The sequence below is a fragment of the Emydura macquarii genome, unplaced genomic scaffold, assembly GCF_026122565.2.
Source record: "Emydura macquarii macquarii isolate MOO-44397 ecotype Brisbane River unplaced genomic scaffold, CSIRO-AGI_Emac_v2 contig_977, whole genome shotgun sequence".
Lineage (NCBI taxonomy): Eukaryota > Metazoa > Chordata > Testudines > Chelidae > Emydura > Emydura macquarii.
Genome location: NW_027131114.1, coordinates 9,890 through 80,270, shown reverse-complemented (window position 1 = coordinate 80,270; position 70,381 = coordinate 9,890). Strand labels below are relative to the sequence as shown.

The window sequence follows — 70,381 nt, the reverse complement described above, 5'->3', positions numbered from 1 at the left end:
CCTTTGTCTCAGTGCCCAGCCATGGCCGGGAGGAGCTTTGCTTACCTAAGTGCATCTTAATTTTTAAGGAGAAAAAAGGTCTTGTTTTTAGGTATTATTATCTATCAAACAACTTGGTTAATACAGAATATTTAATCTGTATAATAATAAAAATGTAGCAGTTGTAAAGCACTATTCATCTGAGGTCTCAAAGTGCAGCACTGCTGTTTAGTCCATGATATGCCCAGTATTACCTGATTGTTATGTTCACAGCGTACACACAGAGAGTGTAAAACAAAACATAAACACTCTCCCTGGAAGGCTGCAATGTAACACTGCTTTACTTCTAAGAATCCAGAACTCTACCACACCACAGCCAAGTACAGAGAGAGACAAAGCAGGCTGCTCCCTAAGGCAGAGGAGCAGAACTCAGCCCACCTTGCTCCAGGCTGGCTCTTTGCAGACTGACTACAGAGGACCCAGATGCATGCTCCCTACAGACCCCCTTCGTCTGCAAGCAGGACCAGGAATCCTCAGTGCCTCCTTGATGGTCCAGTTTATTCTTTCAACTTGTCCCAAGGACTGTGATCGATATGGGATATGGAATTTCTGGGTAACTCCGAGTGCTTGCGGCATGGTTGTAAATAGTTCTCCCACAAAAGCACCTCCATTGTCTGAGTCAATGATCTCAGGGGTCCCATACCTATATACCACTTCTGAAAACAACTTTTTGACAGCTGTGTGGGCATTGTTGTTCTTTGTGGGAAAAGCCTCCACCCACCCTGAAAAGGAGTCTATGATCACCAATAGGTACTGATATCCTTCTGGCTTCGGGGTAATTTGTCAATAAAATCGATCTGTATATTATACCATGGTCCCAACCTTCGCTGGTGCATCATAGGCTGATCGTGTGGTAGCCAAGCTTTGTCCTTGGCACGCTGTACACAGTTTCTTACCCATGTTTCTACATCATCTTTCATATGTTCCCACTCTGCTACCTGTTTTAGTCTTTTTAAGGTTCCTTCTAGTCCTTCATGCATAAACTGGTGGGACACACATACCAACTCCTGTTTCTCTGTCCTCCCAGGATTGTGCTTAGGGCCTGATTCCTGCTGTATTCCCATATCATTCTCTTTTGTCTTTTTCATCTGTGCTCTGGTTACCACAGCCACATCACATTGCCTGGCAATAACATCTGAACGATTGTTCCATACAGTCTCTGGACTAGAATCTGTCCCGTGTGCTTTAACGTGCCGAATTTTTAGCATCCCCGGATGATTATTAACCCGTGCAAAAATCCATTTTCACTTATCTAAATATGACAGCTCCTTCCCATCCGCTGTCTTCCAATTATTCCTCTGCCAATCAAGCATCCAATACTGTACCCCCTTTACACAGAAATAGCTATCGGCGTAGATATATATGGGTCTAGGGGCTTGCTCATATCTACGTATAACCTGGTAAATAGCGTGCAGCTCAGCGTACTGGGCTGACCCTTGATCTAAATATCCCTGGAGGATTTCTTCCTCCAGGTTCATTGTGGTGTATTTCATCCATCGGGCACCATTGATAGTCAAGGAACTTCCATCTGTGAACCAGATGTGTGCTTCCATACCAACGGTGTCCAACTTGCTCAGGGGAGGGGCTTCTACTTGTGCGATCCTCTCATCTAAAGTAATTTTGGGGCATTCATGATTGGGACCCCTTTTCAATAAGCACGTGTGTCAGCACGTCTGGCTTAGATACTGTTTCCATAGTAATTCCCCTGTTTATCAAAGTGAGCGTCCACTGTGCCATCCTAGTATTTGAGACCTTCCCCACTACAAGTTTTCCCAACAGCACATATTTCAAGGGGGTACATACTTTGAATTGTCAGGGGTGCAGTGCTGCTTAGTGGCTCAAAGGACTGTCCTGCCCAAACCATGGTAAGGCATTCTCTTCACATGGGTCGAAATTTATTTCAGCCCCTTGCAATTTCCTGGAATCATATGCTACTGGCACTAGCTTGTTTTCCTCGTTCCGTTGCAGTAGAACAGCTGCCATGGCCCTATCATTGGCTGCCAGTCAGATAACAAAAGGTTGCGTTTCGTCAGGAAACCACAAAGCTGGGGCTGTCAGGGCTTTTTGTTTTAACACTCTTAAAGCTTCCTCTTGCTCTGGTCCCCACTCCCAGGTGGTTTTTTTCTTTAACAATTTCCACAACGGGAGTGTGATTACTGCGTATTTATAAATGTGTGGTCTGAGAAAATTAAAACCACCTAGTAGCACCTGCAGGGAGTGTGCATCTGTGGGAGCTGGCATTTCTACTAGCACTTTTACCTTCCTTTGGTCCACCTGCAGCCCCTCTTGTCCAATCACTATTCCTAGGGAGGTAACTTGGGGTTGCACTAATTGAGCTTTCTCAAGGCTTACCTTGAAGCCGGTTTCCTGAATGAGTCCCACACTGTTTCAGTAAGTATTTTTACCTGTGCCTCTGTTTCCCCAAAAATCAAGATATCATCTACATAGGAAAACACGGACACTCTATCTTGGGGTGCCAACCAGTCCAGCATATCCACCACACGTTTGTGGGCAATAGCAGGACTGCCTTGGAATGCGAATTGCTGGTCCTTAATAGTAAATGGAAATCGATCCTGTGAGTCAGTGTATAGCGGTATTGCAAAGAAGCAGTTAGCCAAATCTATAACTGAAAAATACCAGGAGGTGGCTTGAACCTTTTGTATGATTTGAGTCATATCTGCCAGGATAGGGGCCATTGTTTTTGACCCCTTATTGATTCACTTGTAGTCCACAGTCAATCACCAGGATTTCCCATCGGCTTTCAAAACGATCCAGACTGGGGAATTAAAGGGGGAGTTCGTTTTTCTGACGACCCCTTGTTCTTCTAATTCTTTGATAATTTGCACCAATTCTTTCTCTTCCTTCCTGGGGTATTTGTACTGTTTCTGGGGGGGCACTGATTCTCCCACTATCTCTACACAGACATCAATTTTACCACAATCTGTTTTCTTTTGGGTCTATACCATGGGGAATTTTGAGCGCCATTCCTCCATTTGTTCTATGATCAAGGCGGCTATGTGCCCGTGGTTTCCCTCAGAGATAATGAGATCCTGTTTTTGTAATCCAGATTGCATGGCTCCCAAATCTAGTTGCCAAAGTACCCCTCTGGGTAAATCACGAACAACATTATTCTTGAACAACCAATCAGTTCCCAAAATCATATGGGTAGTCATGCACCCGATCTGAATTAGGTCTCCGGTATGGGGAGTCCTTGCACTGAGAAGGGGACCTGCGTCCACTCCCATCCGGTACCTGCCTCCTCTTGAAATGACCGGAGAGCGACTGGTTTAGACCTGATGCCTGCTGTTGGGGTTTTTTTAATGAGATATTCAGTGGCTCCGGTATCAATCAGGGCTGGTATAGGAGCTGTATTATCCAACTGAACATGTATGCAAGGTTTCCCTCCTGGATCCCATTTTTGCCAGTGTTTTTTAAAATTTGGTAGGCATATTACATTTCACAGTGTGGCTTCTTATATTTAAAATAGGGTTTTTACAAAGATATTGAAAGTGGGTAAAATTAACAGATTAAATGGTCAGTGGAATGGTTTTACAATCTTAAAACAAATAGAATTATAGAAAGTAAAGACAGACTTGAATTATGCAGTAAATGCATATTTTAAAAAGGCTGAAGTGAACATTTCAAAGGGTAGAACAATACCAGTCAGTTGAGGTTTTAGCTTTTGATTAATGTTACAATGTATAAGGCTGAAGTGCCTCTTGGTAGAAAGACCGGGGGAGGGGTGGAGGGGGGGCGCAGAGGGTTCTTGTGGCTCTGTTCTTTCATGTATTTCATGAAAACAGGATTGGGCCAACATTATGATCTTCCAGAAGTGGGGTGTTCCCCAAGTGGATCTGTTCTCATTGGCCTGGAGCAGGAAGTGTCTGAAGTTCTGCTCCTCTGGGGTCGAGAGACCAGGTCGATTTCTGATGCGTTCCTCATGGACTGGACAGGGAACCTCATGTACACGTTCCCGCCCATTCTGCTCCTGCTCAGGGCCCTGCTGAAAATAAAGAGGGACAGAGCGGATGTTATACTGATCGCTCCAGCCTGGCCGAGGCAGCACTGGTTCAGCATGCTGCTGGACCTTTCGATCGCCCCACCCCTGGAGCTCCCGAGGTGGCACAACCTTCTATTCCAGGACCATGGTCGCCTGTGGCACCTGGACTCCCTGCACCTCACGGCCTGGAGGCTCTGTGGCTGACGGAGGGGGAGAGAGCCTGCACGGTGCAGATCCAGCAAGTCCTGCTTGGCAGCAGGAAGCCTTCTACACAGGTCGTGTATTGGGCTAAGTGGAGGCGGTTTACCTGTTGGGTGGAGTCCTGGGGCATCCCGCCCAGCCTCTCACCTATACAGGTGATCCTGGAGTACCTGCTCCAGCTAGAGCTCCAGGGTCTGGCACTGGCCTTGTTGAAGGTTCACCTGGCAACCTTTTTGGCCTTCCATCAGCCGCTAGAGGGGAGATCACTGTTCTCCCATCCCATGTTGGTCAGGTTCCTCAAGGGAGTGGAGAAGCTTTATCTGCAGGTCCATGACCCAGTGCCTCCCTGGGATCTCAACCTGGTCCTCTCGAGTCTCACGGGGCCCCCCTTCAACCCTATAGCTCCATGCCCCCTGCTCATGCTGTCATGGAAGGTAACCTTCTGGCATCCTCCATAATGATACCAGACAAAACCACGTCTGGTCCTAGACAGGACAAATGGCACTGTGCGACCTCAGACTGGACAAATGGCCTGCCTAAGACAAGCCTTAAATTGTTTTTTAAACTAATTTAGTTAAACCTGTGTGAAAGGCTGTTTAGGACTCAGGTTAAACTATACCGCAGGAAAGCTGCTTTTAAAATGAAACAAGAGGAACATCCACACAGGGGTTTGCTCTGGTTTAACTACATTTCTTTAAAAAACAATTTCAGTTAAACTGGTGCTACTTTCTGATGTGGACAAGGCCTCAGGCCTTGTCTAAATTCCAAGTTGCACCAGTTTAGTTAAACCAGTGTCAACACAATATGGACACACTTATCTTGGTCCAGAGTGGCTTATTTTGGTTTAGCTTAAGCCAGTGAGAAATCCATTTAAGCTAAATCTGTATAAACCACACTTAGGCCGGGGCTGCAGATGGTTTTTGTACCAGTATAACTATTTTGGTCAGGGGTGTGACTTTCTACCTAAAAAGTTACAGCTCTACAACCCATAGTGCGGCTGCATTTAGATCAGGATAAAAGCGACTCATCCTGGTAGTGCTTATTCACCGCTCCATAAGAGAACAGCTACACTGATATAAACACCTTTGTACGGTATAACAGCACCCACGCTAGGTTTAGTTTAAAAAGACACCTGTCGCTAAGCAGGAGGAAGTGCGCATGTGGCCAAGCCCCAGCATTTACAGCTGTGGTCATTAACGTGTGAATTCACAGTGAATGAAGTTGAGTTAAAACAGGCCCCAAAACACTTCTGGACAAACCAAATGGCGAGTCCCTTTCTGTCCCCCCAGCCAGAGGACTCCAGGTGCAGACTCTGCCCCACAGAGGAAAGTGCTACTGGGTTTCTGGGGACAATATGGCTTGGCAGAGAGGGCTCAAGCCCTAGGGATCCAGGCCTTGGATGAAACGGTGATGTGAAGTGTGGGCTGTGGGAGCTGCAGCTGCAGAGAGACAGGGGCTTTCCTGGACGGCAGAGGCTGGGAACCCAAATATCTTCCCTGACTGAAGGATGGAAGCCCCCATTCCTGCTGGGGAGTGGGGAGACAGCCATCAGGCAGCTTCAGAGGAGTTATTTGTCTGCCCATCTCCTCTCCACTCCCCACACGGTGATCCTCAGCCTTCAGCTATGAATACAGGCAGGCAGGTGGATGACTCCCTGCATGCCTAGGGGTGTAGCAATGGCAGTGATGGCCTCTTTGGCCAAGAAGACTAGCAGATATGGTAAGTATGCAGAGACAGGCAGACAGGAGAAAGTGGTGTGGAAAGGGTGGTGGCACCAGGGACATGGAGGGATATGGTGAGAGAAGAAGAGACATCAAAGACTTGGGGGTGGGGGGTAAAGAGAAGCTGCTCCTCTGGCATCAGCATGGTTTAGTGGTTACAGGCTGGGATTAAGACTGAGGTAACCTAGGTTCTAGTCCTGGTTCTTCCACTGCCCTGCTTGGTAAGTCAGAAATTCTCAGTGCAAAGACTCTGGAGTAAAACTGGTTTGGCTTCTTCTTCTGGGACAGAAAACTCTCCTGAGCTGCAGCATTTGAGGCCCTGTTAATTATCATGTGCTGATTTCATCAGGCAGTTTGTGTTTCCCCTACTTGGTCTGGGTCCCTCTTAAATCTCCAAGGAGACATTTGAGTGCTCTGGGTCACAGTCTCTGGTTTTGTTGGAAAGACAGCAGGGAACCCATGGAACTACAGACGTTTCTGGTCACCCTGATACCTCTGTCTTATGCTTTGTAGGAGTTCATACAGGACATCACGTGAGGCAAATGTCCCGCTTGGATTGGACTTAACTTTACACCCCCGAAAGGAAGTGGAGCTGGGTGGCTGACTTGCAATTAAATCAAACACTTTGTATCTTTCCCCATGTTAAATATGTCTGAGGTGTTTTTAAAGATTAGCCAAGCTAATTGTTTATCACTGTCTGTATTTATTATTGCAATGCACTAAGGCCTATAATTAGCTATAACAAGTGCACAAGTGTACTAATGGCTGACAGTGCAGCAACGACCTCTATAGCTCATGGTGCTGGTACAGCGTATTTATGCAAGTTTTCAGTTTCAGAAGTTTGTCCTCTATTTATTTACTTCTAAAACAAAAAAAAACAAACAAACTTTTACTCTGACTATGTGAAGGCCTTCGCTATTATAAAAGAACACATTATAACGTTGATTTTGCTTACTACGTATGGGTTTATTATAAAAATTTCATAGGAAAGATCCAAATTAGAACTCTAGCCTGTGTCCCTGTACATAGGTTGTTAAACCCTGGGAATTTCTGGGAGCAGATTTAACGGGACCATATCCAGTAATGAGGAAGAGATACCAGTGTGTACTGACCGATACAGATGGTTTTTCAAAATAAGTGGAAGGATTTCCACTGAGAACTAAAACAGCAGGTGAGGCGGAGAAGAAAATCTGTAAAATGATCTATTGACATGGCTGTCCAGAGCGGATACTGATGAATCTGGATTGAATAATGAGGTAATAGTTTGCATTTGGTGTTATGTTCAGTGTATGGTCACTACACAAACATGGCAGTGTGACGGGGGCTGTTAGCAGCTGCACACTGAGCCCTTTGGGAGCCAGCACCATGCTCACTGTGGTTAGAGGAGGAGGGTCTGAGGTAGCCTGATGAGGTGACGAGATCACCAGCTGGGTCGTGCTGAGAAGATAAAACAACGAGAGTCCTGTAGCACTTTAAAGACTAACACATTTAATTTCTGCAGGCATAAGCTTTCGTGGGCTCCAACCCACTTCGTCAGATGGGTTACAGCCCACGAAAGCTTATGCCTGCAGAAATTAAATTTGTTAGTCTTTAAAGTGCTACAGGACTCTCGTTGTTTTTGCCGGATACAGACTGACACGGCTACCCCTCTGGAACGTTTCACCACTGAGAAGAAAGCTGCAGTGTAAAAGGCTGAGCCAGGGAGCAGGAGGGAGGCTCCACATAATTGCTGCTACGTTGTGATACATCTGGATCATAAAAAGTAGGAAATACACTTGGTGCAGGTATCCTCGTGGACTGTTAAATTATTTTGTATATTAACCTGCTTAACAACATATTTCCCCGTGCAATAAGATTGCATAAGAAACCCTAGTAATTACCCATAATTTCAGAGGGAAATAGGAAGAGGAACACAGGTATTTCTGAAGGAAATTTATGGAAAAATTTTCTATTTTCAACTTAACCTTTCCCTGTGTGAAAACTGGGAATAACACAGAGCTTCACCAGCCCATGCCACCTAGAAACCAGCAGACTGGATGAAAAGCCAAATTAATCCATCACAAGATAATTTTAGGGTATTTATTTTCAAATAATCCAGGGGTAAGGAAAGGGCAGTCTGCCATAAACTGAATATTTTGAAAAAATCTTCAAAATTGAACTCATTGCAAATGTTCATACTGCATCAAGTTTGAAACAAAGAGTAGTCGAAGCAATGCCATGTGATGTGCTGCCCATCATACCTCAACTCAACTATCTCATCAAGAAATTAAGTGCAATCACTAATGTCAAGAAATTAGACCAATCAATCACTATTTTTACAGAGCATTCCAGAAGATGGTGGACAGAACCCAGAGCAACTGGGATGAATTTATTTTCTTTGTGCTCTAAATCTCACATGACACCCAAAATATCCCCCTTTGGACTAATGACTGAGAAAAACGGTTTCCCAATGAACTTTGACCAAATTGCATGGTAAGTCTCTTTAAGTCAGTGTCTTTACTACAGTTCAGTTAACTGGTGATTATTCAGTTCAGGAGTACAAGCCGCTCTCCATTTCTTTACCAAATTGCATTTCTTGTGTCCTCATCACTAAGAACACAAAGAGCCCATGGAAATCAGCAGTGGCCACTGACAACACATTGGGTGCAGATAATATTTCTATAGAAAAACAAATGAAAAAGGTTATGGTAGAAGAGAGATCTGTGTATGGGAAAATAGCATTTGGGGTTGGGGACCATGTTGTGGTAATTGATGTGACAAGGAGAACAAGAAAAGGAGGGTCAGATATAGCTGATTATATGTAGCTAGAAAGTTAAAAATCATATGAATTAATTCTAGCTGAAGTTCTAGGAATGTTATTATAGAATCTGCTGAGTTAATTGAAATATTTTGCTTATTTGATTGTGTCATTATTTGTTCACCTTATTACTTTTCAAATGTGCAGTGCAAGTCCTGCAGAAGGTGGATGCATGTGCCCTGCCTTCCAGAGGGAGCCAGTCGAGACAATACTGAGAGAGAGCAGCTGCACACGTCTCTAGTTTTGATGTTTATGATGCCTGTACATTGCAACTGAATAATCCAGTCTGCCAATGTAGTCATTATTTTGATAAGACAAATATTTTGGATTTCTTGAAATGACGCAGTTGAAATAAAAACGGTGCTAATAGAGAAGTTAAACTTTAATGTAGATTTGAGGGAAGAATCAAAAAAATAAATGTTAATAATTCCATTTCTAGAAATATGTTTAGATACTTGTTTTTGAAATACTGTTGAAATTTAAATTATTCTTGTATTCAAACCTTGTTACAATAAAAACATTTTCTAAATTTGAAACCTTTTTTCTTTCCCTCCCTATTTTACATTGAGATTTCACAGGGGTAGTATATTCTGACAGGAGTGACTGATCCCCGTCCGTCACCATCTGCTACCCCTGGACCAGGGGATGGGGAAAGGAGGAGGAGCAGCAACATGTGATGGGGCAGCAGAAGACACGAGCTGTCTGTCCGTATTTCCTACCAGGATCACCCTGTGCCAGGAGCCGTTTCTCGCACTGCACCGGGGTGGGGCAAACACATGGGGAAGGCGGAAAAGATGCCTGGGCTCCCTCTGTGAGCGGGTCCCATTCACTCAGCCTGGCCCCTCCCTCACACAGCCCTGGGGCTGGGCTCTCATCCCCCGTCCCCTGGCCCAGCTACCGAATCCCCTCCCCCAGCTCTCCCCACCTTCCCCCCCCCCCATCGCACTGGGACCAGCTCCCCACACAGGCTGAGGCTGCAGCGCAGAGCGGCCCGTACAGCAGGGCCCCGGCGCTCTCACCCCTGCCCCCGCGCTGCCCCCTGGGGCCGTTTCACCCCCTGCCATGGGCAGAGACTCCCCCAGGGCAGGAAATGCCGGGACCTTCCCCTCGCTCACTGGCCCCATCGCACTCACTGGGCTCCTCCCCCCCCCCCCCGGTCATTTCTGCCAGGGGCTCTTCCTCCTTCAGGGGCCTCTCCCCTCCCCCTGGTTACATCCCCCCAGAGTCTTCTTCATGTCAGCTGTGCTCTTTGCTGGCCTCTTGCTGCAGCCCCCTCCCCACCCCCACCCTCAGCCTCCACCCCTGACATTGCCCCACCCAAGTCACACACCCCCTGCCCTGCCCCCCAGACCCAGCAGCCAGCTCCCCTCACCCCCTTCTCTGCCCCTCTCCCCTCCCCCATGTGACAGGCCTGGTGCTGGGAACTGAGGGGCGGGTGGGGGGGCAGGCGGGTGATGCCCTTTAGACCCTCCCCTGGGCACAGGCCTGGGGGCTGCTCAGCGCTGGGAGGGGACAGTCTCTGCCGCGGGTGTCGCTGTCAGGGACAGAGATTCCCTCCGGCCTGGGCTGGGACCGGGCAGATGATCAGGGGAGCCGCGTTTTTACCCCCAGCACTGAGACCAGGACAGAAATAAGGGCGAAGCGTCCCGGAGAAGGTGTCAGTGAAAGTGAAGAGCTGGGACCTGTCAGTGACATTGTAAAATGAGACCTCGCCCGCCTCATAGTCCAGGAAAATCCCCACCCGGCTGGGCCTGACGCTCACGGGGAGGGGGGTCCAGGAGGAGGTGAGGGCCTTGTATTTCCCTTCCCTCAGCCAGACGGCCCAGTATCCATCCTCAGGTGTGAGTGTGACCTGCCCCTTCCTGCTCACAGATTCCCTACAAACCCCCAGAGCCCACTCAGGCTTGTCTCCCACCTCCACCTCCCAGTAACGCCTCCCGCCCGGGAACCCCTCAGCGCCCAGCACACAGGGATCAGTATCAAATCTCTCAGGATTGTCGGGCAGATCCTGGCGTGTGTCTCCGAGTCTCACACGTTTCCGATCCTCAGACAGGACGAGTTTGGGATGAGCCGTGTCTGGATCCAGAGTCACGTCCACTGGGGAGAGAGTCACAGAGTCAGGGCCGGGGCAGGGGCTGGTCACGGGGATCAAAGGGAAATTAACCTGCGTCCCCGTTAATCGCTGGGGGGGGGGGGTTGTTGCCCGTTAAGGGGAGTCAGGGCCCCTCTGCCCATGGGAGCGAACTTGAGGGGAAGGAGAGCAGGAGCGGGGGAGGGGTGGGGTGGGAAGGTGTCAGCGGGGGCAGGGCAGGGGAGGGCAGCCCAGGGACAGGGGAGGGGACAGGCTGATGCTGGGAGAGGCAGAGGAGGGGCAGAGGGGAGGGGCAGGCACAAGGGCAGTGGGGGGAAGGGAAGGAGCAGGCACCAGGAGGACAGAGGGGGCTGGAGGGAGGGGCAGGTCCCAGGGGCACAGGGAAGCAAGGGAAGGGGGGGCACCAGGGTGCAGAGGGGGGTGAGGCAATGGGGGGGGCTCCACGGGGCAGGGGAATGAGGAGAAGGGGGCTCTAGGGGGCAGAGGGGAGTGAAGAGGAGGGTCAGGTGCCAGGTGTGGGGGGAGGAGGAGTGGGGCAGGCACCAGGGGCACAGAGTGAGACACAAGCCGGGGGCAGCGGGGGTGTCTAGGGCAGGGGTGATCACCGGAGGGCAGAGCGAGACTGGGGCAGGTGCCAGGGGGCAGAGTGGGGTGATGGGAGGGGCGGGTGTCAGGGCAGCTAAGGGGGAAGAGGAGCCCCAGGGAGGCAGAGGGGGAGTGAAACGGGGGCTGGCCCCAGAGGACTAGGGGAGTGCAGGGAAGGGGCAGCCCCCAGTGGCAGAGGGGCCACCAGGGGAGTGGGGGGCACCAGGTGGGCCAAGGATGGGGTGGGGGAAGGTGCAGGTGACAAGGGGACAAAGGGGGTGAGGGGTGGGGCAGGCACCACAGGGACATGGGGGGAGTGAGGGGTGTGGTGGGCACTAACAGGGAGATGGGGGGGAAGGGGCAGACCCCAGGGGTAACAGGGGAGCAAGAGAAGGGGCAGACGTCAAGAGGCAGAGGGGAGGGTGGTGGGCACCAGGGGCAGAGAGTTGTGAGGGAATAGGGGGCTCCAAGGGGCAGGGGAAGGAGGAGGGGGTGGACTGGAGGGGGCAGAGGGGCAGTGAAAGGTGGGGCTGGCTCCAGGACACTAGAGGGGGTGAGGGAAGGGGCAGGCAGGCGGGGCAGAGGGATCTCAATGGGAGCGGCGCACACCAGGTGGGCAAAGGGGGGCGTGGGAAGGCACAGGTGACAAGGTGACAAGGGGGGTGAGGGGAGGGGCAGGCGCTGGGGGCAGAGGGGAGAGAGGGGAAAGGCAGACCCCAGGGGGCACCAGGGGAGCAAGGAAAGGGGCAGTTGTTAATGGGGAGGTGAGGATAGTAGGGGTGGGTGCCAGGGGTATGGGGGGGGGGCGAGTGGAGGGGCTGGCACCAGGAGGGCTGAGGGGGGTGAAGGTGGGGTGGCTGCAAGGAGGGCAGAGGGGGGAGGGTCGGGTACTGGGGGTAGAATGGGGGGGGATGATGGAGCAGGGGAGCACAAGGGGGGCAGAGAGGGGTGTGGTAAAAGGTGGCCTTATGGGGGCAGAGGATAACCAAGGGGGGGTGGGCACCAGGGGGGAAGAGGGTGGATGAGGGGGGAGGGTGGGACCCAGAGGGTAAAGGGGGTGAGGGGAGGCACAGACAGCAGGGGTTTAATGGGGGCAAGGGAAGGGGTGGGACACCAGGGGACAGATGGGGGTGAGGGTAGAGAGGGGCACCAGGGGCAGGGAGGTGGGAGGGGTTGATCAGGGGAGGGGGGGGGGGAAGGGGGGACAGGGGCTGGGGGGGATAAGGAAGGGGAAGGCACCAGGGGGCGAGGGGAGGGGCTTGTGCCATGGGGTGATAGAGGGGGGTCATCAGTGGATGGAAGGGCAAGAGAAGAGGTGGGTGCCAGGGGGATTGACAGGGAGGGGTGACAGCTGCAGGCAGAGGGGGGCAAGGGAAGGGGCTTGCAACCGTGGGGCAGAGGGGGGGGAAGATGGGCAGGCAGCAAAGGGGCAGGAGGAGGGACAGACATCAGAGGGCGGAAGGGAGCAAGAGAAGGGGTTGGTGCCGGGTGGGGGACATCTGTTGGGGGGCAGAAGGGGGGAAAGGAAGGGGCAGGCAAAAGGAGGAAAGGGCAGAGGGGAGGGTGGGCACCAGGTGCAGAGGGGGATGGGAAAAGAGGGGTGGGGAAGTCATGCATGATGGGGGGAGGAGGGGGAGGGGAGAGGGGCACCGAGAAGGAAGGGGCGAGGGGAGGGGTGGGTGCCGGGGGCAGGGCAGTGAAGGTGTGACTGTCTTTTCTCTCATGTTCACCCTTTCACAAGACGATGACACGTTTCATACCAAGTGGGTCTCCTGGCACAATCCGTGCGGTAACGTGACATGTAAAGTTGTAAATTCTCCTGAACGGCATCACTCGTTCAGAGAAGCCGGCACAGCCAGTGCCTCAGAAACAGGCAAACGAAGGCCTCAGCCAGGTGTCAGCGTAATCACACCATGAGCACCTGGGGAGCAGCCGTTCTTCGGCAGGCAGAAGGGGACGAGCAGGAAATTGACATATTGGCACAGACACAGCTGGGGTCCCCGTCCCACAGCCCTGCTGTCGCCTTAACCCAGCTGCAAATATTTCTCAAAGAGGCGAGAAAAGTAAAGGAAACTAGAATAGAAACTAACCCCACAAATACCTCCCCTCTCCTCCCTTCCTTTCTACTCCCGGCAACAGACACACCTGAAACAACCCTGCCCTGGGGAGAGGTCCCGGCTGGGGGCGTCCAGCCAGTGAGCTGCAGAAGCCTGGGGTGAGAGAGACTTTTTTGCTTTCAATTTTTTAGCCTGAGAAGTTCAATGTTAGTTTGTGTTTTATTTTTTATTTCCTTTGTGACCAGTTCTGACTTTTATGCCTCATTACTTGTAACCACTTAAATTTCTTCTTTCTGTCGTTAATAACCTTGTTTTATCTAAACCAGTGTGTTTGGCTGACGTGTTTGGGACCCTTCACTTGAGATAACAGGGCTTGTGCATAGCGTTTTCTATTAATGAAATGACGGACTTTCTATCAGCTTGCGTTGGCCAGTAGAGCGCTGGGCAACCAGACGCACATTTCTGGGTGGAAAGTTTGGGACAGGGAGTTTGCTGGTGTCTCCTGCAGCGTAACTCAGCAGTGGCTGGCTATAGCACTCTTCCTGTGTAGCTGGGAGGAAGTGACATGCTAGAGACTGTGTGTGAACGCCCAGTGGCTGTTCTCACAGTGAAGCAGTGTAAAAGGCACTCCAGACTGGAGAACTGAGGGCATGAAGCTGTTCAACAATCGAGATTGTACCTGGCCAATGTCACAGTGGGAAGGAAAGGGGCAGGCATCTGAAGAGTAGGGGGAAGCAAGGGAAAGGACAGGGGCAAGGGGGATTGAGGAGGTTGAGCAGAGGGGCAGACACAAGGAGGGGGGCTGGCACTAGGGAGGCAGAGGGAAGGGGTGGGCACCAGGGAGCAGAGAGGGGTGAGGAGAGTGGCAGGGGCCAGGGGGGAGTCGAGAGACAGGGCGGACCCAAGGGTGGAAGAGGGGATCAGGGGAGGGACAGATGGGGTGAGGTGATGGATGGGAGACGTAGGAGCCGAGCGGGAAAGGGAAGAAGTGGCTGACAGGGTGTGTGGGGTGAAGTGATGGGAGCTCCAGGGTGCAGAGGGTGGTTGGGGGGAGGGGCAGGTGCCAGGATGGCAGTGGGCAAAGGGAGGGGCAGGTTCCAGGGGCAGAGGCCAAGTAAACCCCAGCAGGGGACTTTTGTCTCAGATGTTTTGGTCTGTGTCGAGTAATTTCAGGAGTGCTGAAGAGGGGAAACTGAGGCAGGGAGCTTGCAGGCCACCCTGAGGCAGCTGAGGGGGTGCCCCAGGGCGCCTCCCCATGACAATTCTGTGAAACTGGCACCATGTAACAGAGCTGCTGCCCCTCCCCCCACGGACAGAGCCTGGCTCTCTCCAGTCTGGCTGTGTGGGCCCCTCACCGCGGTGTCTGACCCCAGCGGAGCCGGCGCCAGAGTGAGAACCTGGAGTGAGCGCTGAGCACAGGGTGTTTGTGCCTCCTGCCCAGCTCCCGGCCCCCCGGCCCAGCTCCCTGGCTGCTCCCGCTGCCCCACAGCCTCCGGCTCCCCCTGAGCCTGCCCCCCCCCCCCGACCTCAGGCTGCCCCTGCCCTGCCCTGCACCTGGGGGTACGGAGCCCCCTGCTGGCTGGATGCTGAACTGGGGGTGACCCAGGGCCCAGCACGGAGCCAGCCGGGTCTCTACAAAACCCTCTGCCCGACCCAGCCAGACAGGCCCAGGGTGGGCTCAGGGATCAGGGAAGTGCCCGCTCCCCGCCTGGCGGCCCCGGTGCTCTGAGGGACCCTGGCGCAGGGCACAGCCGCTCCCCGGGCAGCTGCAGCAGGAGAGAGCTGGGGGCACAGCAGGGCTTGTAAATGGTGCCAGAGGGGCTGAGCGCAGGGGCTCTCCTGGGACAGCGGGAAGGCAAGTGTCTGGAGCGTCCCCGGTTTGTGTCTCTGCCTGGGGCCCCTCAGCGCCAGCACCCGCAAAGGCCAGGCACAAGCCGAGCTCCGGGCGCCTTTGGTGAGAGGGTCTCGAGACCCCTCACCCGGAAACCCCCACCTACCACTTGTGCCTCTTGCAGGAGGAGACCGAGCAGGAGCAGGCCCTGGAGCAGAGCGGGGGTGGAGCATGGGTGAGGTCTCAGGGAGGGGGCGTAGCAGGGGATGGGGACACGGTCCAAGCACCGGTGCCCCCCGCCCAGCCTCCCCAAAGGCAGGAGTCACGTGCCCCCATGGACCCAAGCTCGCACCGGGCTGCACTCGGAGCAGACGAAGGGTCCGTGTGAGGCAGTTTGTTCTCCAGTAAAACACGGCCCATGTCAGGTCACAGCAGCCAGGCCGGCCCCTCCCCCGGCTCAGCCAGCTCGGCCAGCCTTGGCTAACGGGGCTGTGTCAATGCTGAGCGGTGGCCACACGACGCAGCCCCCCATGTCCCAGGGGAGATGCAGAGACACATCCTCCGTTACCAGCCTGTGCAGCACCCGGCACAATGGGCCAGTCCAGGCCTGACAGCACCTGGCTCGGTGACACCCCTGGGGTCAGGATGTCAGAGCGACAATCAGGTGGGTGCAAATAGCCGGGAAACTCCCCAGCCCTCAGTGCCTCAGCCTCCAGCTATCACAGCTCCCAGCCTGTCCGCTGGGTCCGTGTGTGTCATGGGTGCCAGGCTGTGTCCAGATCCCCAGGCACAACACAGCTGAATGGCTCAGTAGTTTCCACTCACCCCAGAATCTCTTCAGCATTTCCTTCATGTCAAGAGAAATTTTATACACGTTCTTCAGCTCAGTAGAAATGGCTTCTGGTTCCTGGAGTTTCATACTTTGACTCCTATGAAGAAAACGTCCCATCATCACTCAGCTGCTCTGTACACACATCACTGCAGAGCTGCTCCCAATAACAGAAGCGCAATGAACATCGGAAACATACCTGGTCAATGTGCTTTTCACATCCTGGAAGGAGAAAGAGAATCAATGTTGTGAATTAAAACCACGTGCAGAAAACAGTGAATTTTCACTCTGCGCATCAACCTTTCATCTAGAAAACAGACCCACCCTTCCGGGCTTCACTGGTCTATGGTAAAAGCTCACAGGTCATTTTGCATTACCAGGTTTCATTGTATGCAGGCGAGACAGTAATTTAGCCACAAACATTCTCCCCTGTGGGGCCCGATCCCATCATCACACAGCTCGCAATCTGTGTTTATAAACCTTGTTGGGCCCAATGCTCTGGAGGCAGAGCAGGGATGGGTTTAGCCCATTATCATTTTTGTATCAACCATTTAATCACCCCCGGCCTCACTGGATCTCCATGGTCAGAATTCCTCTCTCCCACGCACTGCACTGGTTTTGAACTGATGGAGCTTTTAACTGGATGTTCTATGTGTGCGTAAAACCACAGAACACGTTTACTCTTCAGTTCTGGAATCAAGACCCATGGATCTGAGCTTTTAATTCTGGATGGATGAAGAATTTTGATGCCGTCTGTGTCTCACCTTCAGCAGCTCAGCAGCCGTTTGCTGACACTTCTCCTCTATCTCTGTGATCAGCTGCTGCAGAGAGGAGCTTTGCCGGGACAGTTTGGTTACGTTTTCCTGTAGTCTCTGCAGAGTCTCCCTCTCCTCCTCCTCCAGTCTCTGCAGAAGCAGCTGCTCCTCCTCTCTCAGCAATTTGTGCAGTTTGTTAAATTCACCTGCAATCGTCTCTCTCTTATTCTTTACTTTCCTCTTGAGAAACAAACAGAGAAAACGTGAGCCAGATGTTAAGTCACAGACGGGGCCTCTGTCCATGGAGCAGGGGATATTAAATCAGTGTCAGGTTTGTCAGGATATTTACTTCTTTGGAAAACGTCATAAAGGTTTGTTTGAGTTCAAAGTGAATACGGCCAGTCCCAAAGTGGGGATGTCTGCGGTGTTTGTAAAGCTGCAGTATGCTATGGTGGGTGGCCTGGATGGATGCAGTGGATGGGTGAAATCGAGGGAACATTGGAGATTTACAGGGGGCTGCACAGGGCGTTGGGGGGGGGGGGGGATTTGGGTGCCCAGTTCCAGGCACTCAGACACCAAGTGGAGCCGTCCCAGCGGGATGTGGGCGATGCTCGTTCTGGGACAATCTGCTCCCAGGGCTGCAATGCCCAGGGCCGAGGGCCGGTGCTAACAGCCCTTTGGTGCCATCCCGGGGCTCACGTGGGTGTTGGGCACCCAGGGGACTGTCAGAGCTGGCTGTGGCCTCCCCCGGCTGGCCCGAGCGCCCCGTGCCCATGTGCCCAGTGACCCTGGGATCGCAGCGTGTAGGGACCCAGCGTGGCGCACAGAGCGGCGGGTGGCTGATGCCAGCTGTGTCCCCACCGCCCTCTGACAGGACCAGCGGTAACGATGTGGAGCCAGGGCTGATCCCGGCTGGGGGAGGGGCTGGCTGCTCTGCACTGGCCTCGCTAGCCCCCCCAGCAGCTCAGCACAGAGGTGCTGGGTGGCCCTGGGGTGAGCCTGCCCCTCCCCCGTGTGACCCGGGTGTCAGCGAAGTTGGGGAAGGTCCCTCTTACTCTCCCTGAGATGCCAACGTGGCCAGGGGCTTTATCAGCCTCCTGCTGTCCCGTCCCGCTGCACCCAGAGCCCTCCTCCCTGTAACCCCCGTACGTGAGCCCCAGCCCTTCCCCCCAACCCAGCCTCTGCCCTGTGCTGACCCGCCTCCCCTTCCCTGGGCAGGGCTCTAACCCGTCCGTCTGTCCGGCTCCCCTGTGTGGTGGGGGAGGGGCTGTGCTCGGTTCATGGCCAGACTGGGAGGGCATCTCTAGTGGGGTCCTGCAGGGGTCAGTCCTGGGCCAGTACTAATGAAGCTTTCCTAAGTGACTTGGATAATGGAGTGGACACTGTGCCAGCACTTTGGAGGGCAGGATTAGAATTCAAAACAGCCTTGACATACTGGAGAATTGGTCTGAATTCAGCAAGGTGAAATTCGATACAGACCAGTGTAAAGTACTTTGCTTCGGAAGGAAAAATCAAATGCACAACTACAAAATGGGGAGTAACTGCCGAGGGGATTGTACTGCTGACAAGGATCTGGGGCTTAGACTGGATCACAAATTGAATATGAGTCGACAAAGTGATGCAGTTGCAAAGAAAAGCGAGTATCATTAACAGAAGTGTTGTATCTAAGATACGGGAGGTAATTGTCCTGCTCTACCCAGCACTGGTGAGCTCGGAGCTGGAGTAAGGTGTGCAATTCTGGGCGCCACGCTTCACGTGAACAAATTGGAGAGAGGCCAGCGTAGAGCAACAAAAGCGATGAAAGGTTTAGAAAACTTTAGGTATTAGGGAAAGCTTCCTGTCAGGGTCACTGAGCTCTGGAACAGGCTTCCAAGGGAGGTTGTTCAATCCCCGTCACTGGAAGTTGTAAGAACAGGTTGGACAAACACCTGTCGGGGATGGTCTACGGTTACTTGGTCCTTCCTCAGCGCAGGGGGCTGGACGTGATCGTAGAATCGTAGAAATGTAGGACTGGAAGGGACCTCGATAGATCACCTAGTCTGGTCCCCTGCACTGAGGCAGGACTAAGTAAGTATTATCCAGACCATCCCTGACAGGTGTTTGTCTAACCTGCTCTTAAAGATCTTCAATGACAGAGATTCCACAACCTCCCTAGGTAACGTGTCCCAGTGTTTAACTCCCCTGAGAGTTAGGAAGGTTTCCTAATGTCCAACCTAAACCTCCCTGGCTGCAGTCTAAGGCCATCACTTCTTGTCCTCAGAGGTTCAGGAGAACAATCTATCGCCCTCCTCTTTATAACAGCCTTTTACGTACTTGAAGACCGTTACAATGTCCCCCCTCGGTCTTCTCTTCTCCTGACTAAACAAACCCAATTTCTTCAATCTCCCCTCGTAGGTCGTGTTTTCTAAACCTTTAATCATTTTTGTTGCTCTCCTCTGGGCTTTCTCCTGTTTGTCCCCATCTTCCCCGCAGTGCGGTGCCCAGAACCGGACCCAGGCTCCAGCTAAGGCCTTGTCAGTGCTGCGTGGAGGGAGAACTCAAGGTCCCGTCCAACCCCACATTTCTATGATCCAAGAGGCCACATGCTCCCGATGGGGATTGTCACTGTGCAAAGGCAGGTCACTGGAGCAGACACTTTGCCCATGGTTCATTACCCGGCTGTAGACAGACACACAGTTAAAACCACAGTAACAATTGCAGCTGAATGACGTGTCCACACGATGGCAGCAGAAGCAGATAATGACAAATGGCTGCCCCAGCCTGTGCTCATTAAAGGTTTGTCTAGACGACAAAACACAGTTCAGGATAGGTCAGTTTAACGAGCTCAATTCCACTAACCCTGACCCAGCCTCAGTGTCTTCCCTAGTCACAGGCGGAGTTTGAATGTTTAATTTGGGAGTGGAAGGGGTAGGGAGGTTAGGGCGTCCCATGGGGGAGCATGACCGCGCCCCCTGTCGGTGGCAGTGCCCTGTGGGGGAGGTGTCTGTTACCCCATTTCCTGCTCTCCCCGACTCCCACCTGTGCAAGTTGTGGGGGTGGCAGCAGTGGTGTACCGAGGGGATCATGCCCCCGGGCACTGGCCTGGTGGGGTGCCGGATGGGCCATCCTTGGAGGAGCCGTCACCCGCTGGCATCACCAACCCGACCCACGGCTCCCTCGTTGAGCCCAGCATGGGAGACAGAGGGGCTGGGTCAGCACGGCCACCAGGGATGTCAGCATGGGGGGGGGCAGTTCCTCCGAGGATGGCCTGCTCCTCCCCCCCGGTACACCACTGCACCTTGGGCTGGGGAGTGGGTGCTCGCAGCCTGGCAGGGGGCTCTGCCAGCCCATGGAGCAGTGGTGTACTGGGGAAGGGGGAAGAAGGGGGCCATGGCCCTGGTCGCCAGTCTGGGGGGGCGACAGCCGGGCCCTCCTTGGTGGAACACCCCTCCACTGACATCCCCAGCGGCTGCGCCAATCCCGACCCCGTGCTGGGCGCAAGGAGGGAGCCGCGGGCCGGGTCGGTGAGGCCACCAGGGATGTCAGCGGGGGGTGGCTCCGAGGAGGAGGGCCTGGCTGGCACCCCCCCGATGGGCAACTGGGGGCATGGCCCCCTCCCTTGGTACGCCACTGAGGCTAGGGACTCCAGGCAGGGATGCAGTGCCGGGCAGTGTGGCGGGTGGGGGGTTAAAAAAATCATCATAAATGTGGGGGTCATTGCCTCCCCATCCCCCCCAAACTCCACCCATTTCCCTAGTGTAGACTCAGAGTAAACATCTTAAACCTTCATCTTAAACCAAATCCCACGGCCCAGCCACAGGCACACGGAGCAGGGTCATAACCTCGGCCTGAAGCTGCACGTCCCCTTCCCCACAGGAAGCAGAAGGCAGGGCCGGGGAGGAATAAACCCAGACACCCACCTGCCACGCCGCGGGTTCCTCCCTGGCCTGGGATTCCAGCTTCAGAGCCTTGTCCAGCTCCTGCCTGAGGGGGCTCAGGGCTGCCTGGAGTTTCACCTGGCAGGGACAATGTGTCAGATAAACGGCCTGTCAGCCGGCATCTCCGACTGCTGGGAGCACTGTGAACATCTGCATTTCATACCCCATCGATGGGTACCAGGGAAACAAGGGGCAGAGCAGCTCTGCAGGCCCCAGAGCACCCGTGGGGCGCAGAGGCAGAGGACACCGGGATAACACTAGTTCTCACTCAGCCCCAGCGGCAGCGCTCTGCACAGGGTCTGCCCCAAAGCCGGAGCGATAGCTGATGTTTCACGTCACTGATGGTGTGACACTCTGTACCCCAGGGTAGCAGCCTGGATCCCCCATATTCACCACTGTGCTGTGATGATGATGAGTTTGGTGCATGGCTTGGGAGGGATCATTTTATCTGTTGAACATTTATGTCAGTTGGATTGTACCTGCTCTCATTGTACAGCCACAGTCAGACTTTCAGCTACAACAAAGCAGGGCCAGACAGGCGTTGATGGGCCCATCAAGAAAACAATCCCAGAGGCTCCTTAGAGGAGGCACATACACAATGGAGATTGTTTGACCTATGGGGACGGCCTGACCCCCCATGGCACAGCCAGGATCTTTCTAGCAGGTGGAAGAAGGGAGACAGTGACATCATCACTTGGCCTCTCTCCCACCATCTCAACACCTGGGAAAACGTCTAACGTCTGGAAGACAAAGACTTTGAGCTGGGGCCAGGATTGGTCCCAGGCTGGAAGGAGGCCAGTCTGTGTATTGAGGAACTGTGAGCTGCCTGTACCATCTCTTAGGGTAGACACTGCTTGATTCAAATTTTGTTTTGTTTAATCTGTTTAAGTCAGAATTTAGACTGTAAATTTATTTTGTTTTCTTAGTAACCAACTCTGATCTCTGTGCCTGCTACTTATCATCACTTACAATCCATCTTTCTGTAGTTAATAAATCTGTTTTATATTTTACCTAAAGCAGTGTGTTTTGGGTGAAGTGCTTGGGGAATCTCAGCTCAGACTGCGAACGCTGGTGTGTGTCCATTCCTCACTGAGGGAGCAGCGAACTATTTAATGAACCTGCTCTGCCCAAGGGAGCCTTGAGCAGTGTAAGAGGGTACAGCTCTGGGGTGTAGGGCTGGAGCTGGGGGGAACTGGCTGTAGCCTCTCTAGTGATGGCTCATGAGTGGCTGGGAGATGGTTCATGTAACTCAGTCGGGCGTGTCCCTGCCTGTGGACGGCTGTGTATGTGCAGTGCCTGGCAGAGACTTGGACCTTCAGATCAGTGTGAGGACAGCCCAGGCTGGTGGGATTGAAGGGCTCTGTGGTCCCACAGTCCAGGTGCACCCCAGGGACCCCGTCACAGATGGCAGCTCAGAGGTGGATATTCTGGGAGTTGGAAGATGATCCTTCCAGCCGGTGGGCATGAGAGACTCCAGGGAAGGAAACTCCTCCACTTTAACCACGGCCGGCAAAAATGTACTGGCCACATCCTGCTCCGTCTGCCTGGGCCCCAGTCCCAGTAGCTGAGCTCCTCACACTGGTGCAAACCCACAGACATCGAATGTTCAGTGTGGACGTCAGGGAGGAAGAGGGGCCATGTGAAGCCTGGATACAAAGGCCCCCTCATAGGAACGGTGCTGGCGCTTGGATAACCCAGGGCTCCCCTTCGCTCTGGCAGAGGGTGTGACGAGATCACACTGCACGTGGATGTGCTGCTGCCCTGTCAGCCCGGCTCGGATCGGCTCCCCTGGCCAGCCCCCCAGACTGCCCCATCATGAGCTTCCCCCTTCTCTGCCCCACCAAGTTCACCCCACGTCACTCTCCCCCTTCCTCTGCACCCCCTGGAGTTCTCCCCTTCATCTTTGCCCACAAGGGCCCCGGCTGCTGCTGCCAAGGGCCAGGGTGCTCCCTCCCGCGCCATGGCTGCTCCCCAGGGCTGCTGCGGGGAGGCACCGAGTGAGGAGCTGGCAGGGGCTGGCAGGATCCTGGAGGGGGGCAGCCTGTACAGCCCGAGTGAGCCCAGCAGCTCAGCGCTCGCAGGGCAGAGGAGCAGTGAAGTGGGGCCGGGGAGTCGGAAGAACAGTTCTAGACAGTCCTGGCCAGTCTGGGGTCACTGCAGAAGCTGCTTCCCTTGGGGCAGGAAATGTCGCTGGCAGCCATTTCTCTCCCCACCCTGCTCCCCTGGGCTGGGGCAGGGAACCCCTGGCAGACCCCTCAGCCCCTCCCCTGGAGAGGGGGCAGGGAATCGCTGTCTGCCAGCTGCTAGGAGGGGGTGGGGAGCTGACACAGTCCCTAGCAGGGTCACAGAGCCAGCTCGTCCCTGCCACACAGCTGTGGTAGGATACGGATGTCCTGTGAACTGAGGGGCCGCCCCCAGCCGCCTCTATCTGCGGCGGTGCCCAGCAGTGATGGGGCGGCACATCGGCGCATATTGAACTGTGACTGTAACACTTGGGAGAAAGGCTCTCATGGCTGATTCGACAGCCGGCCCCGGTGTCACCGTCCCAGCTGGCAACATTCATGAGCCATGCCCCAGAAATCATGAGATTGGCTTCAGAACCATGGAATGTCGATAAAATAAATGTCAAGACGTGTCATGTGCAGTCTGGTCTCTGAGCCCTTCGGTGACACTCAGGTCACGTTTTCAAGCTTTTCTCCCCAACCGCAGGGGCTAGAAACTTACTGTAAAAACGTGTCCTGTGAGATTCTCACCTGATCCATTGTCTCCAGGAGCCGGGGCTCTAAGGAAGCACCAAATCCTGAGACTTGTGATAAAATCATGAGAACTGGCAATACTGGGCAGGCCCTTCACCAGCAGCGTGAGAAAGTTCCACATCCACAGGTGTGAGGCCTGGTCTGCACCACAGAGCTAGCTCGACGTAAGGCAGCTCACAGCAGCCTAACTCCGTCAGCGTCTACACTACAGTGTCGCTCCCCCGCTGTAACTCGCCCACTGCACCGATTAATGACCCCACCTCTGTGAGAGGCGTCGCGCTCAGATCAATGTAGCTAGGTCAGCGCAGTGTCAGTGTCGACAATTGCTTATATCAACTGCTGCTGCCTTTCAGATGCCGTCCCACAGCACCCCCCACTGGCAGTTCAATCGGTGCCAGCGCTCCCGGTGAGGACGTGCCCCACCGAGCCCAGGTGTGTGGTGTGGACATGCAAAAGCAATTTAATGACTGGGGTGGCTGTACAGCGACGTAACTCAGGTCAGCTTAATTCTGGAGTTTAGACTTGCCCGGGGTCAGGCAGGAAGTCCGTGTTACCTGCAATTCCCAGTGACTTCAGCCGGGCCTGCAGGAGTCAGCGCCTCTCAAAATCAGGCCTGACGTTGGGCACCCAGGTTTGCAAATATTGGCTAAGTGTTATTACGCGGGGAAATCACGTGCCTGTGAGAGTTTCTAACTAACAAAGACAAACAGCATCTCCTACCCTGTACTCCTGGGCAGCCTCCTCGATGGGAACCACGGTGTGAGCGCGGTGCTCCTTGGATTTATCACACACCACACAGATGGGGGTTTGATCCTCCTCACAGAACAGTTTCAGTTTCTCCTCGTGTGTCTCACACAGATTCTCCTGCTGCGCTTTCCCTGGCTTTAACCCCAGCTGTTTCAGTTCCTCTACGATATTGGCCAGCTGCGTGTTGGGCCGGAGTTTCCCCTTCTGGAACAGCGCTCGGCACTGGGGACAGGGGAACTTGGTACCTGATTCAGGCTCCCTTTGCTCACAGCACTGGGTGATGCAGGCTCGGCAGAAGTTGTGCCCACAGTCTATGGTCACCGGCTCTGTCAGATACTCCAGGCAGATGGAGCAAGTGGCTTCTTTCTGCATTTTCTGTGTTGGAGCCGCTGAGGCCATGGCAGCAGGACTGAGTGTCTGCGATTCTGGTCTCTTCCCTCTGCTCTGGCTCTGTGCGGGCTGGTGCTGACAGTGGGAGGTGTCTCCTGCACATCAGCTATTTATTCTCACTCACACCGGAAACGAAGAAGGAGGAGGTGCCAAGAGTGAGAGGAGGAGAGAAGAGAGAATGGGAAATGAATGGGAGAAAGGGAGAGGTGGAAAACCAGAGATGGTACAAAGGAGAAGGGTGGGAGGGCAAACAGACTGAGTTAACAGCCTCTAAGGGCTGGTCTACACTAGTGTCATGCCCCTCTCCACCCTGTTACCTTCTTTAATGCCAGTCTCTGTGTAGGTTTTTGTGGGGCTCAGAGCCGGGTGCGTAACCACAGACACTTGTTGCATAGGAGGAAGTCAAGAGCTGGCGGAGGCCGGGTGTAGACATCCTGTTTATCAACCCTGAGCACTGGGCCTGTGTTAGTTCCCCCCTCCTCCCCTCAACGGCAGGAAACCCCTCTCCATCTCAACGGCAGTGGAGAAACACTGACAAGGTGACAGAAAGTTCTAGCAGGGGACAAGGTCTATAAAAGGGCAAAGCACCCAGCCTAAGCCGAGTCTTCACCGACAGGAACGGATCATCCGTGGAAAGGATTCTCGCCACCCAGGATGCTGGGGGCGCTCCCAAGAAGTCAGGTAATACCTGAAGGGATGTCCACTCTTTGTTGTGGGTCCCGCACCTGGAAGGGATGTCCACTGTCCGTTGTGGGTCCCGCCGCGCTTGCTTTTTAGTGATTAGAGTTCTGTGAATAAACGTCTGGTTGTTTGTATTCTTTGGCTTCCTGACGCTTTTGTCTTTAATTCATTCAGGACCTTACAGTTTTGATGGACAGGCCTGGGTTCTTATGGATTCCCACCACCCACTCAGCAGTGTGTATCTGCTTTATTTTTCCCCCTTTAACTTTAATTGTTGGTGCCTTCACTTCTCTGGCTCCTTCCTGGCAGGGTCACCAGGGCAGCTTGGGAAGAAAATTCTAAGCCCAGGGTAACTCCTACGAACTTGCCAGATAGTTGGAGACTCCCAAGAAATAACGCAGACACACACCATCTATTCCACACAGCCCTTGTATTAACCAGCAGATAAATCTAACAGGGTCAAACACGATTCTTAGGATCACCAGTGCCCATGCTGATCATACTGTGCATTTCCCCAGTCACATGACCTGATGTAGCCGTTGTAAAATTAGTGTCCCATTGGTGCGTGTGCTTTGTTGGGGCCCTGGATGACCTGCGACCACAATATCTTCTGGGCAGTGGTTTAGCCGTGTGGCTGACTGGGTCCAGCACAGCCCCACAGCTCACCACTGGGGTAAGGTGGTCAGTCCCTCTGCAGGGTTAATAGGCAGCAGATTATTAAAATCCCCCAAATCCTTATTCCCAGGCTTGCAGACGCCGTGCAGGGAGTAGGGGTTCCCCAAACAGTTTCCCTGACTGACTGACAGACGGTGCACTCACACGCTCCGGGAATGATCCTCAGGTGCAGAGATGACTCTGGACTCCTCAGTCCCTGCAGAGGGCTGGTCTCTGCTGGCAGGGATCCTCTCCATGCGGGCCTCAGGCTGCTTCTGGTCCCAGGATTTCCCCTCAACACCCAGGGGTGCAGGGCTCAAGGTGAAGGTTACAAAACTACACCAAGGATCCAAACTTCAGCCTCCCACCCCAGCGCCCGGCACACTCACCGCAGGCCGCAGCCCCAGCCTTGCAACCAGAGCAGAGCTTGCCATGCGGTGACTCTCCCTCCTAGGGAGCCGGGGGCTCACTCCGCCTGCTGGGGGAAGTTTTCCCAGCAACGCTCTACAAACTGGGAGACACCTTGGAGCGGGAAGGGCTCAAGCTGAGGGGTCTTGCTTTCCGGTGCCCAGAGACCAGTTCTCAGGGGCAGCCCTGAATGCAGGTCTGGGCTCAGCAGCTCCCACCCAGCCAGTCCTGCCCCTTTCCCCCGGCTCCAGACTGCCCCAAACTGGTCTCTCCTCTCTCCTGAGCTCCCTGGCAGGGGCATCCCCACCCCGATTGGTTGCCGGGCAGACTCTGGGTCTGCCTTGACTCCCCCTCCCTGAGCTACCACCACACAGAGCCCCAGGGATCTAGGGAATCTCCTTGGGGGTTACACTAGGAAATTGGGCCGATATAACTACATTGCTCAGCTCCAAGAGACACAGTTAAACCAACCTAACCCCGGTGCAGACAGCGCTAGGTGGATGGAGAATTCCCCCATTGACAGAGCCACTGCCTCTCGGGGAGGTGGATTTACTGCACTGATGGGAGAACCCTTCCCATGGCTGTAGGTAGCGTCTTCACTGTAGTGCTCCAGTGGCACAGCTCTGCCGCTGCAGTGTTTGCAGTGTAGACACGCCCTGAGTACCAGGATTTGTTACGCTCTGTGGGGCTTGTTAGAGGCTTGCTGCTAAAAATCACCAGACTTTCCACCTGCCCTGGACAAGCTCCTCAGCGTTTCCGTGTATCCCACCTCCCCCCAGTCCAGCTGGGACCAGACAGAATGGACGGGCGGCTTCCTCCTCATTACACTTTGGCCAAGTGGAAGGTGCACTGGGCTGGGAAACAGGAGACCTTAAATTCTGCACTCCTCTCTACTACTGACGGGTGCTAGTTATTCTGTGCCTCGCACAATTCTCATGTGGCAGCGTAAAGTGTCACAGGGGGAGAAGGAAGGAAGGAGCTCACCTTGCCAAGAAACACACTTTAGAAAGAGTGTGACTCCCTCAGGTCAGGTGGGCCAGCCGGATTCACTCCCTGACAGAGCAGGGAAGGGAGCTCTGCCTACTAGGAATTCTTAAACAAAACTGCAGGAGGTGAGAGGAGTCTGGGCTCTGAAAACCAGAGGCAGCAGCAGGAGCTGTGCTGCTCAAGGAGTGCCAGGGGAACCCGCACCTTGAAAAGAAGGTGCTGGGTTTGGCCCCACAGGCTGGGGCTTGTCTCCCACCAGAGATTTTGGTCTTCCCAGAAAGGCAAAAGACTTTGATCACACGTGGGGCAGACAGAGTATGGGAAACTTATGGGGATACGGGGCTGAAAGCAACTGAATATAAAAGCTGGTGATCTAATACCAAAGTGTCCTTTGAAAGAATTGCTGTGTCTCTGGGTTCCTTTTTCCCACCATTTCTGTGGCCATCAGGTGGTCCTGGCCCACCAGGGAGAGCCTGGCAACACCTCCTGATTGAGTAAGACCTTACACCCCACTGAGAAGTTACACAAGCAGAGCAAAGGAACCCGGCTTTAACAGGGCAGATCCAAGTCTTAGCAGACACCAAGCCAGGCTGCCTTTCAAAAAGAACTTGCAAATCTTTGTGCTTGACTATGATGTCCATAATATGGGGCTACCCATGCATTTGTAACCTACTGTTTCTAGTGGCGAATGTGTTGAGGATAACAGCCTACTGCTGCTGGTAGGTGTTGTAGGTAGTTCTTTATTTCAAGCGGGAAAGGGCTGTGTTGCAATGATGTAAGATCAAGGTTCAAACCTTGGTGATGAAATCTGGGATATTACAGTTACAAAAAAAAATTAGAAAATTACTACCAAAAACTCCACTAAAGAAAATTACAAGGATTATTGTGATACTGGGGCACATTGAGCATCTGCAACATTCCTGCTGCCTGCTGTCAGGTCATCATAGCAGTGCACCAGCACCACTCTAGTTAAAGTTGCATCATAACATCTGATTTCAGGTTGACTTTTCTAAGACCTCTAAATGTGACATGGTTAGTCACATCTCCTTGAAATTTGGTGTGCCTCATGAGGGTGCAGGGTAGGGTTAGTGACCTAAACTTGGAGTCATTACAGCCAGGGGTTCCAAAGATATAAGCCCTGGGGGTGGGGGAAAGCCATTTTAAGACAAAGTTTTTACATGGACTTTTTTGCAAAGAGTTTGAAATCAAACTACAGATGTCAGGTGGGTCAAAATGTTCTCAATCTGTCAAATTTCACCCACGATAGTGCCTGGCACCCACAAGAACTTTGGGAAGGGGCCTAAATTGGTATTTACCAAATTGGTATTTAAGAAAATGTAGATTTTTTTATGATATGAATGTGCAAATACAGAAATACGGCTAAAGGGTTTCCATTCCCGCCATTGTATGTGCTGTAACCTCAACCCTTGAAAGTGCTCTAAACCCGGACGGCTACTCGAAATTGCTTCGATATTTGATACCCTCATGGGAGCAAGGGGTAGCATTAGTGATCCCAATTTGGGGTCTTTCGATCAAGGAGATCCTGAATTACAGGCCCCCCAAAACAATTTATTCCTCCTGCCTTGTACTGTTCAACTGACAAGTGTGTGTGTGTGTCACGGGGCCACCTGTGCTGCTGTGTATAGTTAGTAAAAGGGTCACCTGGCCCCACTGCGCCCCTGTGATTCCTTCAGGCTGTAACTTGAGTGTAAAGCACAAAAGATGCAAAACCCTCAGTTTCTGGGCTCTGAGCCAACTGGCTGGATTCATACAAACCACGTGAGTTCCCCTCACACCATCCCCAGCTCCTTCCAGAACAGGGAAGGGAGGAAATGCTGCATCATCACTGCCACTTGGACAAACGCCCTGAGCCAGAGACCTCCTTGCAAACGTCCCTCGGCCCAGCAGCCCTTAGCCCTCCTGCCTCTCCTCAGTGCCCCCTTCTACTGCCCCTCCCCCAGAGCCCCTTGCCACCACCCCCCAGCATCTCTTGCCACTGCCCCTCTCCCAGGAGCCCCTGTCCCCTCCCCCCAACACTCCTCACTGCCCCTCCCCCTGGCTGTGCAGGGGGGTGAAAACTTTGTGGTGCTTTTTGCTGGTGCTGCTTTATTTTCTCAGCTGCAGAAAGCTGTGTTCGCTGGTGCTGCGCAGAGGGGAATTATTGGGCACATAGTGATCCATGGAGAGCAGGCAGAGCAGGCTCCAGGGGTGGCAGTGACACCCCCTGCACTGGCACCCACATCAAACCGTCCCTGCCAGAGGACCAGGCCCGTCCCTGCAGCCCTGTGGCTGGGGGTGTTTCTTTAAGAGGAGTTTCCTCTCTGCCACAGTCAGCCAGAGACACAGCAAACCGTTACTTTAGTTTAGTTCAGTACTTTCCTTCTCCTTTTTGACGCGGGTGGAAGCGGCAGGGGGGCCGGGCGCTGGGCCCGGTTAATGGAGTCACACGTAACAAGTAATGGTGAGGAGTCTGGTCTGACCCTGTGGCTTCGTGACTCCCTGGGCGGAACGGGTGCCGCAGCCTCGGTAAGTGAAATGGGGGCTGATGGCGCCAACTCTCCGTGGCGAAGGGGCCGGGGGTGCTAGAGACACTGAGGGCCCCGGGAAGAGACAGACACGGCTTCAAACAAAGCTTCTTTCCAGGATTCAGCGGGAGGGGAGCTCTGGGCTCTGGGTCCCCAGCTCCCCGGCTCTGGCTGAGGCGTCCGGACACGCAGCACTTGTCCTGCAGATGAGCTGCTGCTACCAACGGGCCTCACTGAAGGGATTGTCAGGGAGAAACTGGCACCTCCTGAGTCTGATATAAACCTGGCTGTGGAAACGTCCTGCAAATTCAGAGATTTCTCTGTTCATTTGAACACAGACCGGGACGCTGGCGCAGCGCTGGCCTCCCGCCCTTTCTTTCACTCCTCTGCTCTCTGCAGTGATGTTAGATGCTACTTGGCCAGCAATCACTGGGTGTAGTTTTCTTCTTGTGATGATGATGTGAGGCGGGGGAGGGGTTTGTATTTGTTTGTGTTTCTTTCTCCCCCATCATCACCTTTGTTGGTAAATCACTAACCTGAAGTTCAAGAATGAGGGGGTGAAAGACAAGAAGAGAAAAACCTTGGTCCAGTGAATCCTTCCCAGCCCCACCTGAGTCTGCAGGGCCAATGCTTCTTCCAGAGCAGGGGGTGCTTCATCAACCCCCAGAGCTCTGGGGTGTGTGTTGGGGGAGGCCGTGAATCTGCATCCTGGAGCCCTAGTCGGGCTCCCTTCCTGGCCAATGCTGGCCTCTCTGGGGCAACGCTGGCCCTGGCAGGCTGTCCCAGTCTAGGGAAAGTCACAGGCACAGTCTGTTTCCTGGGAGGACGTTACACCACGGCACAGCCTGGCAGGGGTCGCACGCCTGGGTGCAGCATGAGCCCTGAGTGACTCTAAGGGCTGGTCTAAACCAGAAAGTTCGGTCAGCCCAGCTACATCGCTCAGGATGTGGTTTAGCTGACCTAAGCCCTAGGCCTGGTCTGCACTGCCGGCAGCCCTCGACGGGAGATACACAAGCACGTACTGTAGCTTGCGTTTCTCCCCTCGACTTGCTTATGTTCCCTTACCGCAGCGTTTCCACGGTGCTGCGTCGACGGGAGACGCCCTCCAGTCAACGCAGCCTTACACTATTCCAGGGGGTGGATTTATTGCATCGACCGGAAAGCACTTCCGGGATCGATTGAGCGGGTCTCCACTGTGTGTAATATACCGTGTGTAAGCCAGGTGTGCAAGCCACTGACAGTCCCTGGGCTGGACTCCCAATTATTCTGCTTGCTGCTTTTAGCCATGTTCAGGCCTCTGCAGGAACTTAGCATAACTAGGCAAACCGGGAGGGGGTGGGAGGTGAGATAGTGAACACGTGAAGTGGACTTGACTCTGCATTTTCTCTCTCTGAATATGCTGGGGCAGATATCTGTGAAAAACAGGACGTCTGGATATATATTAGGACTGTATCTATGGGGAAATTATTGCTAGACTTATAGCTTAACGCTGCTAGTTTAAGAAATATTTTCTTTTAGTGACATGTCTCTGTAACTCCTGTTTCTGCCCAATGATTGCTTTGGTTGGTCAGCTATGTAACATTCTCTTGATTGACATGTCTCTAACTTTTGCGGTATAAGAGGGAGGTAGCGAGTCTGAATCAGGTGGATCTCTTCATGGACATATTGGCAGAGTATTAAAGTGTCTTATTATGAACACAATTCATGTGTATCTCGCTCAGAAGAAACCTCTGTAGCCAGTCTATATCTGTTATAGGACCATGACATCGTTTGAGGGTGGGATTAAGAACAGGAACAGAAGGAAAACAGCAACACAGGTTGCAGACAGACAGAAGAAAGCAACAAATCAACAGCAATTCCAGGATCTCATCAACATGTCACTCTTCAATGCCCCAGAGAACTTCATCTTTGACAAACCTTCCCAATAGACATACTAGAAGCAGTATTCTGCAAGATTTCTCATTACAAACAGGCTCCAGAAGTAAACTGGAGATATATAAGTATCTTCTTTAATTTATGCTATAGGGAAGCAGGCAAAACATATCTTTAAATCCTTTGACATTACTGAAGACAGTCACAAAGATGACTATGAAAGGGTTCTTTCTGGCTTTGTTTCATTTGTACTTTATACCTCAGGGAAAAGTGGTTTATGAAAGAACATGTTTCCACCAGAGAATTCAAGAACCAGGGGAAAATACTGAATCCTTTATAAGAGGCCTGCATGCATTGGCTAAAAACTGTGATTTTGAAATGCAAAACATGAAAATACCAGAGATAGGCTGCTTATTGGATTTCACAAATAAAAATCATTCACAGCAGCTACAGTTGAAGACAGACTTAACACTAGCCACAGTTATACAGACAGCAAAACAGTCTGGACTAATCAAACATGAAAGTTCCTAGAAGCTATAAACAGACACATGAATGTTTACAAGTTATCATAGAACACTTGAGGCAAGGAGAGAGAACTTCCAGCCTAAAAGGGACAAATTCCAGCCTATGTGCACAAGGTATGGGAAAAAAATCATATCCCAAGAGATGATACATGGCCAACCAGAGGTGCACAGTGTAATAATTGCACTAAATATGGACATTTTGCAGCTGTTTGCTGCACCAAAGCAGTCAGGAGTTCACTCACTACAGACAATCAAGAGCCATTATTTCTGCAGTCTATCACTTGTGATTGCACAGCTCCAGTCTGGAGAGTGAAACTGAATATTCATGGCAAGACTATTGACTTTAAAACTGACTGAGAAGCTGACATCACAGTCATCTCCAAAGGAACTTACAATGACCATCACCCCCTCCCAGTGCTGAAGTCACCTGACACAGCTCTGACTAGCCCTGGAGGTATTCTGAACTGCATGGGCCTGTTTAGCACAGAAACAACTTATAAAGACAAAAGCTCTGCATTCAGAGTGTGTGGGGTCAAGGGACCACAGACAAACAGCGTTCTCAGGTGCAGCATGGCACCCGTGATTAGTGAGAAAGGTGAAAGAACATGATGGAATATTTGGTGATACCAGACTTTGGAAAGGAGATCCAGCACTAATAACCTTAATAGACAATGATGAACTGTACAGTGCAGATACACCTCACAGGATTCCTATTCCATTACTTCAGAAAGTGGAATCTGAGATGAACAGATTGTCAGACTTGAGAAAGTCTCTGAGCCGGCTGCATGGTATTGTAGGCCCTGCAGGTCTAGAACCCAGGCCTGCAATGCAGCTGGCATCTCCATGCTGCCACCCATCAGCAGCTGTAACCAATTTGCTTTCCACTGTACATGACCCACTGTGGACACATACCATGGAAAGTACCGCCTCCAGGGGTCTGACAGACAGCAGCCTCATGGCTCCTGACTGGCTCCCCTCCCTATATAAGACCAAGGGACTTTCCAGGAAGCGTCCAGGCAACAGTGCAGATCTCCCCTATCTGCCACAATCCTTCCTGCTCTGGGACTCCTGGCTTCAACCTCAGCTTAATTTGAGCTTCTCCTCCTGACCCGGACCCTGAAACCTGAGTCAGATTTTGAACCTTGGTATCGACCCTGGCCTGGAACCTGACTACAAACTCCTCTGCCACTCCCAGCCTCAGGTTTGACCCTGCTCTGACCCTGGGTCCTGACTGCCCTTGTCAGGATCCTGACAGATGTTCCCCAAAGATCCCAGTTATAAAGAAAAATAGGATGATACAAATCTCTGTGGATCTTAACAGACTTAATGAAGCAGTTGTGAGAGAAAAATGGGATGACTTCCTCCCAGTGTTGGGAGGATACAAAGTGAAAGGAGCTGCAGTGTTCTCCAAGCTGGAGGACTTGAGCCATTTCTGGCAAATTCCTTTCACCAAAGAAAGTGCTCAGCTGACTACGTCTATCACACCCTGTGGGAGATTTTGCTTTGGAAGATTGTCTTTTGGGATTACCGGTGCAGCTGGTATTCCCCAAAGACAGGTTGCAGAACTGTTAATGAGCACAATGGAATTGTAGCTTTCATGGACGATATTCTGATCGATGGGTCTTCAGTGGAGTAACACAACAAAATCCTCAATGAGGTGAAAGCAGCTGTGATGCTGGAGCGTTTCCAGTGTAGACACAGCATAACACGTTACCTAAAGCTCTGTGTCTCTCAGCGCACACCCACACTGCAGCTGGGAGATGGGATTCCCAGCACAGGCAGACAAACGCACTGGCTCTGCTCACGCTGGCATGTCACAAAGAGCAGTGTAGCCGGCAAGAGCACAGGCCATGGCTCGGGCTAACTGCCCCAATACATCCCCAGGGGTGCAGGTGGGATGTATGCAGGAGGGAGCCTGCGCTGCCACCTCTGCTATCCCACCTACCGTGGTATTTTAAGTTGTGAAGCAAAAAGGATTCTTTCCCCAAGAATCAGGCAGCACAAGATAATACTGAAAAGGTTTATTTATGGCACCGGGAAGACTGCCTTAAACAGCTTTGAATTCATGTTGTTACAGAAGGCACTTAGATATGTTTTTTTTATCACTTAAACAATCCATTTACATTTCTTCTATCTATTCACTTACGAATACAGACATTGTTCCACCCAGACAGAACAGGAGTGATAATGAGAGATACAGAACATAGAGACACCCTAATTACATCAAAGGATCTCTGACTACCCCCACTCTGGGAAGAATTCTTACAGATAGGAGGATACATGATGGGGGCGGGGGTGTAAAGAATGTGCTGTTCTTATTGTGAGGCAGAATCACTGAGTGGACTCTGGCCTTCCGAGTGTAGGTATTTACATATCCATTGTCCTTGGGGCTCTGGTAGAGTGGGTTAAATGGCCTTGCAGATCCAGCTGGAGGGATCAAATGTTGCAGATCAGACAGAGACGTGGTCACCCTGGAGTTCATCCCTAACATGCCTACAGCGTTGGTGCAGTGAGGTTGGGTCGCTGATGTAAAATCCCCACGACCAGGCACTAATCTGGTGATTTCCCTGTGACCAGAGAACCTCACCTGGGACAGACGTGGCTGGGAGATGGAGCCATTTTTTTCTCCCACACCAAAAAGTGGCCGTCCGTACTGCACTCAGAGACCTTGCCTGCCCCGGCTTGTTCTCCTTCATGCGCCCCATTCACATTCATATATTCATTTGTTTGATAGTGGCGCCTAAAGGCCTGAACCAGGATGGGGGCCCCCTTGTGCCGGGCACTGGACACCCCAATAGTGGGAGACTGTCCTTGCCCTGGAGAGATTATCACAATCTAAGTCAGTGGTTCCCAGCCTGTGGCCCAAGGGCCAAAAGTGGCCCGTGGAGTCTTTTCAAGTGCCCAGTGCTCCCCTCCCGCTGGCTGCAGAAGGGAGCTGCCATCTAAGGACTCAGGTGGAGCGTGTTGCCGTGGGCTACGAGACTGGTGCAGGCTCCTTGCTACGACCAAAGGGACAAGAGATCAGTGCACCCCTCCCCCTGGCTGTTGCAGTGATTTCCCTTCCCCCTGGATGCAGAAGGGAGCCACTGCTCAGGTATCCCAGGTGGAGCGCAAGGGGCCACAGGATATGTGCAATTTCTCTGCTGCAGCCAGGGGGATGGGAGAGCAGAAGGGAGGCAGCCTCTGCACTGAGCTTCTGTCTGGCTGCAGTGGGGGCTGGGGAGGGGGGGTGGCACGGCTGGTGGAGCAGCCAGGACCCACCATGCTTGAGGAGAGGCAGGACTCTACAAATCAGTGCCTTACCACCCACCATGACTTAGCTGCCAGGCCATGTGCTTCAGTGTGTGGTGACAGTCACTCATCTACACTAGTGCTTTGTGTGCGAGTGTGTGACGTACTGTGAGTAAGTTGTAGCTGTAAAATAGTGAATGTAAAAATGAGCACAGTAGCTGTAACCCATCCATGCCCAGGGCAGCCACCTGAAAATGCCAAGGTCAGGGCAGGCTGTAAAAGAAGAGCAGATTCTCCCAGCACTGGTGGGTTAAACTGAAGTCAGGCTTCCCAACCAGCCACTCACAGTGCTTCTGATTCCCCAAACTGGTTATCAAGAAGCCTGTATACAAATACACACAGCCAGCCCCCTTTACTGCATTCCAGTCTCCGGCTCCCAATCGGCCACTAGGTCCAGTAAAGAGACCAGTTACTTAAACTCTAGGCTCTTTACTAAAAAGATTCATCCTAACCCCAAAGGGTCAGCCACAGTACCAGATCCAGTATTTGGATGGGTCTCAGTCCTTCAGTTCAGTTGCAGGTGAATTGATCCAGAGGTAGGTAGGTGGCTGAAGCTGAACAAGATTGAAGACAAAAATGGATTCCCAAGCCACTGCTTTATATACCCTCTGGCCCTGGCCATGCTGTTTGTGGAATTTTACAGGAACTAAAATGGAGTCCAGAGTCACATGAGCGAGTCCTGGTGACTCATCAGGTATGTCTCCAGTTTCTTTCCTGGGCCCCTTGCATCTGTGGATGTCTCGATGGTCCATTAAGCAGGCTATTGTTCTGCCCCCATCCTGTCTAGGGTGTGTCTCAGGCAGCACAGTTTGAAATACAGATATATCAAATACATCCATAACTTCCATTACAGATATACCACAGGAATATACACATCATCATCTTACTTAGCACATCATAACCTTTCTAACAGTACCTGACATGGCATATCTTACACGAATTATTATGATTTTGACACACTGATGTTAACCAATATGATAAATGCTCCCCCACCCCCCTCGATCCAGCCAGCGTGACAGTAGCATCAAAACGTTTCCTGTAACTACGTAGTGATTTGCAGTCCGTAATGGTGTGTGCGGCAACACATTGTTTGTGAGTTGATCGACGGGTGGCCCTTCATGGTTGTAAAAATGATATTTGTGGCCCTCGAGCCAAAAAGGTTGGGAACCACTGATCTAAACAGAGCAGACAGCCCCACAGGTGCCAGCCGTGGTGTGCGCGTGGTGTGGAACGGCTGCCGGCAGCTCTGGGGTTTTAGCCACAGCGACATCGAACCAGCTCCGAGCCAGGGCAGACGAGGCCGATGGGGGAAATCCCTTCCCTGCCGGTGTGTGTTCGGCAGCAGTGAGGCTTGTTCCCTCCTCCCCACTGCCCGTGTCCCTGTCCCTGCGTCACACTCACTCGCCGTCTGGTTTGTTATTTCTCCTCTTCCCCAGGCCAAGCTGCGATGAGGGGGAAGGTTCCCTCGTTCTCCCCCGGCTGCACAGTGAGCTCCGCTCTGCCCGGCTACCTCGCTCTCTGCCTCGCTCTGCAGGCTCACAGGCTGGCGTCAGGTAGGAGCTCCGGCCCCTCGCTGGGTTTGCTGCCCGTTGCTATTGCTGGTCATCACCGTCCCTCTCGCATCACGGCCTGGTCTGATAACCCGCCTCTGCTCCACCCGCCTGCTGTGGCTTTGCTCTTTACACAGCAACCGGCCACGTGGAGACACCACAGGGCACAGCTGGGTCCCCAGGAACCATGGTTACTAGCTACACACAACGTTGTCAGGCCTGGACACGACACCATCCTACGGCTCTGGCTGGGTCCTGGCAGCTTCTAAAACACAGAACCCAGCGAGCGCCACGGCAGGGCTCACAAACTATTTAAAGGACATTTCCCAATTTCCCCACACACCGCACTGCCAGACCAGCACGTCCCAAATCAGACTCTGCAGCCACGAACGAGTCCTGAATCCCAGACTCTCCAGTTACCAAGTGACAACCCACAAGTCACTGCTGCTGCACTGGACACGTCTGATTAGGGCTCAGAGCTAAACCTCGTCTCACGATGAGGATGTGAGGACATTTGCCGGCTTCTTCATTCTGTGCCCTTGGTGAAGCCCTTATAGTGACCCTCTCCACCCCCAGCGCTGGCTCCACAGCTACTCAGGCCTTTTGGTTCCCTCCTGCTGTGGTTTCCAACCTGCTAATTTAACCAGCTCTCTCTGTCTCTCTGAATGCTGAGTCTCTGCACCAAGACACGCCCCCCGCCCCATTCTGTGCCGTTCCAGTGACCCGTTCCCTGTTTCCTGCACTTTTCTATCCATCTCCTTCTCTCTCTCCATTATCTGACCTCTGACTTTACCTTTAAAGCCATCGCCTGCATAGTGATGATGATCTGTTTTCATAGCGTTACCCCTTGCCAGCCTTTACACCATCCCTGCTGGGGTGAGGAGGCCCCTGTGCTGGAGCAGCACAAAAAGGCCTTGGGGTATCAGAGAACCAGGCCCCCAGTATCATTATCCCCAGGGTGCCCATGAGACGTTTCAAGCCCTATTCAGAGATAATAGGGACAGTGTCTGACATTCACCTGTGAGCTCTGGGTGACAGATTCTGCAGCCACATGGGGTATTTTGCAGACTATCGAATTCACTTTATGAATGTTCTGTTCATTTTTGTGTCCCCTTTCTCAGTGGTATCTGTACATGTGATATGTAGCTCTGTGGGTTTGGGTTTGTAATCGATGCCATGGGGAGGGTTACCCAATGTCCTTCAGGATTTACAATCCATGGGGCGGAATTACTTCTGGGACAGGTAACAGCTCCAGAGAAGTGCCACCCCTCGGAGAATTGCATCAACTGGGTTTGACCAGGTCAGAGAAGCCCAAGAGAACAAAGATTTTTGGTATAAAAGCTGGATTTGAAATGAGCAGCGGCCTGAGATCTTGGACTTCAAAGTGAAATGAGCTGGTAACCAAGAGGACAAACCCTTAGAGAAAGGTTTGAAAGACTTTGGAATGTATCTTGGGACATGTCTACACTGCAGAGTGAAGTCGACTTACTTTCACCTGCCGATTTTTAGAAGTCGCTGGAGCATGTTCACACTACACTCCTTGTGCCGGTCTCATGTGTCCACACTCACCACGCTTGGGTCAACATTCAAAGCAGTGCACTGTGGATCGCTATCCCACAGTGCAACTAGCCCCAGGGGCTGTTGGGAAGATTTTCATCATCCCATGATGCTACACTCCTTCCCCCTCCCCTCTTGCCCCAAACAAACAGGAAACTGATTTTCGTGCCATTTGTTTATGCTGCGCGCTCGCCATTGCTGCAGAGACATGGAGCCTGCTCAACTCTGCACTATTATTGTGAGCATCACAAATACATTGCGGTTTATCCTGGATTATTTTCAAAGGCGAGAGAGAACTCAAAGCACAGACAATAGCAATGTCACCAAGGCTGCTCTGCTACAAGCCATAGAGTGGAACAATTCACTATTGCTGCAGGCTGTTACACATCATCTGCAGTCGGTGGAGCGCCAGTTCTTGTCCCAGGAAACAAGCACAAACTGGTGGGATGCATCATTATGAAGCTGTGGGATGATGACCAGTGGCTGCAAAACTTTCGTATGTGAAAGGCCACTTTCCTTGAACTTTGCACAGAGCTGTCCCTGGCCCTGAAGCGCGTGAATACTTGCTTGAGACCAGCTCTGACGGTGGAGAAGCGAGTGGCCATTGTTTTGTGGAAGCTGGCAACCGCCAACTGTTACCGCTCAGCTGGGAATTAATTCAGAGTTGGTAAATCTACAGTGGGAGCTGCCATGATTCAAGTATGCAGGGCCATCAATAGACTTCTGCTACAAAGGGTAGTGACTGGGAAACGTGCAGGACATACTGGACGGGTTTGCTGTGATGGGGTTCCCAAACAGTGGAGGGGCTATTGATGGCACGCACATCCCTATCTTAGCACCTGACCACCTTGTAACAGAGTACATAAACCGCAAGGGATACTTTTCAATGGTGTTGCAGGCCCTTGTGGATCACACGGGTCGTTTCACCAACATCTATGTGGGGTGGTCTGGAAAGGTGCATGATGCGTGCATATTTAGGAACTCGGGTCTGTTCACGAACATGCAGGTGGGCACTTTCTTCCCAGACCGAAAAATTAACATCGGGGATGTGGAAATGCCAATAGTGATCCTGGGGGATCCTGCCTACCCCTTGCTCCCTTGGCTAATGAAGCCCTACACCGGGCACCTCAACAGCAACAAGGAGCGTTTTAATAACAGGCTCAGCACTTGCAGAATGGTGGTAGAATGTGTGCTTGGGTGTTTAAAGGCCGGATGGAGATGTCTCCTTACTAGGCTAGACATGAGTGAAAAAAACATCCCATCAGTTATATATGCGTGCTGTGTTCTTCATAATGTGTGTGAAGTGAAGGGGGAAAAGATCCCCCAGGGTTGGGCTGTGGAGGCAGAAAGGCTGGCTGCAAATTTTGAGCAGCCAGATGGCAGCAATACACTCAGAGCCAATCGCGGAGCGCTTCGCCTTTGGCAAGCATTGAAAAACCAGTTCTGCAATGACACGCAGTAATGTTTTCTGTATGTTTTGTGTCTTTCCTTACCATCCCCTCTACCATCGATATCGGCACCCTCCAAATCCCTCCCCAGACAAGCTATGAATTAATAAAGAGACGTATTGAAACGCTGCAAAATTTTATTTATGAACATTCCGGTGTGTGTGCTTGGGCAGGAGGCAAGTGTTAATTCACAGTTTAAAGTGATACTAAACAACTGTGGTTGCTTGCAGTACAGTTCTCAATGGGACCGCCACGTCTTTCTGCTTGCCTCCACCACGTACTGCAGCCTGCCCAGTCTCCTCTTAGGCCACTTGGGGGCAGGGGAGGGCAGCAAAGCGATAGGCGGAGGAACGTTCTGGAGGGGCTGCAGAGGGACTTTGTCCTGCTGCCGCTCTTCCTGTAGCTCCACATGATGCCTGAGCATGTCAGCCTGATCCCACATTATTCGCAGCATCTCCTGCTGTGTACTGCGATCAAGCTCCTGCATTGCTCTTCGATTCTTCATGTCCATGTCCATGTCCAGTTTCTGGGACAAGGTCATCCGACACACTCGGAGCTCTGTCTCAGCGGCCGCAGAGGGGTTCATGAGCTCGCCAGACATGTCGTCCCATGATTTTTTTTTCCTCTTTCTGATCTGTGATAGTCTTTTTGCAGCAGTTCTAGATGGGGGGGCCAAGGCCGAGGTGTCTACAGAAAGAAAAGAAATACACAATGTTGCCATTGTTAGCAGACCCAAAGAACTGAAGCAACTGATACAATGTAAAAAATACTCCCCTTCGTGTGCAGAAGGCTAAGCCAGACCTACATTCCGTTCTGAGCATCTCAGAAGGATCGGCTCACTCTGCCATTACAGGGATGGTAAGCCAGGGGCTCTTTAATCTGTTATAGAGAGGCTTAATTATTGGTAAAAACCACAGTCCAAAATTAATGTATGAGAGAGGTGACCGGGCGCCCCGGTTATATTCAGAGGAACAGTTTGGGAGGAGGTGAGCAGAGTTGATCAGAGGACACCGTGGGTTAATTGTATCATCAGATACCTTTGGACAATTATTGAACTGACTCAGTATGCCCATAGAAAGGGGACTAGAGGAGTATAGTGTATTGGTTGTATAGTTTGGGTACTTTAAACATGCGCCATCTTCCCTAGGTGACCATGAGTGATATCAGTCTCCTGAGGGTAACGCAGGGGGAAAGGGAAGATTTCCTGCATGCAGCAGGGTACAGGCCTGGCCCTTATGCTGCTGTGCTGTGTTCCGCCATGATTCTGGCTCATTTGATTGCAGCGTGGTGTGGAAAAGTATCCTACTGTGGCAGAAGAAACAAGGCTTCCCTCCCCAGAAACCTTGTGCAAAGGGTAACAGATTACCTGCATGAGAGTTTCCTGGAGATATCGACGGATGATTCTCGGAGCATACCTCTGCACATAAATAATCTGTTCCGGGAGTAACCCTCCAGTACAGTCCGCTAAGACCCTGAAATCCCCTCTCCCTCATTAAAAAGGTAATTTCAGACATTGTATCAAGGACATAACTGCTAAGAAGAAAAAAAAAATCTCACCAGATGTGCCTTCCCTGGGATCCCGATCATTATTGCTGTCCCGTGTGTTGCTGGACTGCTCTTGGGTCAGGAATAGGTCCTGGCTCTCTGGGAGAATGGACACCCCACTCTCCTGCACTCTGCTCTCCTCTTCCTCCTCATCATCAACCACAGAGTCCTCGTCGTTCTCCCTAGACTGGGATCCAGCAGAGATATCGATGCTGCGTGGCGGCACTGTGGTGGGGTCGCCACTGAGAATTGCATGCAGCGCCTCATAGAAGTGGCATGTTTTGGGCGAGGATCCAGAACAGCTGTTAGTTTCCCTAGCTTTCTCATATGCCTGCCTTAGCTCTTTGATCTTCACGCGGAACTGCTGCATGTCCCTGTTGTGCCCCTTCTCCAGCATGACCTGGGATATCTTCCCTTATATGTCAAAGTTTCTTTTGCTGGCTCTGAGGTGAGCCATAATGGACTTTTCGCCCCACAGACCGATGAGATCAAAGACTTCTGGTCGACTCCATGCTGGAGCGCGTTTTGGCCTTGCAATCGCCATGATGAGTTCAGCTACAAAGTTCTCTCCACACTGGCTGCACAGGAAATGAAAATTCAAAATTTTCCGGGGCTTGAGGGGAGGAGCTATTCCCTGATTGCGTGGGCACGTAACAGCAGAGTGCGAATGTCCAGAGTGGTCACAACGGGGCATTATGGGATAGCTCCCGGAGGCCATTCATGTTGAATTACGTTACGCTCTGTCTACACCGACACAAATTCGACCCATGAAATTCAAATTACGCTCTATGACACTTGCGGAGGTGGTTTTATTAGGTCGACTTTTACTGCGCTTTAAGTCGACGGAACTAACGTGCCAGTGTAGACTCATGCTTTAGGAGTTCGACGTAAGCAACGTTACATCGACCTCCGTCACCAGCATAGACCAGGCCAGAGAGTCCCATGCACCAAATGAGGCTCCTTTGGTATAAACGTAACATGCGTTCAGACCTTTGATTGGTTTATGGTACATCTCCACTGTCAGGCTTTTCTCCTTAAATGTTCTGTGCTATGGAAGAGCTGTTTGGTTACTGGTAACCGCTGGCACACAGTGTTCATAACCCTGGAAGAGAAAGCAAAGCACAGTGGTCAGGCTTGCTGGGAAAACCACAGTGAATTGCAGGGAGCTGCAATCCTAAATCCCCAGTGTGCCGGAAGAAGGACGTGGGTCCCTGCCCAGAGAGAGGTGATAACTAGAGGCCTGAGGGGACAATCTTTGAGCAGACCACGGAGGGGGTCAGAGGTGCAGTTACCCCAAGCCTCTGACTCTCTGCACTCATAGACCTGTCTGGGGCACTGCATGGGTACGTGGTGCTCACTTCTAACGCAGGGCGCTCTCTTACTGTGAGTCTTGCTGCTGAATTCATGCCACCCCCAGCCCCTCACCGATTTAATTTCCATTTTTCATTGCACATTTCACAGCACAGTTCACAGTGACAGGACCTGACCATCCAATCACCGCCTCCCTAGGTGGGGAGGCCGTCCTGCCCTGCCACCTCTCCCCCAGGATGAGCGCTGAGAACATGGAGCTGAGATGGTTCCGATCCCAGTTCTCTGCAGTCGTGCACCTGTACCGTGATGGGCAGGATCAGTATGGAGAGCAGATGCCGGAATATCAAGGAAGAACTGAGCTTTTGAAAGACGACATCACCAATGGGAGTGTTTCCTTGAGAATACGCGATATCCGGCTCTCAGACGATGGGCAGTACAAGTGTTTTTTTCAGTCCAGTGTCTCTTATGAAGAAGCTTTATTGGAACTGCAGGTGGCAGGTCAGTAACTTGTTCTGATGTTTTAATGTGTTAAACAGGGTAATAAGTGGAGTCAGAGGGTTCATGGCGAGATACACAATTTTTTTTGTTATGATAGGTCGGTAGCTCTGCTCTGGGTAAGGTTGATTCTAGTTTATTGTTTAACAGTCAGTTTTTCTAAGGTCTCTGAAATCCAGGCACATACTCAGATTGTCTTGAAAATTGCTGTGACTCATTGGAATCTGGGGTAGGGTTAGTGGTCCAAATTTAAGTTCGTTAGAGCAAGGGGTTAATGAGATACACAAACACCCCTGGACAGTCCTGAGACATTAACGTGCTTATCACAACAGTTTTTGTGCACACTGGGGCCGAACAATGGCTGATCCCCCCACACTGATGTCACCAGCTGGGATTGATCTCGGCTCGTGTCTGGCACCCACAGGGTAACAGTGGTTGATACGCAGGGTGCTGTAGCCCAGAGCTTGGGCTAAGAGTGGGAGAACTGAGGAATTCCCCACCCCCAGGACAGGGAGAGGCAGGAGGCCTGACCCCTGAAGGTGCTGCCAGAGAGAGCAGAAAGGGGACAGAGGTGCAGCTAGTTCTGTAACCAGCCGTGCCATGAGGTTCAGGTCAGGTGCAGCCAACACTTGCTCTACACTCAAACACTGAGCCTGCTCCACGCAAACCACCCCCAGCTTGTAAAATGTTCCCACCCCATCACCCTTGCCCTGAGGATTCCTTCTGGGATGGTGCCTTCACTTGCCCCTCACCAACCATATCTGACACCAGGCTGCTGACAATCCCCATGGCAAGAAGTCTGTGCCCTGCTACTGACGCAACCTGCACAATTCAGCAGTGAAATGAGGCATGACTGATCCCTCCTGGTACACCTGCACTTCTCCGCATGTCACAGGGACAGCTCTGCCAGTGAGCGCCGAATAATCCCTTCACTGGTTATTACAGCTACACTGAATACTGTGAACACAGCGTTAGTGCATGCAGCCAATTCCCAGTGGTTATTGTCAGCTCCAAGGGGGCAGAGTTAAGGTTATTGAGGTGTTTACCCTCACTATGGATTTCCTGGTTTTCAGAGGTCTGAGTTTTGCTTAACTCAGCGCTCTGTAAGGGCAGGAGATAATATCACCAGGCAGCCTGAACTCTGTGTGAAATTTCCAAGCAGCTTCAGGTCTTCTCTGCACAGCAGCTGCAGTCAAAATAACCAGATTAGTTTGAATTCACATCTTTGCGTAAAGTGAAGCCTCTTCTTTCAGATTAAGATAATTTTATTTCAGTTTAGCTCATCAATAAAAGTGAGGTCTGGTGTGGGAGGCATTGCCTTCACCCTGCATTTCCTTCTTATCTAATGTCTGGATTTTATGGGTGTGAGGGTGTTTCCTGGCTCTCAGAGGAGTGCAATTTGCTGTTGCCAACTTCTGCGCTCTGGAAGGAAAGGAGGCACTGCCAAGGCAACCTGACCTCCCCAGTAACAAAGTGTTTTGGTAGTGAATTAATTTAAGGCTTGTCTACACACACACATGCACTGGTTTCAGTGAAGTGGTGCAAAGTATCAAATTGGAATCTGGCCAGTTTAACTCATCAACCACAGCCAGGGGCTCACAGTCAGTTATTAGTTTAATAGGAAATGGCTTTTGATAATAATGTAAAAACTTTTGGCTCATTACTGGGCACTGCAGGATCATCACAAGTTCATTAATTTCTTCTGTAGGTTTGGGCTCTGCTCCTGCCATCTCTGTGGAGGGACATCAGGACGGAGGGATCCGGGTTGTGTGTCGATCATCTGGATGGTTCCCAGAGCCCGAGGTGCTGTGGAGAGATCTCCAGGGGCAGCTCTTACCATCAGCCTCTGAAAACATATCCCAAGAGGCCAATGGCCTGTTTCAAACAGAGGCTGCCATTGTTCTAACAGAGGAGTCCAACCGGAAAGTGTCCTGCTGTGTCAGGAACCCCCGACTCAACCAGGAGAGGCAGTCAGAGATTTCCATAGCAGGTCAGTGCCCGTCCAAGCCGCACGTGGACATTGGTGCAGACATTGGTGGAGGGTATTTAAAATTGTATCTTCTCATTATTGGCCTGAACCTTCAAGGTGCCGAGCGCTTCTTGTAAATCCTGAGCAGCCTCAATGCTCTGTGACTCCAGCAGGAGCTGAGGGTGTTTAGGACTTTGCAGGCTGGGCTGCCATTGGCCAGATTCTCAGAGCAGCTCCGTATCCAGTGATCATCTCTTCTCTGTGGGGAGGGGGAGGGAATTCTCCTTTGTCCCTGCAGTGCAGTGAGGACTATGCTGGATTTGCAAACTGTCAGTTTAGGAATGGGGGTTGGGATTGGGGTTTTCTGGGTCCTGTTCACAGGCTAGAGCTGGGCTGTGCAGTGTGTGAGCAGAATCAGGGTTTGTCTACAGGAACAGTTAGTTCACGGGAAGCTGGGGGTAAATCTGCCTCAGCTCAGCTGTGCCTGCACAGCTCACCCCACCTTGCTTTACGTTGGCTCGTCTGGGTGTAAATCTACCTCTCACTGGCCTGCCAGGCACCATCTGTCTGTGTGGACCCGGCTACCTGCACTAACAATTCCGTGGGGCGCTTTGCTCTACCCAGCTTTGAAACGGGAACAGATCAAAGTGCACCAGGGAACTTTCAGTGCCCAGCAGCAGGGTCCACACAGCCAGTGAGTGCGCAGCAGCCTAGTGTGAGGTACATTTACACCCCAGACGAGCCAATGTAAAGCAAGGTGGGGTGAGCTGTGCCTGCTGCTTTAAGGAGCAGCCCTCCCCTCCGCTGTGGGGTTCTTGTGTGTTAAGATGCTGGATTCTAAGAAATTAAGTGGTTTTGTGCTGCCACTTTCCAGCAAGAGTATTTATGGTTGTGTCTGACTTCTCTGTGTGTGCTGTGAAGGAGGGAATTCTCCTTGGTTCTTGGTGAGAGTTGCTGGGTGCTGAGTATTTATGAAAATCTGGCTAAAAAAGTCATTTTTCCCAAACAGCGGAAGAGAGCCCTGGAAATGATCTGAGCACTGCTACTTAGATTACAGCTGGAAATACCAGCAATAAAAGTTCAGGCCCAAAATATGCAGAAATAGAATCTTACCTAAAAGCATCTTCATTTTTAGGGGGGGAAAAAGGTCTTGATTTTAGGTATTATTATCTACCAAACAACTTGGTTAATACAGAATATTTCATCTCTACAATAATAAAAATGTGGCAGTTCTAAAGTACTATTCATCTGAGGTCTCAAAGTGCAACACTGCTGTTTAGTCTATGATATGCCCAGGATTACCTGATTGTTATGTTCACAGCGTACACATGGAAACTGTAAAACAAAACATAAATACTCTTCCCGGTAGGCTGCAATGTAACATTGCTTTACTTCTAAGAATCCAGAACTCTACCACACAACAGCCAAGTACAGAGAGAGACAAAGCAGGCTGCTCCCTAAGGCAGAGGAGCAGAACTCAGCATAACTTGCTCTAGGCTGGCTCTTTGCAGACTGACTGCAGAGGACCCAGATGCACGCTCCCTACAGAGCCCCTTAGCCTGCAAGCAGGCCCAGGAATCCCCTCAGGATTTAAAGTGACTGCTTGTAATTTTGACACAGTTTCAATACACCACACTGATCACCTAGCAAAGGGCTCGCTAGTCAGCCATTGCTTCAGGGCCAAGGGAAAAAGAATCTGGAGCATTTTTTACTCTGAATTTCAAGACTCAAGTTTTGTTTTTATTAAAATCCTTCATTCACATATTCGGGGTCAGACTCTCTCATGTAGCTGAGCCCCTCTGAGCTCAGGGGAGTTGGGGTGTCAGGAAGCTGGTCACAGCTCTGATCCTGAGGGCCAGTCTGCACCGGCTGCAGCCTTGGGGTCAGTCAGAGCAGCCTAGAGAAGTGAGGAAACATCGGCTCGCTTGGATGTAGGCCAGGGGTGGATGAAGATGGATGCAGCATAGCAAAGCTCCTCCCTGCCCCCTCCCTGTCACCATCACGCTTCCTCCCATGAATTAACCATTTTCAGTAAGAAGACTAAAGCTTGGACTTTCATTGGCTCAATAATAAAGCACAAAGGAGCCACATCTCACTGTGTATTTCCCTGTGAGATTCTTGTAACTGTCCTGGTCACCATTGTCGAGTGTCCTGCCTTCATTCTGCACGTGTTTGCTTCCAACTAGTCAATGACACTTTCTCTTGCAGAGCTGTTTTTCCCGAGGGTCAGTCCCGGGATGGTGGCTCTGGGGGTGATCCTGGCTCTCCTGGCTGTTCTCATTGCCCTGGCCAGTTACTGCTTCTGGAGGCAACACAGAGCGAAAGGTAAAGTAACCAGGGGACGGGGACTTGGTGAGAGGGAGAGACAGACGGACAGACAGACAGACAGAGATTTAAAACCAAAACCAAAAGCAGAGAGACAGGGCTTAAGGGGCTTTTTTTAATGTCCAGAGGAGTTTCAGGCAGTGGGAGCTGGGCTGAGGGTGAAGGGGGAGCTGAATAAATTATGACTTCACATTTGAACCGAGAAGCGTCAAGTGGTTTCACCCCTTTGGCTCTCACCAAGACACCCGCTGGAATGTGACTCTGAGCTATTCTGTGGGGTCAGCCCTGCTCCAGCTGAAACACAGACGTGAGGCTCAGTGAGCTGGGCTTAGAGCTCCGACATGTGTAACTGGGCTGCTTGCAGGAAAACCAGAAAGCAAAGTAGGAGGAGAGAAGGGGCTTCTTAGGGCCCAGTTCTGCCCCCCAGTCTGTGCATGGATCCCCTCTTGTCCCCGTCTAAGTAAATAAGAGCTGTAGATGGGCAAAGTGCAAATGGAAAGGTCAACAATTACCTTATCTACACTAAGATTTGCCCAGCTTGAGATCCTGCTACAGGAACAGGGCAATGAACTCTCTACTGCAGTGTAAGGGCTCAGCTGGAGTTTTTTCTCTGGTCAAAAAGGGCAGAAATTGGCCTTCAGTGATCTCTGTGTTTATAGGGAGCTGGGGTTTTCAAAGCTGCCTAAGGGCTCTGAATACTCAGGTTTTGTTCAAATTAATGAGAACCAGTGTGTAAACCCCTAAGGCAGCTTTGCAAGTCCCACCCAGAGGGTTTTCTCATCTGAAATGCTGTGAACTTTAGGTAGAAATTTGCAAGTGTAGGAAGGGGAAATGTCTGTTGAATGATTTTCCAGTCAGGACGGAAGCAGGTAATTCAAAGAAGCAGAAAGGAGCCGTGCTTTTTACTTGTGAACGTTGGAAGAGAATGTTTATGTTTAGAACTGTCACCTCCACACAGGTTTGAACTGGTTAATTTGTGGTTTGAATGGATACAGGATGCGCATTGAGCCCATGTTTAGGTGCCAGGGATTATCTCATTTCGAGTTGTATGTAAAATGTGTCTATGTGCCCAGAGAGAGCTACGTTGGGCTCATTTCCAAACACTAACAAATCAGACCAATTAACTGTCACTGTCTTGTTTCACGGGCCTTGGAGAGAATTCTCTGCCCCAGCTGCATGGCTATGCGGTGTGGCTAGGAGTGCTGTAACAAAACACACTCATTCTGGATAGGCACAGCTGCCCTGAGACGCTGCTCGCACTGGGGCACAGATGGTTAGCTCAGGCTGTGCTCAGAAGTGACTGTCAGATGTGACGCTACCTCCATTTCCTGCAGTGTTTGTACCCCAGGCTGACACACTCCGTGGATGAGCTTCATGTGGGAAAGAGCTGAGCTTAGAAGTGATGCCTGCAGGGTCCATCCACACCCTCCTCCCTGGCTCATGCTGAGCTGAGCACCCAGCTAAGGAAAAGCATCTCCCACCACGTTCTTAGCTGGGCACCTCTCAGCTAACCTCTCCTTACAGGGAGCTGTTCCCATGTCTCACTGGGACCAGGGGGCAGGTACCATCCCCATGACCAGGAGCTGGCCTAGGATGGGAGTGCAGGGACCTCCACAGGGACCCATCTGTGTCTCTCCATGTGTCCGTCTATTTGTTTCTTTATTTCATAACAACAGCCCAACTGCATTAAACAATAACAGGAACTTCACCATAAACATGACAGAATGAAATCTCACCTCTCACCCTTTCCCCGTGTAGAGACTCTGCGATCGGAACTGGAGAGCGAGAAAGGTCAGTGTCTGGGCCAGTTACAGTAACTGACATTACAGTTATTCCCATAAACACAACAGGTTGAAATTTTCCCTCTCACACTTTTATCTCTCTAGAGACCCTACGATCTGAAATGCAGAGCGAGAAAGGTCAGTGTCTGGATCCATTACATTAGCTGACAGTAGAGTTATTCCCATAAATTCTAGAAGGTGATGTCGTGGAAAAGAATCACACAGCTACATTTTAGAGTTGGATCGGGTGCAGCTTTAATTGTGACACACACAATCACATAACCATAGCTATGGGGAATACTATAGCCATAGGGAAAACCCAGGTGGCTATAGGGAAGTCAAGCAGCATGTCTGCATGCTGGGCAAATGTACTTCACCTGGCTACCAGATACAAAAGACTTATATAGGGGTTGCTTAGGTTCATTTACATGTTGATCCTATAGTGGAATTTGATTAACAATTTATACTTAACAGGAAAGACAATCACAATGCACAGTGGGGCACACCAGACGCCCTCCCAGAGACTCCCAATGAGTCACTTGAGTATACAATGGAGTTTTCAGGGACTCTGGTCAACTCCCAAAGATGGGTGGTGACACAATACAAAGCTAATTGTATGGAGTGAGTCTCTGTGGGGCCGGTAAGACAGGGACAAGTACTGGTATTTATCAAAACAGGTGAAGTCTGTTCACACTTCAATAAAGCTTAATTGTATGGAGTGAGTCTCTGGGGGCAGGTAAGACAGAGGGACAAGTCATCTTTATCCAAGATTCAGGAATGGTTTAGCTGGGGCCACACTTCAATAAAGGCTTAAGGCCTTCTATGAACAGAGACTTGCCTCTCAATGTGGTTCAGATGACCTCTTGTGGGGTTTTAACATCTTTATCCTAATTTCAGTCTCCAGAGACCCAATGGTTTAGCTGTGTCAGGCTAACTCCAGTTATTCCCATAAACACAACCGTCTATTTGTTCCTCTCAGTTTCAAATGCACCCAGGCATGCATTAAACAATTTTAGGAACTTCACCATAAACATGACAGAATGAAATCTCACCTCTCACCCTCTTCTCTCTCCAGAGATGCTTCGATCTGAACTGGAGAGCGAGAAAGGTCAGTGTCTGGGCCAGTTACAGTAACTAACATTACAGTTATTCCCATAAACACAACAGATTGAAATTTTTCCTCTCACCCTTTTCTCTCTCTAGAGACCCTACGATCTGAAATGCAGAGCGAGAAAGGTCAGTGTCTGGACCCATTACATTAGCTGACAGTAGAGTTATTCCCATAAATTCTAGAAGGTGAAATCTCACCTCTCACCCTCTTCTCTCTCCAGAGACACTTCAATCTGAACTGGAGAGCGAGAAAGGTCAGTGTCTGGGCCACTTGCATTGACTGACGTAAAGGTTATCCCCATAAATATGACTGAATGAAGCCAAAGGGAGGCTGTGACTCAATGTAAAGATCTCATAGGCCGGGGATTCCCTCGCTCAGCCCAGGGGCACGGCTGGGCCTGGAGGGCCCTTGGGAAGCGATGGGATTGCTCAGGCTGTGGCTATGAAGCTGTGTGGGCTGCAGTGCCCACAGCAGGGACATTGCAGAGCTGTGGGGAGCGGTGATGGGGTGGGAAATGCAGCAGAGCCCCCCATTCAGCTGTGGGGGAGGTATTTGACAGATACAATTCTGCTGGGGCAGGAGGGGGCTACATGTGTGTGCTGGAGAAAGTGTAAAACACACGTGGGCTGGAACAATTGCAAATAACGTGCTGGTGTTTGAATGGGTGATGATGGGGAATGTCTCCGTATCAACACCAGAGCCCAAGCAGTGAGCTCAGGGCTGCTCGCGCTGGCTCAGACGGGCTCTGCAGGGGAGGCGCCCAATTGTCCTAAGAAACCTCACGGAGATTACAGAAACAGCACCCTGAGCCCAGGCTCTGAGTCGCCCTAGCCCAGCTGGGACAGGGTCTTTTCTGGGGACTTGTCCAGTATTGGGATCCCTCACAGGGGATCCCCTGGTGTCCTGGCCTTACCACGGCCATGTAAAGAGAGAAGGGGCAGGATTTCCCCCTCAGTGACCATGTGCTGTATGTGTGTGCAGGTGCATTTGTTCTGGTACCCAGGAGGCATTTGATACTGGGGAGAGGAAAGGGGAGAGGAGGGGGAATGTATCTCCTCTCTCCCTTCCCTGTTTTAGTGTGATCGGAGATTACTCTATATTTGGATCGAGGTCGGACTGGGAGGGGCTTGAATTCACTGTTCCTCACCCCAGTAACTTTAGAAAACAGGTAGTTGCCCCACTGCCCAATGTCTGCCAGTGCCCCACTGCTCCCTCCCCAGTACCTGCCCTTGCATCCAGCAGGGAAGGAGAAGCGCACGAGCTGGGTGTTTCCGCTAAAATGATCAGCAGTGAGATAATTGCAAATGGTGACAATTAAATTGCCATCGATCAGCCTTTAGTGCCAGCATCCCAGCCCCACTGTGATGTCTGTGAGCAGCAAACAGCGCTGTCTGCAGACTCAGGCAGATCTCACGGGGCTGGTGCACTGGTTACACCCAGGTCACTTGCTCAGTGCCACCTTCACACCCATAAGGGCTGGACACATTTTAATAAATGGAGGGTGGGATTTTCTCCCCCACCCCACCCCCACTGTGTTCAGTAAAAGAACCAGAGCAGCGAAAAGGGCTTCAAAGGGCTTGGATCCAGCGGGGCGAGGATTCCTCCAGCGCAGGCAGTGCAGAGAATAGCTGCAGGTGCCTCTGAGGACCCACTCACAAGCCCTGTTGTGGGGTGTGTGGAGATGGGACTGGGAACAAGAAGGATGTGTCGGGATGGAGCCACAGCGCACAGAGCTGCCGAGATCCTGGGCCGTGCTGCTGCCCACAGGCACCCAAAGCTGCTGTAACTAAAGGCACAAGCTAAGCCAGAAAAACTCACTCCTACTAGGGAATAAGAGCGCTGACGTGGGGCGTTATACCGGTGTGACCAGAAGGGTTTAAATTCCCACCTTATCTTACACTGGTGTAACCTTCCCCTGCAGACAAGCCCTGGGTTACAGTGGGGGCTGCTTTGGCACCCGGAGCACCCAGGATCAGGAGGATGCGGGGGGAGGTGGGTTAAAGCCGCCTTCGCCCTCACATGCCCCTGGGCTGAGGGTTCCCAGCACAGAATCTCAGCCTGAGAGTCTACATCCCAGAGCACAATTACGTGGCAATTCTGTAACTAGAGGGTCGCTCACTTCATTGCTTACATAGGCCCAGTGGTGCATCCACATGGGCTTCTCAAATCCTCCCCCCACCTTCAAATGGGCCCCTGCCCCCCCCACACACTCTGGTCATGACCCTACTGATTTTTGTGAAGAGCAGAAAACTGGAAAAAACTCATTTCCACTAAAATCAGGCTTTTCTGATTTTCACCCAAATCAATGGGGCTCTGACCAGAGTGGGGAGGCGAGGGGCCTGGCTGGAATATGGGGGTGAGGAGCCCAGCGGGCAGGGGCTGGCTGAAGAGGAGGCAAGAAATCCAGCTGGGGGGCTGAGTGGAGTGGGGAGAGGGGCCTGTAACATCACCTTCAACTTAAACACTAACCTTAACCCAGAGGTCACAGACTCACCCCGTATCCTGAGGGATCAAACAATGATTTTAGTGGCAATCAGGCTTTTACAGTTCTCCAGTTTTCACCAAAATCACCAGGGTTCTGCCCAGTGATGCCTAGAACATGCCCATTCCAGACAGACAGAAACGCCATCGAGTTCAGTGTGGGGCCTCCCTTCACTCAGCCGATAGGGACAGGAGACAGCCATTTACTCAGCGTTTTAACTGCACTAGGCGCTGTGTCCCCAGTATAACGCTGGCAGCGGGAATAGCTGGGCAGAGCCCTGTGTGTGTTCTAGCTTCTACCAGCAGAAAAATGACTCTGTGAGTTTGCACTAATTGAAGTTAAATCTTCTCCCTTGTAACACCCCTCTCCTGTCATTGACTTGCAGCGGCGCATCTGGCAGAGAAAGGTACGGTCGGTCCCTTGGTTCAGTGGGATGGGTGGGGAGGGGGAATCTCAAAACTTTACAACAAGTTGCATAGACCCCTGGGGCAGGTATTGGGAGCTCTCACAATAAACTGAGAGTCAGTTTGGTTTCTGCTCTGCACGGGGAAGCTCTGCCCCTTGTCCCGCACACTTAGCGCATGCAGAATGAACAGAACCCAACCCAGGCCAGAAAACATCAATTCTGGGCCCCAGGGCAGAAAAGCCACTGGCCCGCTCAGCGCCACGTCCCTCCCCCTCCCGCTCAGCCACCCTCCTCTCTGTCACACCCCACTTTCCCCAAGGTGGCGAGTGATGGCTGGAGGGGCTGAGCGGGGAGGAGGGACCTGGCGGCAGGGAGGCTGAGTGGGGAAGGGGCGCTGTGGAAGAGAGGAGGGGGCCAAGAGGGGAGGGGGCGGGAGGAGGGACGTGGCGAGAAGCTCAGCGGCAGGGTGGGGCTGCCGAGTGGGTGTGGGGAGCAAGGGACCTGGGGGCGAGCAGGCCAAGGGGGCGGGGCAAGAGCTGGGCCTGGGGCAAAGCAGGGGTGGAATTGGGGGCAGGGCCCAGGGCAGACGAGGCAGACCAGGGAACTAACCTCCCCAAGGGGAAGCTTCAACCATTGTCCATGGTATCGATCCCTCTGCCTCGGCCCTTTTAAATCCCCGGCCCCTGGGCAATTGCCCCTTTGCCCCCCGCCATGGCCGGGCCTGCCCAGCCCCACGCACTGAACCCAGGGGATTTATTGCTCCCACACAGCGGGGGAGGGAGCAGGTTTGGGGTCACTCTGCGACCGTGTCCCAGCGACGTGCCCATGCTGGGAGCTGCTGCAGCACTTCACACCCCCGGGGTGCCCCTGGCAGGCAGAAGGTGGCAGGGACGCGGTGGCTGATGATGTCATCACGCTGCTTGTCACAGTGTCACTCGCCCATCTTCTCTCTGTGCTGATTGGCTGCCGGCTCCGACCCCCTCACACCCAGTCCTGTCACCCCAACCTCCCCCACCCCCGTCCTGCTCCCCTCCCCCTCCCTTTCCGTGTAGCTCGTCCCCTCCCCCTGCCCAGCGCAGGGTGATTGTTAAAGGGTGGCAGGGACGTGCCATTTGCACCATCGCTCTGCTCACTCTGCTTGTGTGTCCTGCCCCTTCCCCCGCCCTGGGCCTGTCGTGTCTGGTTAGACTGGCAGCTCTTCGGGGCAGGGACTGGCGACTGCTCCACGTCTGTGCAGAGCCCAGCACTGGCCTGGCCTGGCCTCTAGGCACAGCTGTAATACAGGGCGGGGCACCCACTTTGTTACTCATGTAGGCAGAGCTGCACCCCCAGGACAAGCCCTCAGCCCCCTGTGGCCAGGTCCCACCCCCACCCCACCCCCACTCTGGGCAGATCCATAGCGACTTGGGTGAAAATTGGAAAATCTATTTCCAGTAAAATCCGGCTTTTCCATTTTCTGATTTTCACCAAAATCAGTCGGGTTCTGAGTGGGGCTGGGGTCAGGGAGGGGAGGGGTCTGGCTGGACTGGGGATGAGAAACCTGCCTGGGGGATGGCTGGAGTGGGATGAGGGACCCCTGATCCTCATCCTCAACCCTAATCCTAACCCTGAGGTCTTTTTCCTGAGTAGTTACACCCTATGATGACTTAGTTTCCTTAATAACCTTTTGTGAAAAACTTTGTTAAAGGCTTTTTGAAAGTCCATGTAAATTATACCATTGGGTTCTCCTCTGTGCATTATTTAATGACCTACTCAAAGCAATTTAATAAATTAGTGGGACACAGGTTTCCTTTCCAGCTCCGCTACTCAGACCTTATCCTGTCATTGTCATAGAGCTGTTTTCGATTTCTATTGTAGTTATTGTTTCAGCCAGTTCAGCACATGCTGACATAAGGCTCACTGGGCTGTAATTCTCAAGATCACTCCTACCAAATTTTAAAGCTGGCTGCAACATTCCCAAACCTCCGAGTCTCCAGAATAGCAGCTGATTTTAATGAGAGATGCACATTATTGTCGGCACTGCAGTCATGTCGATCTGATGTCATTTGAGAGCTCCTGGGCTTTGCAATCTGGCAGGGCTCCCCTCTGCTCTTGATGGCTGCTGGCTCTTTCATTGACCAGTTTGTTCCAATATCTCCTCGTCACATCTCAATCCCTGATCTTTGTTTCCTGAAAAGAGCCGCTCGAGGGCAGGTCTCTCCCCTGCACCCTCTGTGGTAAAAACTGATGCAAAAAAATCAGTCTCTCAACATTGTCCTTATCCTCACCAAATTGCTCCCTTTATCCCCAGATGATCCAGGGACCCATCAATTCTCTCACAGGGGTCTTGGTTCTGGTGGACTGAAGTGATTCCCTGGTATTTGTATTATATCTCAGGCCGTTCACTCTGCTAATTCATGTCTAGCCTCCTAATTCCCATCACACACGTCACCTGCTGCACTGTTCGCTCCTTTCTCCTGGCCCACAGGGTTAATATTTGCCATGTGCTGAGGGATCCCTGTTTGGCTCTAACACCCTCTTGCACCTGGCCAGGTGGCCGGACGGGGTTACTGTATTTCTCCCTCGCTGATGCCTTTGTTGCCCAGGGGGTGCCAGGCCCTGGTTGCTGACGTAGCCTCCAGGCCGAGTCTAAGGATTTTAACTTCCCTGCTTTAAGGCCTTTTTGACTCGTTTCCCCTGGTGAGATCATGTGATATTGACGCGTTTCTCTTTGTTTTCTTTTTAGAGAAACTCCAGGCTGAGCTCAGTAAGTTCCATTTCCCCCAGTATCACCTTGTCTGACATCGTCTCCTGCTCAGTCTGTCTGTGTTCAGGGCGTTCTCACCCCTCTGTCTGTGCTTGGTTGCAGGGTGGAGAATCGCCCAGCTCTACGCAGCTACTGTACATCCCGCTGATATTTTATCCAGGGTGAGACCCCTCCTCCCCCTGGTGGCTCTCTGCTCCCATCCCTGCACAAAGCATTTTCCTATGACATTCAATAGGCTAGAAGCAGCAATGTCACTGGGGCAGATGGAAAGGGGCAGACGACACCCGGGTTTATTGCAGGGCAGGGACACGCCCCCTGTGGGAAAGGGCTGATTGGTGAGGAAATACTGACCCTGCTGTCAGCTGTCCAGGGCGGTAGCTGGGTTCTGCAGGACGGACATTCTCACCTGTCCATAACTGGCACTGAACTGCCCAGCTCTCTCTTCCCAGGATTTGCATGCTCAGACCGGGCTTTATTAATTTGCTGCTAGCATAACATGGCCAGACAAGAGCTGTCCTGTGTCTTCATGGTTTTGGGGCAAGGAAGGTCCTGTCCCCATTGCAAGAGCAGACGGGTTTTTATAACCAGCTTGTGACACTCCCCAGACCCAGTTACAGCAAATTGTGCCTACACAGCACCTTTTCTGCCTCACAGCTGTGGCTGAGCTGTGTGTGTCTGTGTGTGTGTTTGCTCCTAGCATGCTGCCTGGCTGTGTGTGCACTGGTGCATGCTGGAGAGTCTGGGCAGCTCCAGGAGGAGTCAGAGAGCCCAAGGGCCATGCACACACATTGCAGCACCACTGGCCCAGGGCTCCCTGCACTCCGGGGTATCTTACCGCACAGAGCTGGGGCAGGAGGAGGCAGGCAGGACAGTGACACAAACACCACTGCGGGGCCTGTTAGGGTCGCCACCTCTGAGGTCCAAAAAACCCAGGACATCTGCCTGCTCCACATACCCCTCACCACGGCACTGTCTGCCCAGCCCACCCCGGGAGAGCACCCAGCCCCCGGAGGCTCCTGCCCTGGGGATGCCCCAGGTACCAAGCATGTCAAGTAAGACATGGCACCAGATCTACCCTCCCCGCTCCGGCAGTGACCCCCACAGCCAGTGCCTGCATGGTGGTGAATGGGCCCTGCTAGCCCGGAGCTCCCCATCTCATTCCCAGGCTCCCTCTGCACCGGCACTGCCACCCCGCAGCTCCCACGTCCCACAGCCCTCGATCACCCAATGGCACAAGACCCTCCCCTTGCCCCCTAGTGCCTGCCCCTTCCCTTGCACCCCTCCCCCCACCACCTTCCACATCCCCCACCAGCCCCTGACCCTTCACTCCCCACCTCCCGTCCCCTGGTGCCAGCCCCTCCCTTCACTCCTCTGAGCCCCTGGGGCCCCTCTCTTCCCGCACACCATCTGCCCCCGGGTGCCCACCCCTTCTTTTGCCCCACATTGGGCCCCCTGCTGTCTGTGCCTCCCCTCACCCCCTTTACCCTCTGGTCCCACCCCTCTGCTCATCCACCCTCTTCCTCTCTGGTGCCCCCCCCCCCCCCCCATTACACTCTACTCCCATAAGGCTGCCCTTTGCCACACCCCTCTCTCTGCCCCCCTTGTACTCCCTTGCCCATCATCCCCCCCATTCTACCCCCAGTACCCGACCCTCCCCCCCTGCCCTCCTTGCACCCACCCCACCATTCGCCCCTGTAGGACGCCGCTGTGGCCTCCCACGGAGCCAGAGCCTGAGGAATGATACAAGTGCTCTGATTGGCTCAACTCACGCCCGGCAACACGAGACCCGGGCTGTGATAGGACAACCCAGCCAGGCCAAGCGGCTGCCGCAGCGCGGAGCCCCAAGAGGAAGGGGAAGTACAAGAGCCTGGCCCCTGAGCTCAGTAGGCCCTAGATTGCTGCCAGAGGCGGACGTGCTGCCCTGCCAGCAGAGGCCTAGGCCAGAATCTAGCCGCCGCCGCCGCCGCCGCCGCCAAATCCCGGCCCCACCTGGGCCTGGGGATTGGATAGGGCCCTCAAGGAGCTGGACAAGGCAACCCGGCCAGGATCACTGGGCCGAGTTACCCCGAGCCCGGGGCCGCGCTCTGGAGCCGCCTGGCTGGGCCGAGACCCCAGAGCAGCCCGAGTGGCGGGCACCCCCGGAGGCCGGGCCGGATTTGGAGGAACTGCCGGCCGCCGAGCCCCTCCCTGCAGCAGGACAGGACTTGGAGGAGCTGCCCGAGGCCGAGCCATTCCCCACCTCCAATGACCTGGAGGAGCTGCCCCCTGAAGAGGAGCTCCCGGCCTTACCCCCCATTGATGAGGAAGGACTGACGGCGCTAGACCAGGTGGACTATCCCCATGCTGTGGAGGAAGCAGGTACTAGGGTCAGTGGGGAGGAAGTAGCCCAGGGACAGCCACGGCCTGTGGCTGAAGCCGCCTTATAGCCGGTGTGTTGCGGTGGGAGCCCCGCCGGCACAGTGGCAGCCGCTTCTGCCACTGCTAGGGCCCTGGGCTGGGAAGCAGTGGAGACGGGTGGGCCTGCGTCCCCCTCCCCTTCCCCTTTTCCCTAGCCACCCCAGGAGAATTGCTCTCCTGCCCCTGCCTGAAGCCGTTGCCTTCTCTGCTGACCCTGCCTAGGGTTGAAGCGATAGTCTCCGGGCTCGCTCGCCCCGCCTGAGGGCCTGAGCGATCCGCCTCCGCTTACCCTGCCTAGGGGTTGGAGCGATAGTCTCCGGGCTCGCTCACCCTGCCTCAGGGCCTGAGCGATCCGCCTCCGTTCACCCTGCCTAGGGGTTGGAGCACTGGACTCCTTGCTCACTCGCCCCGACTGGGGCTTGAGTGATAGACTGAGTGCTCACCCCACATATGGGCGAATTGCCTAAACTGACCTCTCGCCAAACGTGAGCTATTCCCCTCTAGGAAGCCGCTGTGGCCTCCCATGGAACCAGAAAGGCTTACAGCCCCCCTCAGCCCTCCTGGTGCCAGCCCCTCCACTTGCCCCACCCCCGTACCCTTGGCACCCACCCCTACTATCCTCACTTTCTCCCCATTAATGACTGCCCCTTTACTTGCTCCCCTGGTGCCCCTGGGGTCTGCCTTTCCCCTCTCTACCCTCTGGCCCCATTGTGCCTGCTCCTCACCTCACCCCCCTTGTCACCTTGTCACCTGTGCATTCCCCTGCCCCATCCTTGGCCTGGCCCCCCTGGTGTGTGCTGCTCCCATTGAGATCCCTCTGCCCCGCCTGTCTTCCTCTTCCCTCACTCCCTATAGTGTCCTGGAGCCAGCCCCACCTTTCACTGCCCCTCTGCCCTCTGGAGCCCACCCCTCTCCTCCTTCCCTTGCCCCTTGGAGCCTCTTATTCCCTCATAACTCTCTGCCCCTGGTGCCTTCCACCCTCCCCCTCTGCCTCTTGATGTCTGCCCCTTCTACCGCTCCCTCTAGTCCTCTGGGGCCAGCCCCTTCTTTCACGCCCCCGCTGCCTCCCAGGGCCTCCGCTTCTGCCTTAGCCCCCCGACACCCGCCCCTCCCATCACCCCACTCTGCCCCATGGCACCTGCCCCACCCCTCTCCCTGCCCTCCGGTGATCACCCCTGCCCTAGACACCCCCGCTGCCCCTGGCTCCTGCCTCACTCTGTGCCCCTGGTGCCTGCCCCACTCCTCCCCTCCTCACCCCTGGCACCTGCCCCTCCTCTTCACTCCCCTCTGCCCCCCTAGAGCCCCCCCTCTCCTCATTCCCCTTCCCCTTGGAGCCCCCCATTGCCTCACCCCCCTCTGTTCCCTGGTGCCCCCCCTTCCCTTGCTTCCCTGTGTCCCTGGGACATGCCCCTCCCTCCACCCCCCTCTGTCCTCCTGGTGCCTGCTCCTTCCCTTCCCCCCACTCCCGCCCCTTGTGCCTGCCCCTCCCCCTCTGCCCCTCCTTAACCTCTCCCAGCCTCAGCCTGTCCCCTCCCCTGTCCCTGGGCTGCCCTCCCCTTCCCTGCTCCCACTGACACCTTCCCACCCCCGCTCCTGCTCTCTCTTCTTCCCCTCAAGTTCACTCCCATGGGTAGAGGGCCCTGACTCCCCTTAACAGGCAACAACCCCCCCAGTGATTAACGGGGATGCAGGTTAATTTCCCTTTGATCCCCGTGACCAGCCCCTGCCCCGGACCTGACTCTGTGACTCTCTCCCCAGTGGACGTGACTCTGGATCCAGACACGGCAAATCCCAAACTCGTCCTGTCTGAGGATAGGAAATGTGTGAGACATGGAGACACACACCAGGATCTGCCCGATAATCCTGAGAGATTTGATTATTGTCCCTGTGTGCTGGGCACTGAGGGGTTCCCGGGCGGGAGGCGTTACTGGGAGGTGGAGGTGGGAGACAAGACTAGATGGACTCTAGGGGTTTGTAGAGAATCTGTGAGCAGGAAGGGGCAGGTCAAACTCTCACCTGGGAATGGATACTGGGTCGTGTTGCTGAGGGAAGGGGTATATGCGGCCTGCACCTCCCCTCCAACCTCCCTCCCCGTGAGCGTCAGGCCCAGCCGGGTGGGGATTTTCCTGGACTATGAGGCAGGCGAGGTCTCATTTTACAATGTCACTGACAGGTCCCAGCTCTTCACTTTCACTGACACCTTCTCCGGGACGCTTCGCCCTTATTTCTGTCCTGGTCTCAATGCTGGGGGTGAAAACGGGCTCCCTGATCATCTGCCCGGTCCCAGCCCAGGCCAGGAGGGAATCTCTGTCCCTGACAGCGACACCCGCGGCAGAGACTGTCCCCTCCCAGCGCTGAGCAGCCCCCAGGCCTGTTCCCAGGGGAGGGTCTAAAGGGCATCACCTGCCCCCCCCCCCCACTTAATTTCTTGAAGAGGTAGTTGAAAAGAGGTATAAGGTGAGTTCAATTTTGAAGATTTATTCAAAATATTCAATTCATGGCAGAGCACCCTCTACTTACCTTAATTATTTGAAAATCCACACCCTCAAATTATCTTGTGATGGATTAATTTGGCTTTTCATCCTGTCTGCTGGTTTCTAAGTGGCACGAGCTGGTGAAGCTACGTGTTTTTCCCAGTTTTTCACACAGGGAAAGGTTAAGCTGAAAATTGATACATTTCCTAAAAATTTCCTACCGAAATACCTATGGTCTTTTCCCTATTTCCCACTGAAATTATGGTTAATTACTGGGGTTTCTCATGCAATCTTATCGTATTATTACATGGGAAAATAGGTTAGTAAGTAGTTTAATGTACAAAATAATTGTTGGTATCTGAAGCGACATAAAACTCTGTTGTCACCCACAATTTACAGCACAAACTGTCCTGCAGACAGTGGTGGGGATGTTCATTTGTAACTATCTGACTGTGGATGGGCTCCCCCGTCAGCTCCTGGAGCCCCTGGCTGGCAGGCCCACTTGGGGAATTAAGCAGCACGTACAGTGCACCCGGCTACCTGCCCCAAGTGTCTTTATTACTCTTTATGCTCCAGGTACATCGCAGCACAGCAGCAGTTCTGTGGAGCCCCTTCCTGCTGCCTGGCTCAGCCTATTACGCTGCTGCTCTCTGCTCAGCGCTACCCACCCGGTGAGCTTGTTACCTCACCAGGCTCCCGACAGGTGCAAGTGATCCCCTCGACCCTTCCAAACTCAACTGCCTCAGTCCCTCCAACTCTAACTACACCCGGGGCCTGGCTGGTCTCAGTGACCCTTTTATTAAAAGTTTCTTTTCTACACTTAGGGCTTGTCTACACAAAACTTAGAGTGGCTCAGCTGTATCAGTCCAACTCTGCCGCTGTAAGGGTGCTTGTGTAGCCGTGTTGTATTGACGGCACAGAGCTCTCCCGCCGACATAACACAACCACCTGAATCAGCAGCAGTAGCTATGTCAGCGGGAGAGCGTGTCCCGCCGACATAGCCCTGTCCACGCTAGCGCTTATGCCGGCAAAACTGATGTCGCTCAGGGGGTGGTTTTCACGTAAGTGCTAGCGTAGACGAGGCCTCAGTCTCTGTGCTTGCGAGAGGGGAAGTGTTGCCGCTAGAGGTGCCCCAGGGGTGATGTGTAATTGTCCCAGGTTGCTGGGTGGGGGCTGGAGCCAGTTTCCTGTTGTACTCTCGAAAGGGAACCCCCAGGTATTGAGCCCAGCCCTTGGTGATGCCAACTTCGACTGGCAGAAGGGCACGTACAGGGCAACCTACTGACTTGCTGGACTCTGTAAAAATCTAACACAATTAATTAACCATTTATTAAAGAATCTATTAATCATTAATTAATCCCTTATAAACTCTTCAGAAATGGAACCTTAGGAGAAAGTGTGATCCAAGGAAAACATGTGACCCACATAACATTACACTGCACTACACTGGAGCTGGGAGACAAGTGGTAATTCCCAGCAGGGCTGCCCTGCCCCACCCAGTCGATGCTGCCTGCCAATGACGGGCGGCATTTACATGGGAGCAGAAAGAGAAGCTGGAGATGGGACCTTTCTTCTTGCTCCTCCCAGCCCAGGGAAGCATGGAGCTAGGAGGCTGTAGGGGCCGCTTCTTGGCCTGAAAAGGTCTCTGCATGAGGCTGCTCAGTTCATTTTTGTCTTTGCTTTTCCAGGCTGGAAGGAGCCTGGCAGGGCTCTGTGGAGGGAGCCCTGGGCCTTTTCTTTTCAAAGTGCTCCAGCGCCTGGAAGGGATGGGCTGTAATTTTTCCCTATGTGCATTTTTATTAAGGACCCTGATGCTGCAGCCCCAGCCAGCCCTGAATATCACCCCCTACAGAGGCCTGGACGGGAGCCAGACTTGGCTGCAGGGTGGTGGGAACAGGCCACTCACAAGGGCCCAGATCCACAAAGGTTCTTAGGTGTCTTAAGTCCCAGTTTTAGGCTCCTCTGAGTTCCACAAACCCCTGCTTGGCTGCGGCCGAGCCCTGTAGGTGCCTAAACTCTCTGAGTGCCTGAACTTTCCCTGTCAAAGCTGCCTGGCACCTACGTTTCTGCCTCTGGGCATGTGCTCTGCTGCCTCCCCCTGGGCGTCTGGACACCCAAGCCTCAGTGCCACCCACGAGTCAGGGGAGATGGGTGCTCCTCCACCCAGCTTGTCTGCGCTGCCTGATGTGGTACCGGGCCAGGCTCATTCCAAACCCAGCTGGGGGAGGAGCAGGTGATGGTGCCACCCCCCACCTTAGAAGTTGTAGCCCAGTGATTACAGCCCTCACCTGGGATGGGCAGAACTGGGATTAATTCCCCCATCTCTGCCAGCGGGAGGAAAGGATTTGATCAGAGGTCTCCCTCCCTCAGACAGGGGCTGTAGGAGATTCTCATTGGGGGGAAGGGTCTCCCTCAATCTGTCCTGCTGATGCTGTTCCATGGTGTATAAATAACTAGTCATTGGAGCAGGGGGAGGGGAACCTGGATCTCCCAGCCCCCACGTGGGTGCCCTCACCACCACTAGGGACCCACAGCCCCCACACGCTCTCTGGCCCAGTGACTATTTCACGTTTTACACACAGTGGAACAGCTTCAGGAGCAGAGACTGAGGGAAACGCCCGTCTGCCTGTCCATGGCTCAGTGTCTAGGGGCTCTGCTGGGAAGTGGGAGATCCCTGTCCAAATTCTCTCTCTCCACTGGCAGGGGGGGAATTGAACCTGGATCTCCCCCATCCCGGGCGAGGGCTCTGACCGCGAGGCTGGAAGCTGTAGGGCAGCCCTACAGCCACCTCCTCCTCCGGCCGTTTTGTACGGGGCGAGGCAGGTGCCCAGCTCATTTTCCCAGGAAACGACTTTGGAGCCTGAGTCCAGGCGAGGGGTTGCTGGCTGCAGGTCACAAGCTGGGATTGGCGCTGCCCTACAGCCCAGGCTTAGGCACCAGACTCTGTGAGGGGTGGAGCTTCAGACACCCCCTCCAGGCCACCATCTCTCATTAGCCAGCTTGGCAGGGGTCACCTAGCACGCTGGCTTTTGTGGGTCCCATTCTTAGCCCCCATCTCTCCCCATTCATGGCAGAGGGAGCCTGGGCGCCGAACTCAGGCTGTGTGGACAGAGGCGGTGCTAGCCCATTGGGGGCCCCGAGCAGGGATATTCCAACCTGCCCCCAACACTGACAGCCAGACCCCCACCATGCCGGGCTGACAGCCAGAGGCCCAGGGCTGACACCAGACACCCGCTGCCCAGGGCTGATGCCGGAGCTCACTGCCTGGGGCTGGCAGCACAGGCCCTGCCGCAGGGGGTGGAAGTCACAGAGCTCACATAAAATCATGGAGTCCGTGACCCCCGGGACTGACTCGGAGCCTTAATAATAACAAAAAGTGACTAGGGGCCCCTGGAGCTGCTCAGGGCTGAGAACCATTGTTTAGTCTGCCCGGGCCTAGCGCCAGCACCGCAGGAGCCATTTTGCACCAGATTAAGACTGGGAGGCTGCAGTGGGGGCAGGGCCAGGGGGTGGAGCTGCCCCCCACAGCCAAAGGGTGAGAAGACATTGGAGTCTGCCCAGGGGCAGCAGCCAGCACAGGAGGTGGTGGATGGGCAGCCATTTTGCACCAGATTAAGAGAGGTACAGTCATAAACTGCTGCATGCCATAAACATAACACACACCTGTAAACGCAGTACCTATGGCCCAGGCAATGGCAGGCAACACTGAAAGCAGAGATTATCTGCCTGCAGGGGCAGGGCACGTTAATTTCAAGGCAGAGAAATGTAGGAGGTGGTGGATGGGGAAAGGGTGTTTAACAATTTCTCCTCCACAGCCAAAGGTGTGCACCAACATTGTTTCACAAAGACTCAGTTTACAAATTAGAGATGAGGAATGTAGATATTTGCTGGTGATAGCTAAGATCTGACTCTGTATCTGACCTAATTGATCCATATGGTCCAAATAAAGATGAATAAAAGGGGGAGGGGAAAGGGCAGGTACTGAGGGATTGAGGGGGGTTGAGCAGAGGGTCAGACACAAGGAGAGCAGAGGGGGAAGGGCTGGCACTAGGGGTGAAGAGGAAGGTGAGGGAAGTTGTGGGCACCGGGAGGCAGATGGGGGTGAGGAGAGTGGCAGGGGGACAGAGGTAGCAGATGGGCAGACGGGGGAGGGGAGAAGGGTGGGAGGCAGGACAGCAGAGGAGGTGCGGGGTGGGATGGGCATCAAGGGGCAGTGGCAGACACCAGCTGGGCAGATGGGAGCAACGGGAGGGGTGGGAGACATGGGAGCAGAGGGGGAAGATGGAGAGGGGCCGGTGCCAGGAGGGCAGGGTGCGAAGGGAGGGTGGGATCCAGAGGGAAGAGGTGGGTGGAGGGGAAGGGCACATAACAGGGAGGCAAAGGGGGGTGAGGGGCAGGGACCCAGGGAAGCAGAAAGGTGATAGGGGGGTGCTGTGAACTGCCAAACCTAGAGGTGCCGGGGCTCTAAACTGACAAGCCGTGAAGTACTGGTGCTCTGAACTGCCAGCCAGAGGTGCCAGAGCTATGAGCTGCAAGCCCAGGAGTTCAGGGGCTCAGAACTGCCAAGGCCAGAGATTCCAGGTCCATTGTCTGCAAGGCCAGAAGTTCTGAGGCTATTAACTGCCAAGATCAGAGGATCTGGAGCTCTAAACGGCCAGGGCAGCAGTGCCAGGGGTCTGAAGAGCGAGGACCACAGGTGCCGGGGTCTGAACTGCCCCAGAGGTGCCAGGGGTCTGAACTGTGATGCCCAGAAGTGCTGGCATTATCTTATAAGCCCAGAAGTATCGGGGCTCTAAACTGCCATGCCCAGAGGTGCCATGGTCTGAACTGCCAAGCCTAGAAGTGCCGGGGCTCTGAACTGACAGGCCCAGAGATGTCAGGACTAAGAACTGCCAGGCTCAGAGATGCCAGGGTTCTGAACTGCCAGGCCCAGATGTCCAGAGGACTGAATTGCCAGAACCAGAAGTCCCTGGGTTCTAAACTGCCAGGCCCAGAGGTATCAGGAATAAAAAATGTCAGGCCCAGATATGCTGGGGTTCGGAACTGCCAGGGTCAGGCGTGCCAGGGCTTGAACAGCCAAACCCAAAAATGCTGGGGCACTGAAGTGCTATTCCCAGAGTTCTTGGTACTAAGAACTACCAAGCCCAGAGTTGTCAGGACTGAACTGCCAGGCCCAGAGATGCAGAGGCTCTTTACCGTCAGGCTGAGAGGTGCCGTGGTCTGAACTGCCAAGCTCAGATGTGCCAGGGCTTCTGAACTGTCAGAAGAGGTGCCAGCTATGAACTGCCAATCAGAAATATACCGGGCTTGGAATTGCAAAACCCAGAGGTGCTGTGGTCTGAACTGCCAAATCCAGAAGTGCAGGGGCCTGAACTGCCAGGTTCAGGGGTGCCGAGGTCTGATCTGCCTAGAAATTCCAGGGCTCTGAACTGCCAGGCCCAGAGGTGCCAGGCCTATGAACTTTCAAGCCCAGAGATGCCATGGGTATGAACTGCTAAGCCCAGGGGTATAGAGGCTATCAATTACTAAGTACTAAGGTTTTGGGTCTCTGAATTACTAGGCCCACAGTTACCGTGGCTATGAAGTGCCAGGCCCAGAGTTGCAGGGGCTGTGAACGATGAAACCCTGAGATGCCGGAGCTATGAACTGTCTAGTCTATAGGTGCCAGGCTATGAACTGCCAAACCCATAGGTGCCAGGTACCTGATCTGCCAAGCCCAGAGGTATGGGAGCTCTGAACTGCCTGACCCAAAGATGTCTGTGCTAGGAACTGCCAAACCTAGAGATGCTGGGGCTCAGAACTGCTGGGCCCAGAGTGCCTGCGATATGAACTGCCAATCCCCGAAATTCAGGGGCTCTACAGAGATGCCAAGGCCATGAAATGCCAGGCCCAGAGGTATAGGGGCCATGAGCAGTGGAGCCCTGAGGTGCCGGGGCGCCGAACTGCCAATCCCAGAGGTGCCGCAGTTATGAACTTCCAAACCCAGAGTTGCCATTGCTCTGTACTCTCAGGCCCAGAGGTGCCGGGGTTCTGCACTGTGAAGCTCAGAGTTGCGGGGCATGAACTGAGAGGCCCAGAGGTGATGAGGCTATAAACTGTCAAGCCCAGATATGCTGGTGCTATGAACTGCCAAGCTGAGAAGTGACAGGGGTATGAAATGCTAAGTATAGAAGAGCCAGTGTTATGATGGGCCAAGCCTAGAGGTGCTGGGACTCTGAACTGCCAAGTCTAGGGGTGCCATGGCTCTAAACCGATAAGCCGTGAAGTACTGGTGCTCTGAACTGCCAGCCAGAGCTATGAGCTGCAAGCCCAGGAGTTCAGGGGCTCAGAACTGCCAAGGCCAGAGATTCCAGGTCCATTGTCTGCAAGGCCAGAAGTTCTGAGGCTATTAACCACCAAGATCAGAGGATCTGGAGCTCTAAACGGCCAGGGCAGCAGTGCCAGGGGTCTGAAGAGCGAGGACCACAGGTGCCGGGGTCTGAACTGCCCCAGAGGTGCCAGGGGTCTGAACTGCGATGCCCAGAAGTGCCGGCCTTATTTTATAAGCCCAGAAGTGCCGGGGCTCTGAACTGACAGGCCAGAGGTGTCAGGACTAAGAACTGCTAGGCTCAGAGGTGCCAGGGTTTGAAAGGCCAAGCCCAGAAGTATTGCAACTCTGAACTGCCAGGCCGAGATATGTTGGGACTAAGAACTGCCAGGCCAAAAAGTGCCTGGGCTCTGAACTGCCAGAATCAGAGGTGCTATGGTCTGAATTGCCAAGCGCAGAAGTCCCGGGGCTCTGTACTGCCAGGCCCACAAGTGTCTGGGACTAATAACTGCCAAGAGGTGTTGGGGATCTGAACTTCCAGGCCCAGGTGTGGCAGGGTCTGAACTGCCAAACCCAAAAATCCTGGGGCTCTGTACTGACAGGCCAATATGTCCCGGGGCTCTCTTCTGCCAGGCCCAGACATGGCAGAACTAAGGACTGCCATGCCCATAGGAGAAGGGGCTCCGAACCACCAAGCCCAGGCTGTGGGGTCTGAACTGCCAAGCGCAGAAGTCCCAGGGCTCTGTACTGCCAGGCCCACAAGTGTCGGGACTAAGAACTGCCAGGCCCATAGGTGGTGGGGCTCTGAACTTCCAGGCCCAGGTGTGGCAGGGTCTGAACTGCCAAGCCCAAAAGTCCTTGGGCTCTGTACTGCCAGGCCCAGAAATGGCGGGACTAAGGACTGCCGGGCCCATAGGTGTCGGGGCTACGAACCGCCAAGCCCAGCTCTGTCACGGTCTGAACTGCCAAGTGCAGAAGTCCCGGGGCTCTGTACTGACAGGCCCACAAGTGTCGAGACTAAGGACTGACAGGCCCATAGGTTCTGGGCTCTAAACTGCCAGGTGCAGATGTGGTAGGTTCTGAACTGACAGGCACACAAGTGTCGGGACTAAGAACTGCCAAGCCCATAGGTGTCGGGTCTCTGAATTGCCAGGCCCAGCTATGGCAGGGTCTGAACTGCCAAGCGCAGAAGTTCCGGGGCTCTGTGCTGCCAGGCCCAGAATTGGCGGGACTAAGGACTGCCATGCCCAGAGGTATCGGGGCTCCGAACCAACAAGCCCAGGCTGTAGTACAGTCTGAACTGCCAAGCGCAGAAGTCCCAGGGCTCTGTACTGCCAGGCCCACAAGTGTCGGGACTAAGAACTGCCAGGCCCATAGGTGGTGGGGCTCTGAACTTCCAGGCCCAGGTGTGGCAGGGTCTGAACTGCCAGCCCAAAAGTCCTTGGGCTCTGTACTGCCAGCCCAGAAATGTCGGGACTAAGGACTGCCAGGCCCATAGGTGTCGGGGCTCTGAACTGCCAAGCCCAGATGTGGTCAGGGTCTGAACTGCCAAGTGCAGAAGTCCCGGGGCTCTGTACTGACAGGCCCACAAGTGTCGAGACTAAGGACTGCAGGCCCATAGGTTCTGGGCTCTGTACTGCCAGGTGCAGAAGGTTCTGTACTGCCAGGCCCACAAGTGTCGGGACTAAGAACTGCCAAGGCCCATAGGTGTCGGGTCTCTGAACTGCCAGGCCCAGCTGTGGCAGGGTCTGAACTGCCAAGCGCAGAAGTTCCAGGGCTCTGTGCTGCCAGGCCCAGAATTGGCGGGACTAAGAACTGCCAGGCCCAGAGGTATCGGGGCTCTGAACTGCAGGCCCAGATGTGGAGGGGTCTGAACTGCCAAGCCCATGAAGTCCCTGGGCTCTGTACTGTCAGGCCCACAAGTGTTGGGACTAAGACTGCCAGGCCCAGATGTGGCAGGGTCTGAACTGCCAGGCCCAGATGTAACAGGCCTAAAAGTGTCGGGACTAAGAACTGCCAGGCCCATAAAGTCCTGAACTGCAGGCCCAGATGTGGCAGGGTCTGAACTCTGCGCAGAAGTCCCGGGGCTCTACTGCCAGGCCCACAAGTGTTGGGACTAAGACTTCCAGGCCCGGATGTGGCAGGGTCTGAACTGACAAGCGCAGAAGTCCCGGGGCTCTGTACTGCCAGGCCTAAAAGTGTCGGGACTAAGAACTGCCTGGCCGATAGGTCTGGGCTCTAAACTGCCAGGCCCAGCTGTGGCAGGGTCTGAACTGCCAAGCCAAAGTCCCCGGGCTCTGTACTGAGGCCCAGTGCCCGGGGCTCTGTACTTCCTGGCCCAAAAGTGTCAGGACTAAGACTGCCAGAGGCCCAGATTTGTAAGCCCAGGCTGTGGTACAGTCTGAACTGCCAAGCCCAAATGTCCTGGGGCTCTGTACTGCCAGGCCCAGAAGTGTCAGGACTAAGAGCTGCCAGGCCAATAGCTGTCACGGCTCTGAACTGCCAGGCCCTGATGTGGCAGGGTCTGAACTGCCAAGCCCAGAAGTCCAGGGGCTCTGTACTGCCAGGCCCAGAAGTGTCGGGACTAAGGACTGCCAGTCCCATAGGTGTTGGGGCTCTTTACTTCCAGGCCCAGATGTGGCAGGGTCTGAACTGCCAAGCCCAAAAGTCCTGGGGCTCTGTACTTCCAGACCGAGAAGTGTCAGGACTAAGAGCGGCCAGGCGCATAGCTGTCGGGGCTCTGAACTTCCAGGCCCAGAGGAGCCGAGGTCTGAACTGTGAATCCCAAATATTAGAGCATAATGGTTCCTTTTGTTTT

The 70,381-nt window shown here is 53.3% G+C and overlaps 1 protein-coding gene and 1 pseudogene across 2 annotated transcripts; one reads left to right on the top strand and one right to left on the bottom strand.

Annotated features, from left to right (window-relative positions):
* Positions 1 to 10,169: 10,169 nt before the first annotated feature.
* On the bottom strand, positions 10,170 to 24,782 carry LOC137150613 (E3 ubiquitin-protein ligase TRIM39-like). 2 transcript variants are annotated; one of them, XM_067544566.1, is made up of 6 exons: positions 24,301 to 24,782; positions 20,807 to 20,902; positions 16,917 to 17,147; positions 16,352 to 16,374; positions 16,149 to 16,252; positions 10,170 to 10,855 (listed from the first exon to the last, which is right to left on the bottom strand). In XM_067544566.1, exons 1-6 carry the CDS (start codon positions 24,724 to 24,726, stop codon positions 10,296 to 10,298), a joined length of 1,440 nt encoding a protein of 479 aa, XP_067400667.1. In that variant the 5' UTR covers positions 24,727 to 24,782; the 3' UTR covers positions 10,170 to 10,295. The 2 variants fall into 2 exon arrangements, with proteins under 2 accessions (XP_067400667.1, XP_067400668.1); XM_067544567.1 differs by lacking the exon at positions 20,807 to 20,902.
* A 4,969-nt stretch (positions 24,783 to 29,751) lies between these two features.
* Positions 29,752 to 61,099, top strand: LOC137150611 (butyrophilin subfamily 2 member A1-like; annotated as a pseudogene).
* Positions 61,100 to 70,381: the final 9,282 nt, after the last annotated feature.

Excerpts from the sequence above, each read along its gene's own strand:
- LOC137150613 (XM_067544566.1), bottom strand. The coding sequence starts at position 24,726 with ATGGCCTCAGCGGCTCCAACACAGAAAATGCAGAAAGAAGCCACTTGC. Across the intron at positions 16,253-16,351 it reads GTGAAAAGCACATTGACCAG|GAGTCAAAGTATGAAACTCC; the intron begins GTATGTTTCCGA and ends TTTTCTTCATAG. Across the intron at positions 10,856-16,148 it reads AATGCTGAAGAGATTCTGGG|TGGACGTGACTCTGGATCCA; the intron begins GTGAGTGGAAAC and ends CTCTCTCCCCAG.